Below are 72,089 nucleotides of genomic sequence, written 5' to 3' on the forward strand. Positions count from 1 at the left end.
AACATGGTGTGTAAGTTTGACCCTTTTTGGAGAATGTTGCAGGATTCATTATGATTCTTAGCTGATTATTTGTTGATTCCGTAGAATTCTCTCAGTATAACTTTAAAAAATGGCTGACCCATTTACTTGAGTCCAAAAAGAGATCCAAGCTGCTTTTTGCTGCTTTGTTGCCCTAGGCTAACAATCTCCAGAAACCCTTGTGGTTCTTAATTTTAGCTGCGATAATCAGTTCTACCCAGATGCTATCATCCCAGTCTCTCTTTGTTTGTATTAATAATTTTTTATACTTGGCCCTTTTGTCTCTTGCGCTGCGGGGCACGGCCGTAGGTTTTTTGGGCCTCCGAGTGCAGGTTGATGGTGGCATTGGCCACGAAGGCTGCTGGGGCTTGTGGTCCTGGCTGCCTCCTCCTTTCCTCAGTAACTCATTTGGCTTCTCTGAGCCAAAAGTGGGCCGAGAGGGATGTAGACTCCATGGCAGACCAAGGTAAGTCTCTTGACACCCGACGGAAGCTGCTGCGTACTTTCCTTGTTTTGAGGATACAGGCAGGAGGACTCCTGTTTCCAGATCTGTGTATTTTTCTTGTTTCGAGGATGCCGGCAGGAGCACTCCTGCTTCTGGACCTTTTTTCAACATGCACAATCCCCTCAATGGGGGAAGGTGGTATTTCGGATGGTGGCAATCGATGAGGCCAAATGGAACTCCTGGCTACAGGGCTCACCAATATGTTAGAGGAAAATCAGAGCCTTGAATCCAGATCTTTGTGGTGTGGATGCACTGGTCATGGAGTCTCCTACAGAATTAATACCTTTGATTAGAAATCTCGCAAGCGCCAGCAACAATACTCCTTTCCGCATCCAAAATATAATTTTGTAGTTACTTTTCTTCTGTCCTCGGCAGCATAGCTAGCATTCCAGACTTTTTTAAATGAATCACTGACAATGAGCTTTGTATGCAAAGATGTCTGAATTAAGTGAGTGGCACTGGGGAAAGCCTTGTGTTCCAGAGCATGAGTGCCTCTACCAAACAGTAAATGAATGTGATAGACCTACACAAGATGGGGCCCCGTAAATCTGCTTTGGTCCCATTATTCTCCCATTACACTACCAAAACAGACGCCGCATAGCTGGCTACTACACAAATTTGGATATGAGTTAGGTGCTAATGGATATAACAGCTTCCACCCCTATCTTACCCTTCGTACCCTAGTAGAGCCCTTGCATTTTAAGGTCAGAGGGCAGGCCCATGGTAGCTAACTTATTTTTCTTGGCATTGAAGGCAAGGACATGAAAATAAAGCATACTGATTTTTAAGATCCCACATTTATTTTCTGTACCTTTCACTCAATACCCCTTTGCTTGCTCCTAACAAGCAAATAGAAGACCAGAGTGGAGCTAAAAGAGGGACACGAGCTTAACACTGTGGTGTGATCTGTGATCGAAAGGCTCATAAATCTGAATAGAAGTCCATATAAGGAAAACATGATGATATGGCAGCATCCTGCTCTTTCTCTCTTGAGTGCTGGTGCATAATTAGGATGCTGAGTACCAGGCCACACCGTTGCACCATAGTGCAAAGGTTTCAGTGTGAGTATAGCATTGGTTTTGTACTGAAAGGAACCCTTCCAGTACAAAATACCATACCTCGATTAACTTTAAAACTTTGTTTACGTTAGAGGTGTGCCATACAGTGCGGCACGCATGCAAAGATGGAAACGTTAGGGAAAAAAAGCTTTTTATCACCTTCTTTCATTTGGTGCTATTTTTTGGTGCAAAATCCCATCTACTATTGTTAGTAGATTGGGTTTTGCATCATGAAACATGAGCAATGGCACAGGAATGCCCATGTACCACACATGGCACGCCCCCTTAATGCAGAGCAATGCAAAGCAGCACTTTGCACAGGTTTGTGTTGCTTTCAGGCAACTTTAGAGGACAGTCCAATCTTGTTATGTGCAGAAACTTCACAGGCATAACAACACTACTAATAAAATACTTTTGTGAATAGAAAGCTATTGTATTCACAAAAAAGTGTACAATTACCTTTATGAATCAGGCACGTAGTTTGTGAATATCATAAAACGTACACAAAAGCGTATGTTTACCTTTCTCAATCAGGCCCATTGTAACTAAAGTATGATCTGAATCAACTCATTTCTGTCAAAGAAGGTTTTTATTGAAGACTTATTTATTGGATTTGGCACAAACAACCTTTAATCTCCAAAGATATCACAGGGTTAAATCCCCCCATTTCCCTTTTATACACTAAGAAGTGCTAGGAGAACTAGGTTTAATCTTCCGTAGTAATGTGCCAAATATCTCAAATGTTGCAAATGTGTGATAATAACTATAAAACAGTTTTGATTTGTCTCTCAGATATCACAATACAATTACTGTTGAAGCTAAGCATGTAGTGACCATAGATTAAAAGCATCAGTAAAATATCAGAGGAGTAAGCTTTAAACTAAATTTTGCTCTTTCAAATAAGCAAAACAAGATAATTTTTGGGCAAAGCTCACTTGCCCCAGTAAGAAAAAAAACCTATCAAACTTCTGACAAATGATTAATGAAAAAAGAGCATGGACCATGTAAAGGTAGTAACGCAAATATCAAGAAGGAGACTTGGGCAACCTATGTAACAAAACATTTTTTGCCATTCGGGGGTCAAACAGACAGCCCATACTGTGTAAAATAAGCAATAACCACTACACGCAGCTGGGACGAGAATTTCAATTTCACATGTGAAGTCACTCAGAACAAAACCTTAGCTGGTGCAACGATTGGCAGACACCAAGCTATACTATATTTGAATATGCTCAATGGCAATATGGAACATTTTATGGATCTAAAAAAATCCCCAAATCACTAATTTAATCAAACAATTCTCCACCTTTTTCTCCGACAAAATCACCACCCTAGAAAACGAACTCAGATCCACCACCCACTCCCAACCCCTTCCGGATCTGCCCTCTCCTGCCGTGCCGCACCCGCAGGCATCACCCAAAAACCAAGCGCACTGGACCAACTTTAAAGTGTATCATGAACACTCCGTCTCGAAAATACTATCCTCCCTAAACCCGAACAACCACTTTAATAACCCACTCCCCTTCTAGCTGCCGCCACTCAATCCATCATTCCTAGTTGGACTCCAATTATTAACACCTCCCTTCTACAGGGGTCGATTACTGACTCTCTGAAAGCCGGCGAAGTCCTCCCCATCCTAAAAAAAAGTTGCTGGATCCTGCTTCCCCAGACGATTTCAGACCTATATCTAATATCCCACTCCTAGCTAAAGTTCTGGAAAAATGTGTGCACAGCAGCTGAGTCATCATATCACCAACTTCCACCTACTAGATGACTTCCAATCCGGATTCAGGCCTGGCCACAGCACTGAAACCACCATTCTCCACATCATGGATGATGCCCTGAAAGCCCTTGACCAAGGCAAAACCTGTCTCCTAATCCTGCTAGATCTATCCTCAGCTTTCGATACGGTCAACCACGAAAAACTACTTGAACGCCTCAAACTCAGGATGGGACTATATGGCCCTGTTCTTGAATGGTTTAGGTCCTTCCTCCAAAACCGCTCACAGAGATTCCTAATCAACAGTAACCTGTCCGCTCCCTCTCCGATCACTGTTGGAATCCCCCAATGATCAACCCTGTCCCCCACCATCTTCAACCTTTACCTTGAACCACTATCCGAAGTACTACGCACCACAAACATTTCCTACCACCTGTATGCCGATGACACCCAGATCTATATAAAAATCTCTTCTGACTGCAGTTTGAACATGCATGACCACATCAACTCGATAGGCAAATCAGCCAGATCTCATCTGAGCTACCTAAGGAAACTGAAACCTTTCCTCGACACTCCCGACCTAAAAATGGCAGTCCACCCAGATCTATATAAAAATCTCTTCTCCAATGGAGATTTTCTCCTTGAATGAGGCCTTAAAATTGACTGTCCAATGGCTCACCTCTAACCAGCTCAAACTCAACACAAAAAAACAGAATTTCTCCTAATCTCCCCACCTAACACTAACTCCAACATTCAGGAATGGACCAAGGTGATCACAGCCTTAAACTGCCCACCAACCTTAGTGGACTCTGCCAAATCTTGTGGTATAACCATTGACTGCAGTTTGAACATGCATGACCACATCCACTCGATAGGCAAATCAGCCAGATCTCATCTGAGCTACCTAAGGAAACTGAAACCTTTCCTCGACACTCCCGACCTAAAAATGGCAGTCCAGGCTCTTGTGATTTCTAGACTAGAATATGGCTGTTCTACCCTCTCAGTTTTACCCATGACCTCTCTGGCGCCTCTGAAAGCCAGCCTCAAGGCGGCCACCAGACTACTAACAGGCTCAAGGAAATTCGACCACATTTCTCCACACCTGAATGCTCTGAACTGGCTTCTTCATGAGGCCAGAATCCAACTTAAATTGGCATTCATCATGCACAAGACCCTTTACTCAAATTCCCCGGCATTTCTTTCCCAGAAACTCATGATATCCGGAGGAACCAGAAACTCCCGTTGGGCCAGAGACCTTTTGCTCCAACCAGCACGCTTGTGGAAAAAAAAACTTACAATCAAGCCTTCTCTGGGGCTGCGCCAAGAATATGGAACTCACTCCTGCCTGCCATTAGAAGAACTCTATCTCTGGCTCACTTTAAAAAGGATGCCAAAACCTTCCTAATGGGCAAATTCCTCTCCTAATACTGACTTGAAATCACTTCAGCGACCTTGTCCCGCTTCCTTTTGCTTTCGACTACTACCTCTCACCTGGTCTATCCTGTTGCCATTCACCCGGTACCTCTGGGCACCCCACCCTGGGATCTGGGTCTCTCAGTTTCTCGGAAAATGTTTTTTCCTGTGGTAATCCCAGATGTCCCCCCCCCCAAATCCCCTTGTTTACAATTAGCAAATTCTGTAAAGCGCTCTGATACCCTTCGGGCCAAGTTCACTTGTGGTTACCCAAATTGTATCCCCCTCCCCCTCCCCCTCAAAGTCTCTTGTATACATCTCATGAATCCTGTATAGCGCTCTGATACTCTTACAGGTCAAGTTTGCACTCTATAAAACACAAATAAATGAATAAAAAACCTCAGTCAGTCAGTTAAATAGATATCCGACTTAATGAAAACATTAAGAATATGATTGTCAAATCATGCACCAACAGTGCGCCAGGCGTGAATGAGCTACCTTATGCATTATTGAAATGGACCCCAAGCTATGGGCTGGCATACTTATCATGCTCTCTATACCTATTTTGCAGACTGAAGAACTCCATGAGTCTTGGAGGTGCTTGAGAATCCATCCAGTCCACAAAGGTGGGGATGCAACAAAACCTAACAATTACTGATTGATTGCGCTGATTGACTTTGAAGCCAAATATTTTGCAAGTCTAAGTCTACTTGTCTAAGTTGAGAGGAAATCCTACCACTAGTGCACAATTATCAAGTGTGAGCAGCTGCTCATTCTCAGTATTCATTTTCTGTTTCATTTAATGCTATTTCTTAGCCCTAAATGCACACTCATGTCCATTTTGGATGCAATAGGAGAATTTTTGCACTAAGAATATAGTGCTAAATACAGGCTTACTCTTCTCTTGTAATTTAGCGTAATCTCACAGAATTTTCCTTCATTCTGCATGATTACACTTCAAGTAATTACGCAAGTAAGGCGCACCCCTAGACTCATGGTGCTCTTTGGCTTCAAATTTCCTTAAGAGTGCTAAGCCAGCAGGTGTCAGTGTAATTTTTAAGTAAATTATTATTAGGGCGAAGGGTGTACATGGGGCATCTCTCCTCAGAGGCTCATTCGTCTCAGGGCCCCAACGCAACCTTGTCGCAGGACTACGACCTCCAGGACGAGAAACGCAGCATGATGAAAGCCAAGCAGTCTCCCTGCTCTTGTGTGACTAAAGCATCTGGGAGAAATGAAGGCCACCGCTTCCCACCATGTCTTGGGGTGCAGGAGACGAGGTAACACTACCACATCTGCATTTCACATGAGTGGAGGAGGAAAAGGAACGTGGCTCTTCCCACCCGCGAGACCAGGACCGTTGGCATGAGAGAAGCAGATGGCGATTGGGCACCTTGGGTGTGCAGTACCATGCTGCCCTGTTTTTCAGGAGGCAACGTGGGACTGCACAGTTTTTGTGTAGCTCAGTATTTCTCAATTTACATGCTCTAAATAGGCAATCTGGGATATGAGGTAGTTAATGATTGTTGTGGTACACTCATTAACTTTAAATTAGCTTTCCATGCCTAAACTGGAGTGGGTCACCTTCATGTCTTGCATAACATATCAACAAATCTTTATGGCGAATAATAACAAGAACAACACCAATAAAATCAACCAAAAACAACAACAACAATAATACTATTACTACCACTACTACTACTTATAATAATAATTTTCATAATAAAAACAAACAACAATCATATTAACAACAATAATAACAATAGGTATTTTTATTTGACCATGATGTTATAAGCCATTAACTCTGGAAAATATGAGTAATCTTCAATAATGTATTTATTTTTATGAGTTCCCTTCTCTGGGTTGTGAATGAGATTAAAATCTTTGTGCATTTTATGGGCCCCTTCTTGAACCTGTACACAACTGTGCAACGGCCAGTGCTAAGAGCCTAGTTCTCAATCACTCATACTGTCTCAAATGTAATTGTTTTTTCAGAAATATGCAAATATGCAACTATTGTGTGATTTTTTTTTTAAATTAATATTTTTAATGGATGCATAATGTAGTAATCCGTGGATTAGTGATGCTGCACTTGAAACAGATATGTTATGTTATTTGGTAGAATGATTAAGACTGTGAAGTAGTTATGTCACATTTGTTTGTTGGACACCATGTATTTTCAAATGGATGCAGTTTTTGCTGTTCTTCTTATGTTGCTCCTGCTCATTCCCCCTCCAAATCGGTGTCCAGCTGCAAAACATTTCCACCAGCCATCCAGTGAATGACGTCAAAGATTTACAATTGGTTAGGAAATGTGTATTGTGAAAAAACCTTCCATCGTGTACCCAAATTATCATTTTCAATGACTTCCAATGGAATATCCACTGCAGGCATTTTAGGTCTATAATCCATTGTTTAAGAAATGTTTCATTTTGTGTTGTACATCTCCAGAGTGGGTTGCTGAGGGAGCATATTTCTGTCACCTCAAGAAATGGGTCAGTGCTAAGTTTTAGAAAATTATGTTACTGTTTCTTATGTGCCAAGTGCGACCCTAACTATGATCATACCATGCTGAATTTGCTGAATTGATTAAGAGCTTGTGTGAATTGCGTATAAAACCTGTTGCTGGAGTGACTTTTTCAGTCTGTTTTTCTTAGACTATGTCCATTTTGTCTTAGATTGTTCTTATGGGATGTTGTCACTAGTCTTTATGGTTTTGACTCACTGGGTTTTGCTTATAATTGACTAATTGGGCTAGGTGTGATGACTCTGTATTTCTGTATCTGAGCCTTCATGGCAATTCATGCATTTATTCTCTGTACCTCATTTAATAATATTTCTGTAATACATCAGTTTTGCCCTATGTTTGATTAGATTGAATAGAACACTTATATTAATGCTTTCATATTTAATTTTGTTTTACTCTGCTAAATTGTGTATTTCTTCAAAGAGGAGTGTTACCTCTAACCGCTAGATCATCTGTAGACTTCAAGGACAACTTGATTAGGTACATGTTGGAGTGTTCAAATTATTGGGGTTCATGTGATTATTGAGGTTTGGCTCCACACAGCAGCACATGCACTAACTTAGTAACTCTATGAGTTTAAACATGGGCTGAAGATAGTACAGTTTGGAGACATTTTCCGTGGTCGTGCTCCATGTTTCCAAGTTACGGTGTTTGAAGCGAATGCCTTAACCATCAATGGTACAGAGTTACTGCATGTCCTGTAGACAGTATGATATCTTTCAAAAAGTCTGCAGCGCTATATTCTGTGTCTGTCCGCTTGTGCTGAATGGATTCATGATATGTTCTTAGGGGATGTATGACGTTACAACGCATGCTGTTACAACGCATGCTGTTACAACGAAAGTTTTACAACGTGAGTGCATTGACAACGCAGGACATTACAATGCAAGTCTTTACATCGACTTGCACTAGATGGCATGCTAACATTAAAAAAGTGTAATTTACTATTCCAACTCCAGTCCACGTAACAGTAGGGAAGGTGTTGGGATAGTAAACTACACTATTTTTAATGTTAGCACGCCATCTAGTGCAAGTCGATGTAAAGACTTGCGTTGTAATGTCCTGCGTTGCCAATGCACTCACATTGTAACAGTTTCGTTGTAATGGTAGTGCATTGTAAAAGTTGCCTTGTAAAGGTTGTTCCCCGTTCTTAGGTAATTGTTTAATTAAAGCTGAGATGTGCTTGGGCTCTAGCAGACAGTGCATTGTGTACACTGAACAACAGAAAACTTTGAAATTACAAATATGTTAGTAAACCTGACCTTCTTCTAACATGTACTGTGTTTCTTCTCTCGTACTTTGTACTGGTGTTAGGGGCACTTTCAGTTTGAAAAACTGAAGACTGAAGCTTTTTTCTGTGAGTGTATTAATACATTAATTAATTCTTAAAATGTTTGGTAATCAGATGCTTCAAGCGTCTTTGCAAGTCACTGTGTTCCTGTGATTATCAGAGTTATTCTGAAACTGTGTATGATTCTGTGTGAGCTCTGCCTCTTGGTGTTTTGCTTGCAATACTGTCATTGTCAGGTTTGCTGCTGTCATTGACATCACAACGTCCCTTTCTAAGCCTACTTTAGTAGATGCCATTTACTTTAAAATCATAACACCAGTGAGAATGTTTTAATTTTACAATTAAAAGGAAACAGATAGGGCTGCATTACAAGTCAGTCACAAATACAATGTGCTATATGTGCGCCTGTAATTTTTGATGCAGTAATTAGCAGGAGAGACCTAAGAATGGAATGGGGGAAAATGTGCTAAATGCACGTTTTCCCCTTTTTACTACTTGCCCACGTTATTTGTGCCAGACATTACCTGGTGACATTTTTTAGGACAAAATCATCGGATGGCTCATTGGTGTGAAGGTTAGAATACCGATTTGGGCACAAACGGGCAATTTAGTCTGCACTGAGATTTGTGCCCTGATTGGAAATCGATTCATTAATGTTCACTGATCCCATTTTATGATCCAGTTGTCTTAGGAAAGCGTTGTGTGCCAATACTGTGTTTGTCCTCAAAACCTTTAATGTAAACATGGTCAATTAGGGAAAAGTAACCCAAGCTCAAATCTTTGCTGTTTTCTTCACATAATTTGGAAGAATTCCTAAAAGTACCATCAGTCCAGAGAAGCATTTTTGAGTTGCTGCATGGATTCTCTTTGTGGTTGCCTTAGTTGATTCACTATCCATTTAAGGAAGTGATACACGTGTAACCCGCTATGAGAAGCTTTGCTAGTCAGATTACAGTACTCTGTTTTTAAATGGCTTTGTTTTCTTTATTTGACGGACGTGAGTAATGAACAAGTGAAATCGTGTCTGGTCGTCTTGCACCTAGGAAATCTGGGTATGGAAACAAAAAAGTCACTTATAACTGAGATGAGCAGTATCCCATCTAGAGAACCCACTCAGCTCCTATTCAGACACCAAGACAACCCTTTTATCAAAATGTATCCTTTAATGGAGGACTGAGAAAGCTCATGTTTTAAGGATCCTCTGACCCATAACCATACAATTTAAACTATTCCCTAAATTATGAACTCTTTCATTTTAGATCCTATATCACCCTTTCCCCTTAGTTTAAATCAGCTTGGCCTCATTGTTCGCTGCCCTTTAACTCACAGTCACAGCTGGGTCACATATCTTATTCTCTTCCCTAGAACTTATAATTCCCACTCAGTATTTGAAGGCACCTTCTATCAATGTAAATCTCCCAATACACTGCCCCAACCAATGCCCCCAAAGGCTACCTTTTCACTACAACTGTAATAAGCCTGGATGGGAAATTATTGCCATTACTTGATGGCAAACAGATCAATGTGTTATTTCCCACATCAGCTCCAGTCTTGAACCTCACATACGTCTGTACTAATCAACATTATACAAACACAACAGTAATCTTCAATCTCCTTCTCTTTATTCGTTGAATCTAATCAGTTATCCATCCTAATTCATCACAGAAGGGAGAGGTCTGCAAAATTACTTCAGACCTTTTCTCTGTATCTTGGCGAAGTCTGAGGTTACTATGAAGTATCCGTGTTGAGTATTGTTATGTACAACTGATGTAACAGAGCCTTAAGGTCATTTAGATTTCATTTGGACAACCAAGTTACTATATCTGTACACTTGATCCTGCAGGAAAAACAAGGGCATCCATTCACAGGTTACTCCGGAATGTGGCAGGGTTTTTTGAACTGAGATACTGCACGAGAGAAGACAACTGTACAAAGTAAACACAATGGCTTTTTTCAAGGTAAAGTTTACTCAAGGTAAAAAAGTAAGTGGGCAGTTAGAGAATCTTTGAAAATCGAATAGATCTTTTAATATATGCTGGGAGTGTAGTGGTTAAAATAAAAAGACTCATACCAAACGACCAACTTTCAGCCCTTTTGCAGCTGCTAACCAATTAAAAAATGGATGTACATTGCTGATAAAATTGATTGATTTCATGCAATATTGTATGCATTTGTAACATGCACCTTTAGGCCCTGATACCAAGTTAGTCAGTGTTTGAAAAACCTTTTACTGCACTACATTTCAGCAGGTAAAACCTGTCGAAATGGTACAGGTTATTTGCCATAATATGCAATTTTCAGTGCATTGCGTGTCCAAATATGCATGTTTTTCACCAAAACTCAGAATATGTGTTATTTATCCTAACTGATGAATCCCAAAGCCCATGGTGTTGGATTTTATTGGGTGTGATAACTAGCACCTACACCTCCGACACACTCAGACTCAGGGCCTATTTAACAGCCTCCTGGCATGGGTTATCTGAGGCACCGAAGATAACTGTGCATTTGCGGGGATTCACATACTGAAATGAAATCTTTCCAATCCTGGATGAGGTCGGAAATATACTTCCACGTAGAGAAAGGGAAGAGTTCATCTCCAGATTTGGCAAGATGGCAGAAGGGCTTCTTAAATAGGTAAAATGTCTTTTCACACATCTAAAAAATAGAATAAAATTGCGCTTTTGCACCGCACATTCTTCTACCCTTCCCGCAGTGTCGACTTATATGCTTTGTAGAAACCCACAAAATGGCAAATCGACAACCTTAAAAAGATAGCACACCAGGTGCAATAGTAGGTCTGTAAACCTGTATCGAAAGTTACTTTCCAGGTAAACTATTAAACCTCTTTGGTAAATAGTGATTAAGTGTACACGTACCTTAAGATTGTAGAAATGCTATGGAACGTTTCCACTAATACATGTGAATTGTGCTCTCAGTCTGTTCTACCGAGGTCTTCCTTTCAATGGACTGCACACATTTCTAGCCTCTGAAACTTACTTATGGATCTGGTAGAAAGGCCATTTGAGAGGCTTTTAAAGTAATCCAATTGGAAGTGAAGTGGACTCCTGGCCCCATCATCAGTGCTTTGTGCGATGAAGACGTACAAAAGGGAGTGGTGATGGACGGAGCATCAGAACCAATCAAACACTCACACACAGTCAACAGATCTGGGTTTGATCCATCACCGTTCTTTAGCCCACTCTGCCACCCCAGTTCAGACATGGCCATATGCAAATCAGTCTGACCCTGTGCCTCATGGGAACAGTCCAGCCCGAACTGCCAAGCCATGCCTTCCCTGGACTGGAAACAAGCTTCCTAGGACCGGTTTCTGGCATTTCAGCCGTCTTCAGCCAGGCTTGCTTGAATCCAGTGGCAAAGTGAGCAAGGGACTCACGTCTGAGCATACCCTGCCAACTTATGCCGAATAAAGCGGTACAAAAGGGGGTTTTGCGATGAAGACAGCAGAGGAAGGAAGAATAATTTCTTCAACTAATGAAAGCAGCTCTATACAATAGAACCTATCAAGGACCTCAGGGACATGTCTGCATCGAAGTATAAACCTAGGTTTTTCACCTTCCTTGAAATAGTCATACTTTCACAAAAAAGCTTGAGAGCAGGCATGGCAGCCCGATGGAATGTGCCTTGGCTCCAAATATTTTAAAACAATATGTGTGCACACTTTCTACAGGAAGCCAGGCCAAATCCTTGCTTCTTCCTGCTGCACATATTTTGTGAGATTTCCTCACTGGAGTGAGTGAGGTCTTCTTCCTCCTGAGTGACATTAGCAGAGGGCTGGATCGCACTTCAGAGTTTTTGAAAATTTTAAATGTGGGGGTTAGATATTAAAAAAAGCATGCAACCGTAGGGAGTGCGGGACACTCTAGGGCAGATTTACAAGTCCCTTGCACCACTTTTGCATCACTTTTAACATGGGAAAAGTGACGCAAAATTGGCGCAAGGGGCTTGTAAATCTGCCCCTCTGTATGATGGGTGAGCTACCTGAGACAGAAAGGAGCATAGCAACACTCTTTGGGCCATATTTTCAAGAACGGGCGATACATTATCGCCGCTTTAGCGGCAGGAAACTGCCGCTAATGCGGCGATAAGGGGCTTGATAATATGCCCTTGAGAATTCCAGTAGAAGCCCAGGTTTGATGTTCTTCACACCAGAACCTGGGCTTCTATTGGAATTCTCTAGGGCATAATATCAAGCTCCTTCGGGTGGGGTTCCTATCTCAAACTTCTCTCTAAGATGATAAGATGTATTTACTATGGAAACGGAAATCATTGAGATACCTTGGAGATTCTTAACCTTATTCCAATCCGTGTAACATTGTTGATGTAGCAAATGGTTATTAGGAGATTTCTGTGTGGTAGCAGCCCATCTGGGAGAGATATTATAGTGGAGAACCTGAGGGCAACCAACGTCTGAGGATCTACTCCACCTCCATTCTCAAGTTATGCAGGCAATAGTTGCTTCGGAGTACAGTTAGAGTGCAATTTTACTCACAATAATGTTAGTACCTTGAACTGAAATAAACTCATAGCCGTGTTTAGTCCTCCAAAAAATTAACAAAACAACAACTTTAAATATTACAAAATTTATCACTTCCCACCCTATTCCCCCAACATCATGCTCCTACAATTATGAAACAAACAATTTAAAAACCAATACATCATATTAAAATAAAAATTCACTTAAAATGATATACATTACAATGATATAACACACAACAATAATTTTAATGGAAGTAAAAAATATTGAAAACATTATAATCTTACCTGCGTTATTCTGAATCACAATATATTTTTCATCACAATATTTAAGGCTTGACATTTGTCTCGCAATATTCTTTCCACAATATTTTGCCAGAAACTCCTTCAGTAGGTTTGTTTGCAAACTTCGGAAGGACATACCTAAATAATATTCATTAGGGCGGTAGCAAATTGCGACTCAGGCTGCAAGGGTCAGCAGACCACAATGTCTGTGTTTTGCATTTAAATAAATAAACTTTTTATTAAGCAAGTCAAATTCTTTAAAGAAAACTGAGCTTCTTTTTTCTAAAAGTTTTACATTGGTGCCCTTAATCACTGCCTACTCCCACCAGAAGCTTCCTCCACAATTCACAAAGGCAAAGGGTTCCAAAGGGGACCCTTTGGCAAAAGAGCTACCCCCTCAACTTGGGGGTCTGAAACATTTCAGTAGTTTGGAACTAGAATTGCAGTTGCAACCAATTGATGCATAGCGTACAGATTCAGCCCTTGAGCTGCAGGAGCGCCACTTTTTGCCACATTGAAAGTAACTCTCCGGCGGTGCAAGGGGCTTGTAAGTAGGCCCCCTCAGTATTTAGAGGGAACACTCAAAACACACCCTTTCCAAATAATGAATAGGTATTCAGTTGCAATCCCATTTTAACTAAAAATAAAGCCCCACATAAAATTATTTATAATTGACAAAAACATAAATAAATATAAAAATAAAAAAAAATCCCCCCAAAATATTTCCTATTTAATTATAAAATATTTAACAACCTTTTATTATGTATAAATTAGAGTACTATTATTTTTCATTAAAATCGGAACAAATCACTTTAATAAATGTTTTGAATCATTTTAAATAACTATTAATACACAATATATATATATATATATATATATATATATATATATATATATATATATATATATATATATATATATATATATATATTTTACTATAGGTGGGAATCTATTTATTAATATAAATCTAAACAAATACTTTTTTAATGCATATTTTTACATTAAATAAACAATTAATTCAAAAATATTTTTGGGGGAGCTGCAGCATTATTTTATTTTGATCTACATCAAAAGTAAATAAATAAAATCAATTTAATATTTAACAGCAATACATATTTTTCTAACCTATTATAAAATACATTAAAGATTTTGAATTTTCAGTATACTTTTTTTCACCACGACAATGGAGTCTACCTATGGTAAAATATATATGTATTTAACTTTAAACAATTAGAGACAAGATTTGTATGTTAAATATTCATATAATTTAATTGTATATACTTATTTTAACTGTAGATCAACATTTTTAAAAATACTACAGCACTAATAATTCAGTTTTTGCTACAATATTTAATTCCTATAAATATATGAGGTAAAATTAAAAATATTTTCTGAAGTAACTATTAAAAAATGATTGTAGCCCTAAAGTAAAAATGCATATATTATGCATTAATAATGATTGAAAGTGATTGTAGAACTAATTAAAACAGTTTTATTATATTTTAATTAAATGATAAATATGTTTTCTTTTTTATATTTTGTAATATTAAATTATAGTTAATAAAAGTTCTAAATATTTTAAATATTTTAATTTAATTAAAGATTATTTCTTATAGGGTCTGTTTTAAGTCTCTACCGTCATTATTTTTTATGGGAGAATTTTGTAGTAGCAGTGATTGGCCATGTGTGGTCTTGGACTTAACTGCAGCTCTGAGCTGGTGTTTTTTACCACTGTTTTAGGTCCCTTTGTGGCTATGGTAAATTTAGAAATGCAGTTAGTGTATAGCAAAGGGCTTATTATTTTGATGGAGGGGGCATGACCCTCTCTAAACCTCTCCTCAACCCTCCATAAACCCCTTGTTTTACCTCCCCAAACCCCTCCGATTTAGAAGCAATCATTTCACTTTTTCCAACCACTTTCACAGGTTCCTCCCACTATGCTACTAAGGGCCTGATTACGATGCAGCTCAGAAGGCTTGAACCGACAGTCGGAGCCTTCTGAGCTGCATCGCAATGGGCCGGTCAGATTCCTTTCCGACCGCCTCATTACAATGGAGGCGGTCAGAAAGGAAACTTGCCGGTCATTCTGTGTGGCTCCCTATCGACTTGGAGAGCATGTTCGCCAGTCGAAATCTGGAAAGTAATATCAAGGTCCGGCCATTCCGCCCTTGAGATTATGGTGACGGTTTCCGACATGGTTTCCATGCCGGTCTGTCTGACATGGAAACCATGTCGGAAAGCATCTTTGGGGGCCCTCAGCAGGGCCCCCTTGGATGCACTGCCTCAGGTTGAAGGCCGAGGTGATACCTAAGGTGCCCTCCTGTTGATCCCTGCACCTTTTGCTGGGCACCCTAAGGAGCCTGCCACGGGGTGCAGGGATGAACAGCACCTCCCATTTTACTATAGGACCATGCACACGGCCAGTTTATGGGCAGAATGCATGCTCCCATAGCAAAATATAGGAATGCAACCAAACAGTGAGGCATGTGTACAAGGAGTTAACAACACCGTAGCATCAATTTTCTAACATAATGGCGGCTTTTTTTTTTTTTTTTTGTAACCAACTTTGTATTTATTGAGAGGTGAGGTTAGTCAGATTACACAGCTGTGTGCCTACAACCACCGTGGCCGGCAGCGGAGAAAGTACAGTTTCATAAGGCAAATGCAATAAAACAGAGCATGTCTCAGATACCTCACATCATAGGTCCAGCCGTATACCCTATGCCCAGGGTCTTCCCCCCTCCCTCTGGACCTTACGCCCCTCCATCTCCCTAATATGCACCCTCAGTGAAGTACCTGTATATATTGCAATTTGTCCTTTTCCGTCAGTCCAAATTCCCATTGTCATTGTGTGAAGGATTTGAATTCTCCCCCCACAAAGAGATCTCGGATCGTCCTACAACCGCATTCAGTCCAATTCTCAAACTAGGGCGGGCGGCAGGCCGGCGGGAACTGCGGGTTGCGAGCTATGGGTGTGTGGGGGGAGGGGAAAGTGGTTAGGCCCCTGCGGACCGCCACCCTGTCCCAGATCTCCAAGACCGTCTTAGTGGGGACCGCCATGTATGCGCTGCGGTGGCGCGCCGCTCGGGGCAGCCAAGCGTGATCCCAGATCGGGCGACATGTAACTGCCCTGTCCATGTGGAACCAGATTTTATTGCTTTCCCACGCCCCCCATTCCAGAACAAAGCGGAGGTGCGACGCCCAGTAGTAGTCCAGTAGATTAGGACAGGCAAGACCACCCCTGTCCCGGGGGAGCTTTAGTATTTTGTTAGAGAATCGCGGTTTCTTACCTCCCCAAATGAAGGAGATCAGATCCCGTTGTAGCCCTTGGATATAGTGTTCCGGTATGGGTGTCGGCAGGGTCTGAAAAAGATAGAGAATCTTTGGCAATACGGACATCTTAATTGCGTTGAGACAGCCAAGCCAGGAGAGCGGCAGAGCTTTCCAGGTGCGCAAGTCGTCTAAAACCGAGCGCTTGCACTCCTGCCAGTTGGCCTGCGTCCAGGTGGCTAGGTCCGGTGTCAGGTTAAGGCCAAGGTATCTCACTGAGCTGCTCGCCCATTGGTATGGGGCACAAGTCTGTAACGCTGCAACCTCCGCCTCCGGAATCGTGAGATTAAGCACCCAGGACTTTGTGTGATTAATTTTTAGCCCAGAGGCACGCTCGTAGGCTTGTAAGCAACGAGTGCGCTGCCGGAAGCGAGGTTGAGGGAGCAGACAGCGTGAGAAGAAGATCGTCGGCAAAAAGTGCGATCTTGTGGTCTCAGCCCCTAAGGGAAATGCCCTTGACATCCGGAGACTGGCGAATGAGAATAGCAAGCGGCTTCACTACTAAGGCAAAAAGCAGGGGCGACAGGGGGCAACCCTGCCGAGTACCCCTACAGATGGGAAAGGGCTGTGTATGCTGACCATTCACTCGCACTCTAGCCGTGGGGGAGACATAGGGACCCATAATGCGCGCCTCCATTTTAGGTCCGAGGCCTATTTTCCGTAAAACTGCTCGGAGGAACGCCCAGTCCACCCGGTCAAACGCCTTTTCAGCGTAGAGTGACAAGAGGCAAGCCGGGATTCCCCAATGCCTGGCCTTCCCTACAATGTGGGCTATGCGACGTACATTGTCTGCGCCCTGGCGTTGGTGTATGAACCCCACCTGGTCCGGGTCAACAAGGTGAGGCAGGTGGGCGCCGAGGCGTTTGGCAAGAATTTTGGTATACAGTTTGAGATCTGTATTCAGTAGGGATATGGGCCGGTAAGAGGAGCAGAGGGTGTGGTCCTTCCCTGGCTTTGGTATGAGGGTGATCTCAGCCATCGCCATATCTGGAGATGGCCCTCCCGATTCCGCAAATTAATTAAATAGCCGTAGGAGGTACGGTTGCAGCTGCGGCAGGAAGGTACGGAAAAACGCCACCGGGAGCCCATCTGGCCCAGGTGTTTTGCCCAATGGGAGGTCTCTCAGAGCGCCCGCTATTTCCTCCATTGTGATAGGCTCCTCCAGGAGCTCGGAGTGGTGTTTACTCAGTGGCTCCCAATCACACTCCCCCAGAGCCGCCGAGATCAATGCGGGGTCCGGTGGTTCACCCACGTAAAGAGAGGAGTAATAGTCGTGGAACGCTTGGAGCTTCGCAGCTTCAGTGGTCACCCAGGTTCCCCCTGCCCCCTGTAGCTTTGCGATATGAGCCTTGGCCGCCCGCGTACGTAAGCGCCGCGCGAGAACAGCGCCCACCTTATCCCCGCCTTCGTAAAAACGCTGTCGGAGCGCGAGTAGCGCTCGTTCCGCCTTGTTCGTCCTATGCGCCCGTAGCTGACCCCGGAGGACCGCCAAACGCCGCTTATGGGCCGCCAATGGGCGGTCCTGATCCATCTTTTCCAGCGTCTTAATTTCACGGGCAAGCCTAGTTTCGTACAGTTGGGCCTCCCGCGTCCGAGCGACAGCTATAGCTGTGAGGGTGCCCCGTATCGTGGCCTTGAAGGCATCCCATACGAGGGGAAGTGGGGTCTCTGGCAGATCATTGTTCTCGAAGTACTCCAGTATGGCCGCCTGGAGTTCCTCCCTGTCAACCGGGTCCCGCAGGACGTGGTCCGGGAACCGCCAGCGGAGCGAGCCGAGTGCGCCAGTAAGGCGCTCGTGGAGCAACACTTCCACATGGGCGTGGTCGGAGACTGAGATATTTGAGTGTGATGCCGACATAGTGTCTTTAAGCAAGAGGTGGGAGACAAAGAGCATATCGATGGGGAGTAGGAGCGGTGCGCGTGTGAGTAATAGGTGTAATCCTTCAGCCCCGGGGAGTGATAACGCCAGACATCTACCAAGTTCAGAGCAGTAAGGGATTTTTTCACTGTGGCCGACAGGGCCCCCACCCCATGAAAGCCTCCCCCACAACGATCCAGCTCCGCGTCCCACACCAAGTTGAAGTCGCCCCCTACTATAAGGTCCGAACTCACCGGCTCGAGGTACTCCCGGATTACCCCGCGCACAAAGGCGTCTTGACCCTGATTGGGGGCGTAGAGTTTGCAAAGTGTAAGCGTGCGGCGTCCCCTCGTTAGCTCAACCCTCAGGAACCGGCTCTCGGTGTCCCTACGAACCTGCACATCCCCATGCAGAAATCCCGCCCGACAGAAGATAGCGACCCCTGCTGTCTTAGTGGCTGCTGAAGACCAAAACCTATGAGGAAAGCGCGGGTGGGCCATTCGAACTACGTCAGCTTTGAGGAGATGCGTCTCCTGCAGAAAAACTATGTCAGCGCTCTGTTGTAACAAGTATCTCCAGATCTGGTGTCGTTTGCTAGGTGAGTTGAGCCCCTTCACATTCAGAGAGATAACCTTCCAGGAGGGTACTGTAGTCATGGGCATTGATCTACTGGTGCAATTATCCCCACCGTAGTCCCCAACCCACCCACGGGTCCCCCCCGCCAGAGGGTTAGGAAGAAGAAAGGGAGAGAAGGGGGAGGGTAGGTTCGGAAATAAGAACTGAAACCACAAAACGGCCAACATGGCCAACAAGGCCTATTCCAGTCTAGGGAGTGGCCAGGCACAGTGGCACAGGCTATCCCGGAGATGTCACTCTCCCAAGAACAGGAGTGGGGGTCCGTCGGCACTTTCGCCATTCACCAAGTACACCAGGGGGGGCTCCGGGCCGCCGCCCCACACTTGGAGCCGCAGTGTCGACTGAGGAGGGCAGCCATCTCTTCCATCCCACAGGAGGTGGCCGGGACCCTGAAGTGAGGCCAACACACATTTCTGATTGAACAGACAGCAAGCCCCCCCCCCTCCCGAAGGCCTGCGCCATGAACTGCATTGCAAACAGGGAAGCTCACTGGGGGGCGGGCTCCTGCGATCCCGCTGGCGATGAGCCCGCTTCCAAAGACCGAATGTGTCGTATTATGTCCTGCTTGTCCCGTGATGATCGGCTAGCAGCAGGGGAGGGAGATCGTCCCGGACGGCGCACCCTGGACCAGCTAGGCCTGAGCGGGACACGTGACCCTGCAGCACGTTTCACCGGGCTGGCCGGCGGGGAGTCCGGGATCTGAAGCAGCTGCGCCGCCTCCATGTAGGAACACAGCACCCGGCGCCGGGATTCCCATTGGAATATGAGGGCGAAGGGGTGACCCCATTGATAACGGATGTTGAGGTCTCGCAGCTTGTCTGTGATCGGCCTGAAAGCCCTCCGGCGCCGGAGGGTCATGGGGGCCAGGTCCTGAAACAGTTGGACCGAGGCGCCTTTATACATGATTTCGGGCTTGTCCCGGGTCGCCTTGAGAATGGCTTCCTTTTCGACAAAGAAGTGGACCCGCGTCAGGATATCGGGGACGAGTCCAGGTCTCCCAGGTGGTCCGGAGACCCTGTGGGCCCGGTCTAAGGCCGGCGGTGAGGCATCGTCGTCCCCCCGGAGTTCATGAAGGAGATCCGCCACGAATGTCATGATATCCGCCCCCTCCGCTCCAATCGGGACGCCTCGAATGCGGATGTTGTTGCGGCGCCCCCTATTTTCCAAATCCTCCTGCCGGATCTGGAGTTCGATATTCTGCTCCTCTAGGGTCGTTATCCACTACCAAAGGCGTTCCTGGTCCTCTGTGCGAGCATCCAGGGTCTTCTCCATGTCGTCCACTCTGTCCCCAAGTTCCCCCACGTCCCTCCGAAGCTCCTTAACGCAGGCCTGGACCTCCGTGCGCAGCGAGCCTATTTCAGACTTGAGGTCCTGCATGAAGAGCGCCATAAAGGACTGCGTCACCGGCTCCGGCGATGTCCCGGCCCCCAATGCTGGGGAGCCCGCCGGTGCCACTCCAGGCTTATTACAGAGGTCCTTCACCGTGGTGTCTTTAGAGGACGCCGGTGGTTCCTTCCCTGGTTTAGTGCGCGTCATTGTGCAGCCCCGCATCGCCCCCACAGGAGGACCCCCACTACAGGCCAACTAGACCACTCAGGGCAACCACCAGGCAGGCCAGCCGGTATCCAGAGGCTCACTGGCAAGGCAGCGTAACATCCGACTCGAGGTCGTTCTCCACTCCGGGCCACATGCCCTGGCCACAGCGTCGTAAGGTGAGTACTCCAGGTGCAGCGGGGAACAGGGCGCCGGGGGTCCACACAGACACAGACCACCCTCAGGGCGTGGGCGCCGCTAGTCCCCCATCCCACGAAGCTCCGTCTCAGGGCCTCCCCCGCTCGGGCAGCGGATGCCGCAGAGTCTCTGGGTAAGGAGGTGTGCCGCCCCCTCAACAGCCCCTGCTCAGCGCCCCCAGGGGATCCTGGCTTACCCCCACAGAAGGCCAACACCGGCTGTTCATCACTTAGGGGTGAGCGCTTCTTTCCCCATGCAGGGGGAGCCCAGCAGCAGGCAGATCCCACGGCCAAAGGCCCCACCGGCGTCGCGCAACTCAGCCCTACTCCACACCAGAGTCCAGGAGAGGAGGCAATCCAACGGGCGGGGGCACCACCATTCCAAGGCAACGCGCCCGACAGGGGCCCCAGGCCACCCCCAGTGCAGGGCGGAGGCGCGCCCCTCCAGGCAGGCCCGGGGCGTACTCGGGGGACGGTCGTAGGCCCAGCACTCGGGCTCGTGTCTGAAATCCGGGGCGGCAGCACCACAGCAAGCTACCGCGCAGGGGACCAGCTGAGATGCCCTTGACCAAGGGCTCCAGACGCGCGCTCCAAGGCAAGCCCCTTCACAACTCTGGGCGCCTCAACAGCTCCGTCTTCCCCAGCGCAGGCAGCACTCCCAGGGGTCCTCTGAAGTAGGCCTCACATCAGCCGAGGTTTCCCCCGCCACCGCAGGCCGTCCTCCCCCGCAGCAGCTCGTGTGAACAGAAGCTCGGGCCGAAATCGCCCGCCGACCTCCTCACCTCAGTCCAGGCCTCTCAAGCTGTGTCACTGATGGCTCCAGCCCCCGGCAGCAGAAACTGTCTCCTCCTCCGCGGTGCCAGGGGCACAAAATGGCGGGCTCGCCCTCGCCCTCCGGGGCAGCCCCTCCAGCGTCTCCCCCTCCAGCCAGCGCCGAGGTCTCCCAACTGCTGCTTCCAGACTTCCTCGTCCCCGCCCAGGACAGCGAGGTGGTTCCGCCGGCGGGCCCGTGCACCCGGTCTGTCCGTGTAGGCACTCCGCAGCACACAGGAGAGGGACGATCAAAATGGCGGTCGCCTCCGCCTCGCCCAGGGCCTCTCCGATCTCAGGCGCCGCTATCTGTAAGCCCCTGGCTTACCAACTCAGCCGGAGGCAGCCCGCTCCCCTCCGCCGTTGTCTCACCCCCAGAGGAGGCGTCTCCCCAGCCGCTAGGTCGCTGTTTAACGCTAGTTTCTCCGGCGGCAGCCCGGAGCCCCGGCAGCTCGCGTCTCACTCCATGAACAGCTCGGCCACGCCCCCCCATGGCAGCTTTTTTTATCGCCTTATTTACAAGTTGCCACTAACCTCAGTTAGCAGCAGTTTTTTGGCAAAAACATGAATTATTAAGATCACCACTTCTGTTAGCGGGAGTTAATGAAAATGAGATGCAAGGTAGGTGTCCCTGTGCAAAAAATTGCCGCTAACACAACTTCGCAATATTTACAATGATTCACCGGTCCAGCAATACTTCCCAAAAACTGCAGCTAAGGCCAGTTAGGGGCAGGTTTTTAAGACCAGAAAAATGCTGGTCTAAAAAATGGAGCAAAAAAAACGATGCATAAGGGAGATGATCCCAGACCCTCATTTGCTTACCTAATGATGCCATGGAGGTACTACTCTTGCAGCTTGAAGCTCCAAGAAGACCACAACCACCACCACCACCACCAGTAACACCACAGAGGCAGCGCCAAAGAAGAAAGCGGTTGTTACTGCATCATGGGATTGCAAGTAGTGCTGCATGAGGGGAGCGCCAACTGCACACAAATATTTTTCAAAGTATATTAAACATCACTCCGTGTCGTTGCAGAATGGATGATGCATTGAAAGAGCATGCAAAGAATCTAAATCACAATATCACTACATCTTGTGCATGCATATGACTACCCTGGTGAGGTGTATCAATATGATGCACAAAATGTGAAATTACAATGTGTTTCGATTGTGAACTGACACACTGAAATATTGATGGGTACTACTCAAACATGCATGCATGCAGAGTCAAAGTCAACTCATGCACAAGGACATGCACACATCTCTCCATTATCTGTTTCAGGTGTTCAAAGACATGCTCTCTCGCCATGGCTGATGACGCCCATCAAGGTGACATACACACAGGCGTAGAGAGACTACAACGTTGCACTGGATAGCACAAGGTCCATTGTTGAACGTATATTTGGAGTCCTCAAATCCAAGTTCCATGTCTAGATATTTTGGGTGGTAGGCTCCTGTACAGTCCAGAACTTGCATGCAAGATTATAATGGCATATTGCATTCTGCACAATATTTGTGTACGCACAAAAATGCCATTGGATGAAGACCAGGAGGATCAGGACAATCCAGAGGATGGCCAGGACGAAGATGCAGATGCCACACACACCACAGCTTCTGCTGCTTGAACAGCAGGGAAGGATCAAATCATCAGAATGTTTTGCAGATAATCACAATAAACAAAGATTCCATCACATGGTTTCATTTGAAAAAAAAGCACATAATAGTTTGTGAAATAAAATATCAATACACAAAATTATTGAGTGCATGGTTAATCTCTGCAGAAGTTCATATATCTGACAAGTGAAAGGTAAACAAAAAACGGATCCACACAGCTCTCACATATAGCAGTGGACATAACATCCATCAAACGAAGATTGGGAATGGAACAATGGAGTGGACCTATGACCTAAGTAATGTGTATGGTTCCTCAGTGAACATAGAAAAGACATACACATGAGTGAAGTGCTACAGGAAAACCAATGATTCAAACAAAAGTTTCCCAGCAACATACTAACAATTACATCATGATTGGACAATTTTTTGGGTGAGATGGACATGAAAACAAATAGTAGCACCATGACATTGTCCAAAATGTCTGGGGATGCAATACAATTTGCCAATGTCAATTGCATGATGTGTGTCATTTACTAATTTATCATAACTACACAAATATACACACACACACCTGCAGTCACAGTCGAACACATAGACAAACATGCAACTTAGAAAATGTGGCAATGTCAAATTTTTTTGTATCACTCCAGGAATGTACAACATACTCTGTAGAATACAATGTTGGTCAAGATGGCCAGAAAACATATACGGAATGTGTTGCAGCCCTGTGTGGGCAACCAGTACTGCAACTCCAGTCATGTGTATGCTACCCTAAAACATATCTCCGGACAGAACCAAGGGAAATCCACCACATACACAAGATATTCATAACATGTGATGATGAAAAACAGACACGCATGGTTGTCTCCTGGATGACAACTTAAGAAAGCAATTCACATGTGAGACATATCCCATGTAAGTCTTGTTTGTACAAGCAGTGTGAATATGTTACTGGTGACTATGCCATTGCTGTACCTCATCTGCTCCATATAAAACCATCTCACAACCATGGACAATGACACAAGGCCTCTAAACGCACTTTAATGATCAGTGAATCACCAAACTCAATCATCAGTCAATCAGGAGTACTCAAGCATAGGTCCAGCTGGGCACTCTAAGTATGCAGGTGGAAACCGCAGGTGCTGGATATGCAAATGTGCTCTCAATGTTGTCCAGTCACAGGTTCCCTGACATAAAACATTTCATAAGGTCAGTGCCTCACCTTCACCAACTAATGCACTGCACAAAAACATCATGCATGATGATGTGAAAAGGGGCAGGACAAAATAGGATGTTTCCACTGTCAACCCATTGTTGTGTTGGTGTGTGCCATGCAATACAGAGTAACCTTTGTATATGATCATGTGCACCTTGATTGTTCACCCATACACGGTGCACCATTCCTGATTCTAAGGTCCGCAATGGGTCTACATCTGGCATGCCAGAGTTTGCGAACAGCTAAGTGTTGATACTGCATCAATGTCCACTGCTATTGCACACAGTCCTGTGGAAGACACAGGCCAAGCCGTCAAAGACAACTTTCATAAACACCGCAGTACCTGTGTCTGACACTATGGGTCAAATACAAATGATACAGTGTTGAGTCAATTTCATGTGGACTGTATGTGCTTACTGGCATTGTACGTCATGCTGTTTTAAGGAATGCACTATGTAAAGTGCTGCTTCGTTGTGGCCATCCAACAATGTCATGTCCACCTTGGACACTGACTCTACAACATGTTAACAGATGGCTTTGTGTACTTTTTTGTTCTCTACATAATTTGCACATGAACTGTTGACACACATAAAATGGTCGGTGTGTCACCAGTCCAGGCATCATTGGTATCAACTTAGCTTCAAGCTGTGTAGCGCTGTCACACTCAACTGTTGTGAAATTGTGCCGGACACAAACTGTTCATTATGAGATGTACTTATGTATTGCACATATGTAGCAGAAATGACAAATCAAATTCCAAATATACACAATTTGCTCACATCATCATATAATGTAGATCCCCATTGTGTCCAACAGCCACCTTGATTCATGCACATCACTGACTTTACTGCTGCACATATAAATTGTGCACATCTGCTAATCTAAGCTGAATAATACCAAGTAGGAATCTGTGGTCAAGCATACACATTGTTTGAAGCATCCAAAATATGTTCTACAAGTACTGGATGCCTGATGTTCATTTACATGTGTGTTGCAAGCTTGTCAAACAGTAGCAGACATCACAGGAATGAGTAAATTGACAGTCATTTATGTTGTCTCACATACTAATTATGCCAAACATAAAGAGGAATACTAATGCATGCATGTCTAATCGAACATGAATCAATGTGGATAGACTGCAATGTGTGATGCAAGGGCATGTAGACAGCTAGGTAAAACTGTAATCTTGAAATTTCAGATTGAGTGAAGTCAAATACACAACACAGATCACATCACAGAAACAAATGGTGTCAGCAGTCATGCAATTTCATGAAATCCTGTTCATCTGATGAACAACTTGCACTTTGCGTACAAACTTTTGTCGCTTAAACACGAAAGCGATAATTTTTTCATAATCGCCGTAGGAGATAATTGCAATATACATGTTAAAACATTAAAAATTACCTCAAAAGCCAATATGCATTCAAAAAAGTATCGCATAGTCAAAAAAATGGGCTGCAAACACACAGGAAATGATGTCAGCATGCATCCTGTGTAATGTAGGTGTACTGTACACTTTCACATTCTCTTTTGAGCACACTGTTAGTGACTGTGGAGAGTGTTGGAGGTGTTTGGAGTCGTGTGCTGGTTTGTTTAGAGTAGAGAATGTCGTGGTGTCCTGTTAACTGTCCTTAGTGCCTCTATGAAGTCTTGTGTACTTGTCCTTACGTGTTTTTTGTGTCATGTACCAAATCTTATTGGGTGTCTGTCCAAGGGGTACTTTAACAATATTAATCGTTGTTAGGGTATATTTTTGGGATTTACTCTATTCCTAGTGGGTTTAGTGGTGTTTTAGAAGATGTTGGGTGTAGGTAGGGAAGGCTGGATGTCAGAGGGGGCATTGGGGGGCTTCCTCTGGCTTGTGAAATTCTACCTGCCGTGCGTGTACATAAGGTCAGGTGGGAGCATGTCAGCAGTCAAATGCTGAGGATCTTCAGGGTGGACGGGACTGTCCGACAATGGAAGCAAAAATGGCAGGATTGTGTGGCCCGTGAAGGTGACATATTGAACCACCTGGGAATCTTCATTGGCCCTCAAGGTGGTAAGTACAACCACAAAATTCATAACTCATCTTATTTTTTCCAAAATCCAAAATGTAGTCAGGAACACAATGTGAGAAACGATAGAGGATGATGTCAGTCAGTTATGTAGAATAGAGATGCCAGCTTCTACACAATCACACTTGTACCATTGAGCAAGTGAGACAGTGTTTATAATGAATATGACCATATTCAGGAATGTGTACACTCTTGCACACATTAAACAAAGTGCTGTGTCAAGGTTCAAAGTGTGCTGCGCAGAGCATCCTATGAAGATAGTGCAGGAGGAGAATTGTGTGTGGACCCTTAATGTGAATGAGGTGGCCATGTGAGCTGCAAACTGCAGAATACATGGCAAAACACATTGCCTCATGTACAAACAGTCTGGCACCACTGTGCAAGGGTCTAATCATATGTTGACACTTCACAATGTATGTGAAGTACTGCTTGACTGCATCACTGTCTCACAATCACAATTGAACTATCACATGGCTGATTTTGTGTAACGCATGATGAGATTAGAAACTTTGCATTTGAAGAAATATGCCTTCTCTGGAGTGTCAGTCTGCCACATACACAAGATGCGATCAGACAACATCAATTGTTTTAACACACCCTTGTGAGATCTGCAGAGGTCATATTGTCAGTCAACAAAAAGATCCTACCACTGCATTATAAAAAAATCTTTCATTATCTGAAAGATTATGATTATAATGGTGACGTGGAAAGAGTGTTTGGCCCCCTGCAGTTTTTCAGTGAAAGGGGGGAAAAACTCTGTGTTTTTAAATACCCTTCACACACTGAAAAATAATTCAGGGTTGGGAAAGGTAGTGGTGCAAAAAAATGTTTGGTTCCTCGGAGCCACGAGAAGGTAATACCCGGTAGAGTGTGGAGACTTGACAAATTGTCTGACTCCAGGAGCCCTCCCATTCCGTGACAGCTCATGAGGCAAAAACTCCATTGAACTCCATTGAATTGATATCATTGACAAATACCAATTAGGTATGCCTTTTTGCATGCAATTTTAAGCATGCAGTACATGTACTGAACACTGTTAGGCATATTTACATGGTTAAATACAGATTAGGGATCACGCACAGTCCTGATGAAGTAAGCCAGGGGGATGGCTTTCGAAACATGTTGACCCAGTAGAGGGCCACTCATTACAGTATTCCCTCTACGTCTCACCATTTTTAGTGTTACCATCTAGGGAAGGTAATACAATTATTTTTTTCCACTAGCAAGGTAATGTTAAAAAGAATTGCACCACTACCTTTGCTGACCCTACCACCTTATGCACTACACATAACCCATTTCACAAATTAAGTGCTCCCCTGTCTACGTAGGTCGTAGCACGCACTGCCCCGTAGAGGGATGGGAAGACCCCAATGATGAAGCATGACACTGAATTAATTTTCAGTGTGTGAGGGGTATTTAAAAACACTGAGTTTTTTCCCCCTTTCACTGAACAACTGCAGGGGGCCAAAAACTCTTTCCACATCACCATTATAATCATAATCTTTCAGATAATGAAAGAAGTTTTTGCAATGCAGTGGTAGGATATTTTTGTTGACTAATGGTAATAAGAAGAGGATTTAACTCAGAAGCACATGGGGATGATAACATGGGACCCTACACTCTAACCAAAGATTGTGAAGTTCAAAAGTGACCTGAACAATGCAATGTGGAATTAACAATCAATTACAACCTGATGGGGTCACTGACGTGACAATGCATGGCATGGGACATGTGTTGTCACAACATTTTAAAATTGTCAGAGTCAAATGATGGTGCTGTCACATACCCAGACTGAGGGGTGTATGTACAAGGAAGTGTAGGAGAGAGACGTTAGCCTTCCTGGCTTAACACCTCTCTCCTTCACTTTGGAAACACAAGGCTTCACCAAATTTACAAGAATGTGGAGCAGCCTTGCGTTTCCTGTGCAATTGCGCTAAGTTTATCAACTTAGCGCCAACTCAGGCACCCTTGCACCAGAGTGCAAGGGTGTCTGTGTGCAGCAGAGGATTGTTTTTGTGTAGGAAGGTGTCCCTTCCTGCACATAGACAATTCTAGAAATGCCATTCTGTTACTTTCATGCATGCTGCTTCATGCAGCACACATGGAAGTGACAAAACTGTGTTTTTATTAAAAGTTTGTTTATGTACAGGAAGGGACACCTTCCTGTACATAAACAAACAATGGCATTTTGCTTTTTCCATGTGTGCTGCACAATGCAGCACACATTGAAAAAGCAAAAACGAGGAGAAATAATGCTTTTCTCGTTGTTTCGCCATCTTAAGACCAGTTTTAACCTTGTCTTAATTTTGGCACTGCCTCCTATGTATGCCACCCTTGTGCGTAGGGTGCAGCATCAAAATGAGTTGGTGTTGCGGTGGAATGCCCATCGCAACACCCACTGCCCACCTCTTTCACCCTAACCATAGCGTGAAAGGGGTTCACTCCAACCTATGTTTTTATGTTTTGAGATTATATTGTCTACAGACCATGGAGAACATGATGTTGTTGGGAAAAACGTGGCCTGGGGAATGTGTCATGCAAGTAGTGTGTGCAAAATGAGCAAGTTTGCTAGCAGGATTGTCTTGTGTTGCACAACTCAGCATTGGTCATGTCTTGTGGGAACGACAGGCAAAGCAGATACAATCATGTATGCAACCTGAACAGAGACAGTACTCTTACAGAGTATTGTTTTTGATGTAGATGAATCTGAGGATGAATGGGACACATGTGAAAGTTCACATCTGATACCAACACATGTTTATTTTCATGTTTTCACAGTTGGCAGACCACTGATTACTCAGGGGGACATCAACACCATCATGGACCCACATGCCACTGGTGAGTTCCTTCATTAAACATTGTCATTGTGAGATGTGAAGAATGTTTTGGTAAAATCCTGTACGTAGTTCTATGCAGTCTGGGTGTGTATCACATGTACCTTGCCTCCTGTGTGATGATGGATCAAAAAATTGTGAAGCATGAACAATTTAGTAAGTTAAGATTGAGCAATGCATATGTCTTCCTGATGTAACTTTGCACATACCCAGTCAGTGATACCCAGGCCAGAAGTTTCAAAGGGTTATGACACTCCAGCCAGTGCATGTGGATTACACAGTGTACAGACAGGAGAGGAGACATGTGAGTGATGTTGGAGATGACTATGACCAAACATGGAATGTGTTTACATCCGTGACTGAGATGACTGGTAATGATGATCAATTTTTTGTTGCACCAGATGTCATTCACAGACGCCAGTACAAAGAGTCAGTCACATCCACAATATGAAAGTTGGTGTATGCGATTAAATAATTATTGCTGCAGGATCCAGAGTCACACCTCACTGTAATGGATAGTTAGGTCACAACCTTGGATTACTGCCAATAGTGAGTGTCTTTTCTCTGATGTGTCATATCTTTGACATGTTGGTGCATATTACAATTACACAATTTACTCATCAACGTGACATTGTACAACATTGTTGTAGCACGAGTGCCTTAGCCTGAGCCACGATGCTGCGTGTAGTTGGCTGCCTGAGAATAAATCCAAATAGGGCTCAAAACCACTTTTTCACATCATATCTTGTGTGCCAATGTCTGGAGATGAATAAATGGACAAAACAACATTTTAGATGTCTGGACACTCTCTCAAAGGCCAGCTTGGCTGTGTTGTAGTGCGTAATGCGTGATATCCTTCCAAATTGTATATGAATATGTACAGTAGTGAGAATGGTGGAATTGATTCCCAACCATGCTGTTTCAATGTGTGCTGCGTTGTGCGGTACATATGGAAACAACAAGACACCATTGATTGTTCAAGTGCATGAAGGTGCGCCTTACATCACATGAACAATCAGTGATGAAAATGTCATCATGTGACTTCAATATGTGCTGCATTACACATAGAATTGACAGGACATAATTTAAAGAATGGTTATGTGGAGGAAGGGGCACTCTGGCACATTCTCAACTTCAACAGCAACGCGGAGACACTTGCACCATTGTGCAAGTGGGCCTGAATATGCGCACGGAGTCAGTAGTTTTCATGTAGTATGGGGGCAGACACAGGTCTGCACACTACTTTTGTAGTTATGGTGGATATCAGCTTTCCTGAAGTTGCAGGGCAAAGCATTAAGCCAAGGATACCGATGGCATGCTTTACAACCACCTTGCAAATATGGCCATATGTATTAAATTGGCATGTTTTGGCTCTGCGATGGTATTGTCAAGGTGTCTCCGTGGGCTTATTCCACTGTTAGACTCCGGGGCATATGTTCAAGCCCCTATCGCCACCACAATGTCACCTATAGTGACATTGTGGTGATGATAGGGGCTGCACCTTATGTACAAGGCAGCGTTAAGCCACTTAATATAAGGACCCCTTTCATGCTATGGTTAGGGTGAAAGGGGTGCGCAGTGGGTGCTGCGGTGGGCATTCCACCGCAACACCAACTCATTTTGATGCTGCATCCTATGCACAAGGGTGGCATACATAGGAGGCAGCGCCAAAATTAAGGCAAGGTAAAAACTGGTCTTAAGATGGCGAAACTAGGAGAAAAGCATTATTTCTCCTCGTTTTTGCTTTTTCAATGTGTGCTGCCTTGTGCAGCACACATGGAAAAAGCTAAATGCCGTTGCTTGTTTATGTACAGGAAGGTGTCCCTTACTGTACATAAACAAACTTTTAACCTCTTCAGTGCCCATGACGAGATAGTCTCGTCATGGAGCACGGTTGCGCTGTGCCCATGACGAGACTATCTCGTCATGAACCCCACCCACTAGTGCAACGCCCGGCACAGGAGGGGGAAAGGGCGTGGCACCGAAGGGGTTAATAAAAATACCCTTTTGTCACTTCCATGTGTGCTGCATGAAGCAGCATGCATGAAAGTAACAGAATGGCATTTCTAGGATTGTCTATGTGCAGGAAGGGACACCTTCTTACACATAAACAATCCACTGCTCCACACAGACACCCTTGCACTCTGGTGCAAGGGTGCCTGTGTTGGCGCTAAGTTGATAAACTTAGCGCCATTGCACAGGAAATGCAAGGCTGCACCACATTCTTGTAAATATGGCGCAGCCTTGTGTTTCCAAAGTGGAGGAGAGAGGTGTTAAGCCAGGAAGGCTAACATCTCTCTCCTACACTTCCTTGTACATACCCACCTCAGTCTGGGTATGTGACAGCACATCCATTTGACTCTGACAATTTTAAAATGTAGTGACAACACATGTCCCATGCCATGCATTGTCATGTCAGTGACACCATCAGGTTGTAATTGATCCTTAATTCCACATTGCATTGTTCAGGTCACTTTTGAACTTCACAATCTTTGGTTAGAGTGTAGGGTCCCATGTTTTCATCCCCATGTGCTTCTGAGTTAAATACAGAACATTGCCATATTTTTCAGAAGTTTCATATTGTCATTTGTCATATTGTACAGACATGTCGCCGGAGGAGGCACACGCATTCCATGTCTGTAAAGAACGACATCTGCACATACGCTGGGTGTCCAAGGGATATTGTGCTATGGCTAAGAGGTACAGCGATGACCGGGCAGCTGGGAGATGAAAGTCTCTGCCTGAAGTTGCACAGCAACAGTGATAAGAGACACACAGCCATACCTGTCCCTTCGAATGTCAGGCATGGGTCCAGACATGCAGAACAATCTGCCACTCAAGTTCAGACACCACACAGCCAGCATGCTGCAACCGGATCAGGCACCCAAGCAGGGGCCTCCTCACGTCCACGTGTACAAGGGACTGTCACACTGCCATCTGCAGCACGGACACATGCTGTAAAGTTCAATAAAAGAGACCGTTGGTGCATGATGGACATGAATGTGTGACTGGCACAAATTGAAAGGGATGTGTCGGACATGAGCTCCCACTTCCAGGACATCAAGGGTGCCCTGGGGTTCCCATATTGAGCAGGACAGGTTATGAGCCTTCCCCTTTTTCAACAGTCCCCCGATGGTTATTTTTCCAAACATTTTATATTAATGTAAGTTTATAAGTGTTAGGTAGTGTAGTTCTCGAGTGGACATAGTTAGTGTAATTTTTAGTTAAGTTTTTAGAAATGTTATTATCTTCTGGGCTAAATTTCCTTTTCCTTTGTGTTCGGGGTTGATGTATTTTTGGTGTACGAAAAACAAAAAAAAAACATATATATACATATATATATATATATTTGTGTAGAATATATGTGTAGTTAGTTCATGTTTAGCTAAGATGTATTTGTCCTGTCTGATGATGTGCTTAGGGGGTAGGGGGGTTGATGTCTCAGATATGTTGTTGCGTGTTTAGTATTAGTTATGGTAGATAGTTTAGAGTAACATTTAGTTAGTAGCAGTAAATTCAGTTCGGGTTTTGAATTGTGGTTGCACTTATGCCAGAAGTGATTTGATGGAGTGGTGCTTTTGACCTTGTATACTATGTATTCAATCACACAACAATCATTAGAATGTGTACGATTGATCATGACATGTTATTTATTTTGGCGGATAGTGTCAGGATACAGTTTTTTTTTCCAGGAAACAAGCACAAATTTCAGAATGGCAATTAAGAGTCATGCCCTAGGATAGGGAATAGGGATACTCGTTTGAAAGGTTATCATCTTATGTGTAACTCAGAGAGATGTACACCACATTGTTGCACAATTACAACACAATAGAGAAACATGAGCTTAAGCAAACATTGACACTGCAACACTTATCCATCATGAAAATGGATGTATGCGCTGTGTTCCCAAGATTACTGCACCACCCTATATTTCACATGAGCCTGGTGCAGAGTCCAGCTGCCATGCACAGATGCAGGCACCCTTGCTACGTAGAGCAAGTGTGTCTGCACATGTGAAATTGGGTGTTAATGTGCTGGGGGGCTCAACTTCCTGCACAAACAGAATGTTGTCAATTTGCTGATCAAATGTGCACTGCACAAGGCAGAACACAGTTAAACAGCAAACACGAGGGTAAATGAAGCATTTCTCCCTGTAGTGCCAGTGTTATACCTGCTTTTCCCAGGTATTACTTTTGGCATTGCCTCCTAGTGATGCTGCCCTTGAAATAGTGGTACAGAATCTGACTCCATGCTAATTGCAGTGCACTGCACACTGCTAGACACATTACCTTCCCCTTTCTCAGTGAGCACAGTATGAGATGGTTCCTTATTTTCAAGGCATTGTTAAGCCACAGAAAGTGGACTTGCACTTTAGGAGAAGGCCCTATTGCCAACACAGCATCACTGAAACTGACATTGTGGTTCCAATAGAGGCTTGTATATATGTGCCATTATGCTTCACCATCTATGTGAATATGGTGTGTGCTCTATCTTGAAATGTGATATGCCATGACATCCATCGCAACAAGCTTTGTTCACCCTGTTAAGTGTGAGTAAATCTGCCACATAAGACTTGTTAGCAATGGTAGTTAAAGACACTTCTTGTGGCATGAGACTGACTTGAACGTATTTCAGCACATGCCAATTCCCATCATGTACATAGGTCAATGTTGAATTCTTGTATACCCGGTCATCTCACTGCCTATCTGGGACACAGACTCAACGTGACCATTTATAAAAAGTCACTCTTTGTAAGTTTTGATGGATTCACTAATACATTTTTATCACTTCTATACTTGAATGGCCATAGGCAACACACATATGTGTGACTTTATTTTTTTTATTTACATGTACATTCACATTGGTAGTATACTGACCCATAAACTTGGTCAAATAACCCCCACATTGTATAGATGCCCAGTGGAGGGCCTGACAGAGTCATTTGGGTGTAACATGTAAAGAGACATGTTGAGGAAGAGGCAGAGTTCAGTCAGCAGGCTAATTGCAGTGTCATTGGGAACAATGACAAAATTGGCAGGCCTTATTGAAGACCAAGGTGAGTGTAGCAGTGTCATTCATAGGACAGTGGAAGCTGGTGTTCCGGGGCATGATGGTAAGTACAGATCCAAGCAGAAACTGTCCATTTTGCAGAAATGAATGCCTCCGCTAACTTTTTCATAGAAATGTGGATTCATCCACATCTTCCTCCTCTGATGTGTCATGTGCCGCCCATGTGCATGCTGGTATATTGACTGGAGCACTGTGAGGCTGTGACACATCAGGGGTGTGAGAGGTGGATGTGGAAGTAGCAGCAGCATTCATCTGTACCAAATGATGAGGCATCACTATAGTGATGAGGAGCTGCAGGGCTTGCAAACTTCAGCAACATCTCTGTGGTGTGCAGCCATGGCTGGCAAGTGTGAGGCCCGCATCCGCTCCATGTTCTGCATGATCTTTCTCATTTCACGCAGCTCCTTGGTGACATCGCTAGGGCCACTTTAACTGGACAGTTGTTCTTGTCTCCGAGTCAGTACTCCAGCGTTGTCAGTCATGGAATGCTGGAGAGCATGGACCGGACTGTGGGTGCCTGTGGAGGACTCTAGGTGGTCGCTAATGGGACTGAGACACCCACGACCACATCTAGTTTGGCTGCCAGGCTGTCAAACCCACCCGCTCCTGCTGGTCCTCTTCCGCAAGACGTTGAAATATTAGAAGTGGGTCCTCAAGCTCCTGGGAGACAGCTGTGGTAGTAGGTGCTTGCTGTTGGGTGTTTTGGGAAGGGGTTGGAGCTTCCACGATGCTGCAGGATGTCCCTGCTTCCGGAGATGAGCTGCCAATGGAGTTGAGCAGCTCTTGGAGTGTGTCATGGTCGATGGTTGAGATGTCTTCATCTTCATCATAGTACAGTGGGACAGGCTGCTGCACAGGAGGTGATGTTTCTGCCTCTGCAATGTAAAGGGGAGATGTTGTTGTATGTGTGTCTCAAGTATGGTAATGCACAATGCAGTACACATGGAAAGATCAAAAGAGTTGGGAAAAGAAGATTTCCTATATATTTGCATGTTAGGGATCAGTTTTCGCCTTGCATACATTTTTACTAGCCTCCTATTGTCTTCACCCTTGTGAGTATAGGGCAGCATGTTTTTCTATGAGTGTTGCAGTGTGGACACACAAAACAACACCCTTTACTCTAACCTCTCACACCACATAAAGTGTGTCTGTGTGGCTTGGTTACATGGCAGTGATTTACAGGGGTTTGTAAGTGATGGTAAGCCAATATCACCATCCCAACATCATAGCAAGTGATCTTGGCATGGGGATGGGTGCTTAGAAATATGCACAGCTGATGAACACATGGATGATACGTGCAATTCTGCTGATTGGATGCCTTTGTTTGTGCAAGGATGTTTACAGACATGACTGCCTATGCCTTTGTTCACTGCTACTGTTGACTTTCCCCAAGGACTGGTTTCCATGCATGTCAATGTGTAATGGCCATCTCACACCAGGACTGTGATTTCTGTACAATACTGTCTACTAGATGACACTTGTAGATAGTTTGATGTGGAGAAGTGCATTTTGACGTATCAGGTGAAGGTGACATGTAGCAAGTTGACATGCATTGGTGCTACATTGTGAAACTTGCTCTGTGTCATACTCCACTTGACATGCACCTTGACAGGGACTGTATGGTTCTGTGAGCACGGCACACACAAAACATGTTTTATTTTTAATGGAACACATTCCTGATATGCAGAGTCTTTACACTGTACTTTTGGATGTATTTCCTTTCTGCTCGTAGTTGTACATCACATTAGCCTTACAGCTTGTTGAATTTCGACAATATGGAATGTGCACGTTTAAGGCACAAGGGTGCATATTTTCAATGCATGAGGAATGAATGTGTTTAGGTTACAGAGATTCACAACATGCTTTGTCACTTTGAGAACACAGGGCTGGATCTTTTGTACAAGCAAAGGGACATGTTGACTGGAGAGGTCGCTGAGTGTCGCATTTGCCTCCTAGGCTCAACACCACGCTCAGCCAAATTGGCAACATATGGCTGCATCTCATTGACAACAATATGATGCAACTCCGTGAACTTCCCATCTCTGGGGCATAGGCTCACAGGACAACACTGAAGCTGGCACACATGCACCATTGTGCAGGGGTGCCTGTGTTGTGTGGAAGATTGCGTATGCACAGTATGGGCCCCTCTTCATGTTATGTTATGTTAAAATTGGTCTTATATAGCGCTCGGCTACTCTAAAAGAGTGTCCCGGCGCTTGCACATGTACAATCTTCAACTCTACTCAGACACCCCTGCACAATACTGCATATGTGCCAGCATCACTGTTGGCCTGTGAACTTATACCCCAGAGATGGGAGGTTCACAGGGCTGCATCATATTGTTGTCAATGAGATGCAGCCCTGTGTTGCCAATTTGGCTAGCGTTAGCGTTAGTTAGCAGCAGTTCTTGTACGTATTCCCCAGTTTTCGGTAGTATCATAATGAGGTGGTCGGGACCGCCGACCGGGTGTCGGTCAGTCCCATGACTGATGCGGTGTCAGGCGAAAGTCATTCCACCTGACATAGTAATGAGGCCCTAAGTAGTAAACTTACATGTCTGATGATCATGCCATAGAAAAAAATGGTGAGTATAAGTTGAGATTTAGGGCCTTATTATGACATTGGCGGTATGGCAGTGGGTCCCATGCCAGTGCCCCACTGCCGCACCGCCAAAGCCATAATGCGACCGCCTGCTAGATTCTGACAGGAATCCAGCTCGGGGGCCCGGCGGCGGCTGGCCCAGGGCGGTACAGTGCTAAGTCTCATTGGTGAGCCTCTACGAGGCACAGCAATGGGAACATCATTGCACATTCCTTCAGGGCATGGACTGTCAAGTCCAACAGCCACACTTTTCATGGCAGGATCACCGCCATGAAAACTGTGGTGGTGAGGAAACTCCTAATATGCTTGGCGGTGCTGCAGCGGCACCACCAGTATTTGAGGGGCCTCAGACTGCTGCAAGACTGCCATCAGGCCGCCAAACTCAACATTAGGCCCTTAAACTTGTAGGTTTGTGAATAGCTTTTTTTAGTATGTTTAGAATTACTATTGCAGTTGGGTCTGGTGAATTAGTGAACTAATGCATCCACTATACGGGCCTGTGTTCGGCCTTATGGTCACAGGTTCAAATCCCAGCAGGTCCACTCAGTCTTTCATTTTTTGGAAGGCAAAAAACAGAGTACCATTGAGTTTGGAAACATCTGTTATTCACTTCCAAGATACACTTGGGTGAATGTGCGCTTTGCAAATACATGTTATGTTATGTAGTGCTACTGTAAGAAATTGGGTGATTAGTTGAGAGGAGTGGGAGCCCCACCCTAATAGTAAACACAGTCTGTTAGTCCTGACATTTTTGGTGTTGTATTCCCTAAATTATTTGCCTTCACCATTTCATATTTGTTGGCTTTAGGACACTGTAATCGTTATCATTACTAACCAGTGCTAAAGTGCTTGTGCTCTCGTCTTAAAATATGGCTAAATTGGCCAGCGTCTCGTTGGCAGATTGACTTTACCTGTAAGTCCATAGTAAATGGTACTACATGTACCCAGGGCTTGTAAATTATATTCTACTTGTGGACCTGCAACACTCATTTTGCCACCCACCACAGTAGCACTTTAAAACATGCCTCAGGCCTGACACTGCAGCATTTAATGCCAAAGTAAACTGCAATTTCAACCTAGAAAAATGAACCTTTTGCCAGACCTAAACCTTACTTTTTAATACATATTTTTCAACCCTTAGGCAGGTCCTAAAGGCTCATAGAGCAGGGTGTCTTTAAAAAGTTGGACATCTGTATTTAAGTTTTAAATGTACTGGATAGAAAAACTCCGAAGGTCATTTTTCACTTAGTAAGGTCTATCTCTCACATTGTCTAACACTGGGTTACCCTGATACATATAAAAAGTGCTAGCTTTAGATTGGGAGCAGATGGAAATATGCTGTTTCACTCAAATGAATTGTAATTTAAAATCCTTTTAAACGGTCCTAAAAGTCCAATGTTGAGTTACAATTTTGAAAATGCCACTTTTAGAAAGTTCGTACTAAGGGGTTGGGCCTTTTTAAAACAGCTGGGCTAGGCCTCCTTAATGTATATATGAACAGATTACCCAAGCTGACATTTTTGAGCCAGCACTTTAGATTCAGTGTCAAGCAAATGAATTGCTTTGGCTCATGTATTTATTCACTATTATTTCTTAATTAGTATGCAAATATTTTATGTGCACTTAAACATATCTTTCAGACTACATTGAAATATCAGGTACATTATTGCATTTTAGAGACATAAGTAAACACAACATTACAAAATGTATAATACAATAATATTTTAATTACAAAACTCAAATCTGCTCTCACTTGTAACTAATCTGATAGTGTTCATATATACTTTTAGAAAGTTAGCATTTTCTTGTCCCAACCATTTATGCATTCTGCCAGTGTCTGGGGTCATATGACTGTGAATGGCTCCGCTGTTGGGGTTTTTGTATTACCTGGAGACAATAGCACAAAGAGGTGTACAGAAAGGCCCAACCTGGCAGGATGTGGTGTGAGAGGGTAGTACCCATTCCCACTTACACTTCAAAGGGCTTTGCACAAAGTAACCTGACACCAGGCCTGCCATGTCTTTTACCACCCCCAACGGATTTCCAGAACCAGATGTGTGCATAGGACAGGGAGTCCACCCATGGAAAGGGTAGCACAAGGTATACATATTGGACCTCCAGAGCCATAAGAACACTCCTTGTCCTGGAAGATAAAGAAGAAGGACTGTCCTGATGCACTGCTTCTAGGACTGCTCTGCTGTCTGAGACCTGCTTGCCTTCATCCCAGGCTACTCAGAGTAAATCTAAGTGTCAGCCGACCAATCTACAGTGTGAGCTACAAGGACAAGCTTCAGAGGTCTCCCTACAACTTCCCAGCTGACCTGCTGAAACGGAATCTGCCTGAGCCTGCAACTAAACCAGCCTGAGAGCTCCTGCTGTACTCTACTCGAGTGAGTCCTTATCCCCAAGAAGTGGCCTCTGGTCCTGGATCCTCAGCTGGCATCAGAAAGAACTCAGACAGAACTCCTCCTGGACTAACAGAATGTTCCATTAAATTCAGTGCAAAGTAATGCGAAGCCCCCCAAAGACGTGTCCCACAGCTGAAAGTTTAATCGGAACTGCCACCGAGTGACCCAAAGCCCGGTAAAGCCTGGTCGCCCAGCTTGAAGCTTCATAGGAACCAAGGCAGAGTGACATGAAGTCTCTCAAAGCAACACTGTGCAGTCCTTGCACTAAGGACTTAAAGTACAGCTCCCAGCAGGTCGAAATCCGTCCTGTGCCTGACCTGCACTCCATCACCGTCAGCCTAAACTTGTGACTTAGTCCTGCTCCAGCGCAACCAGATACCCCAAGTTGGCTCGTTGTGCTTTTGAGTGCTTTTTTTACTTATAACATATAGGGGCCTATTACGATGTCGACACCATAGTGGAAATTGGACATCTGGTCGGCAGTCCCAACCGCCTAATTATGATGTGACCGCACATGGTGCAGTCGCATTCTCTCATTTCTCTAAGGGAGCTTGTATTACAGCCATAAGGTGACTGCCATAAGGTGCAGGGATTACCAGGGGGCATCTTAGGTGCCCCCTCTGCCCCCAACCAGAAATTGCAAGGAGAAGGGGGCCCTACTAGGTGCCCCCAAACACACTTTCCGACAGGGTTTCCATGTTGGAAAGGCCGGCATGGAAACCCTGCCGGAAACCATGTATTGTAATCCGGACGGCGTAAACCGCCATCCATATGGATTACGGGCTGGTTCCGACTGGCCAAGGGGTCAAGCCAGCCGGAATGACTGACCGGTTTCAATTCCGACCAGCTGTATCATAATTAGCTGGTCGATATCGGCCCCTAAAAGTCAATATCTCAATACTGATTGAATTTTTGTTGTTCTGTATCATTTTACCTATTAAAATCTACACTATTGTTCCAACTTGGTTTGGGAGTTTTCTTGTGTTATATTTTCACTTTATTGCTGTTTGTATGATGAAAAAATACTTGGCACATTGAATTGAAATGGTACATCTAGTAACAATTACTGAGGACTTATAAGTACATTCACTGTTCCATTAAGGGGTATACACATTTTATCTTGATCAAAAGGGAGAGCACAAGCACTTTACCTTGGTTGGCAGGGTTAAAGTGTGAAGAGTCCTAATGCCAACAAAATGGGTACTGTTAATATAGGGGAGCAAGGCAAACATCTGAGAATATAGCACACAAAAGATGGTAATTTCCAACAGCTATTGAGGGAATTGTAAAATGCAGTTTTTCTATTAGGCTCCTATGTGTTTTGAGGATGCTATCTGAGTGTTTGTGTCATCTAGGACTTGGTGTGAAAAAGGTTGATAGGGAGTACAGTAGGCTGGATCAGGTGTGTGATGATAGCTTACCTTGTAGGCTTCAGTTGGACCAGGGTACCGCCCCAAGGCACTAAATGACCCTAACAGGCCAAAACAGGTAGTGCCTTTGTATGTGTCTGGCCTTAGCTGGCGAGGCCCTGGCAGTGGAATCTCCTGAGAAGTTGGCCGAAGTAGGAAGAAGGTAGGAAGTGATGTCACTTCCTGAGCAGATGGATGATGGAAGAGGCAGTCTTGTCACTTCCTCTGGAGATGGGTGATGGGGAATGTGCCATTATGCTTTACCATCTATGTGAATATGGTGTGTGCTCTATCTTGAAATGTGATATGCCATGACATCCATCGCAACAAGCTTTGTTCACCCTGTTAAGTGTGAGTAAATCTGCCACATAAGACTTGTTAGCAATGGTAGTTAAAGACACTTCTTGTGGCATGAGACTGACTTGAACGTATTTCAGCACATGCCAATTCCCATCATGTACATAGGTCAATGTTGAATTCTTGTATACCCGGTCATCTCACTGCCTATCTGGGACACGGACTCAACGTGACCATTTATCAAAAGTCACTCTTTGTATGTTTTGATGGATTCACTAACCATACATTTTTATCACTTCTATACTTGAATGGTCATAGGCAACACACATATATGTGACTTTATTTTTTTTATTTACATTTACATTCACATCGGTAGTATACTGACCCAGAAACTTGGTCAAATAACCCCCACATTGTATAGATGCCCAGTGGAGGGCCTGACAGAGTCCTTTGGGTGTAACATGTCCAGAGACATGTTGAGGAAGAGGCAGAGTTCAGTCAACAGGGTAATTGCAGTGTCATTGGGAACAATGACAAAATTGGCAGGCCTTATTGAAGACCAAAGTGAGTGTAGCAGTGTCATTCATAGGACAGTGGAAGCTGGTGTTCCGAGGCATGATGGTAAGTACAGATCCAAGCAGAAACTGTCCATTTTGCCGAAATGAATGCCTCCGCTAACTTTTTCATAGAAATGTTGATTCATCCACATCTTCCTCCTCTGATGTGTCATGTGCCGCCCATGTGCATGCTGGTATATTGACTGGAGCACTGTGAGGCTGTGACACATCAGGGGTGTGAGAGGTGGATGTGGAAGTAGCAGCAGCATTAATCTGTACCAAATGATGAGGCATCACTATAGTGATGAGGAGCTGCAGGGCTTGCAAACTTCAGCAACATCTCTGTGGTGTGCAGCCATGGCTGGCAAGTGTGAGGCCTGCATCTGCTCCATGTTCTGCATGATCTTTCTCATTTCACACAGCTCCTTGGTGACATCGCTAGGGGCACTTTGACTGGACAGTTGTTCTTGTCTCCGAGTCAGTACTCCAGCGTTGTCAGTCATGGAATGCTGGAGAGCATGGACCGGACTGTGGGTGCCTGTGGAGGACTCTAGGTGGTCGCTAATGGGACTGAGACACCCACGACCACATCTAGTTTGGCTGCCAGGCTGTCAAACCCCACCCGCTCCTGCTGGTCCTCTTTCGCAAGACGTTGAAATATTAGAAGTGGGTCCGCAAGCTCCTGGGAGACAGCTGTGGTGGTAGGTGCTTGCTGTTGGGTGTTTTGGGCAGGGGTTGGAGCTTCCACGATGCTGCAGGATGTCCCTGCTTCCGGAGATGGGCTGCCAATGGAGTTGAGCAGCTCTTGGAGTGTGTCATGGTCGATGGTTGAGATGTCTTCATCTTCATCATAGTACAGTGGGACAGGCTGCTGCACAGGAGGTGATGTTTCTGCCTCTGCAATGTAAAGGGGAGATGTTGTTGTATGTGTGTCTCAAGTATGGTAATGCACAATGCAGTACACATGGAAAGATCAAAAGACTTGGGAAAAGAAGATTTCCTATATATTTGCATGTTAGGGATCAGGTTTCTCCTTGCATACATTTTTACTAGCCTCCTATTGTCTTCACCCTTGTGAGTATAGGGCAGCATGTTTTTCTATGAGTGTTGCAGTGTGGACACACAAAACAACACCCATTACTCTAACCCAGGGGTCTTCAAACTGTGGGGCGTGACCCCCAGGGGGCCGTGGAGTGATGCAAAGGGGGTCGCGCCTTCCCAGTTACACTTCTGCCCAGGCCCAAGGGCTTCAGCCCCCCCCACTTCCCCCGTCCTGTGTCTCAGCCGGGCTGCTGCAGTAAACTTGAGCTGCTGGGGGCTCAGCTGGGCAGTGTCTGGAGTCTTATCTCCGGCACCCCCGTGTTTTTCACAGGTCTTTAAAGACCATTTGCATTTTTACATGCCTTTGCAAACTGGTTACAGAGGCTTAGGTTTTTTTGCTGGTTCCAGTACCCCTGCGTCCCCACTCAGCCTATTCCTTACATTTGTATTTTACATTTACTGCTTTAGAGTGAGAATGCATTTCATGGAAAGGAATACAAAGTAGGCTTGCCAAAAGAAAAATGCCTGCCGTGTTTTGTTTAAAGAGCCTGCAAAGATCTCCTCTTGGCACTAAATAGACTTAGAAATAAAAAAGTATGTATGCATTCGTTTTGTGACTTTTCTGTCTTTGTTCTCTTTAATTATCAGTCATGGATCATTGAGGCAGCCCTAGAACACAATTCAAAGTGCTTTCTATTTATATTTGCTGTTGGAAGTATGCACAGATAAGCGCTGAAAATACCGCTTTAGGTGACTGCTTTTTTTTGTACCGACTGGGCCATCAAAATAATCTGCTGGCAACCCTAACCATAGGACTGGAAGTTTGTTGCAGGATCAGCACATTATTTATATCCTTCACCCTCGATCCCCGATTAATGCCGCAATAGTTTAACTTAGATCTTAAACTCTACGCCGCCGTCAATAACATGCTGAGTTACTTCATGGTTCTGGGAAGGCACCCTGCATTCAGACAACTCATTCCTCATTCTCGCCCTTCATTTTCACGCTCACCCTGCACTCACAGCAATCACAATGCACTCACACTGATCACCATGCACTCACACCATTCACCTGCTTACCCTGCACTCACACTGATCACCATGCACTCACACCATTCACCCGCTCACCTTGCACTCACAGTGATCACTCTGCACTCACAATGCACTTGTGCTGCTCACCCTATACCTCAACCTGCAGTCACACAAGTACACTACTCATCCTGCACTCATGTGACACTTCACTCACCTGTCCCCCTCACTACTCAATATGCAACTCACTCAAACAAGCCCATCAGTAATCATACATTCATTCATCCCATTCTGAACTTGCATCCGCACCCAAATTCATACGCCACCTCACTCGCCCTGCAGTCACTCCTCTTGTCCTACTCTCACACTGTTGCATCGCTCATCGTGCACTCACATGAGCACTCTTGTCACCCACACAGTGCAGAGGGTTAATGTGCCTGCTACAAAGAATATGTACCATGCAGATCCCAGAAATGAGTGTGAGTAAACTATGAGTAGTGCTATAAAAAATGAAATGTTTGTCAGAAAGGTGCTATAGATAGATGTGGTGCATTGTTGGTGAGTGGCAGTGAAGGAATTCATGGAGAAGGAGGAAACGGGGTGGGGCATCAAAAAAGACTGATGCACCGGGTGCGACCAGCGTTAGGACCAGCCCTGACTGGGAGTGTTAGCCCCCCTCCCCCTCTGAAGTTCTGGTCTAGTGGCTCCCCTGCTTCTGCCTACGATTTACATTTGTAGTGTGCTACTGTTACCAAAAGATGTCCTGGGGCTAAAAACTATCTACTGCCTGAAGGCTAATGAGAAACACACAGAAGGAGAAGGAGAACCAGCCAAATGGGGTAACCTACAGAGCATAGAGAAAGGTTTTTATATCTTCCTAAAGGATAATATATTCTTGGTGGAACAAAGCAAAGGAGGATGCAAGTTCCATAACTGCATGACCTGCATCAAAACAGCGAGACAGACAACTCATGCCTTCTTGAATTAGGGAACAGTAAGCAGAGTGGCACCTGCCGAGAGGAGCATACGGGTCCGACCCGTATGCTTGGTGATGAGAGGATGAGAGAGGACAGCAAGGGAGTGAGAGAATTTGATTGAAGAGGTCAGGGATGAGGAGAAATGTGAATTGCCGAAGAGAAGTGTGGACACGCAAGAAGTGAGTGTGATCCAAAGGGGAGGGCTTCTGTTAGAACAAAGGGGAGATGTGAAAGAGGAATGGGGGGACTGGAGAGGTGTAAGATACAAATAGACAAAAATTTGAATGGAGAGACGAGGTGAATGAGAAGTGCTGAGGGGCACGGGAGGTGACAGGGCCAGAGAGGCCATGAGATAAATGTGAGAGACTATTAGAGATGAGGGCAGTGAAAAGACAGAATGGCAAGAGGTGATTAAAGGTGAAGTGAGAGTTTGAATGGGGAGAATTCAGAAGTTGTAAAAAGGGGTGAAAGAAAATGGTCTGCAAAGTGAGAGAGGGATCTGGGGTTAGGAGAGGAGAGAGGGATGGAAGGGAGGGGGTGAGAGGAAAGCTGCATGGGTAAACGGCTTAACTCTGCACAAAACCGCCAGGGTTTTAAGGGACCCCTGCTTCTCCCGGTCAGGGCCAGGTGAGCTTCTAATGTGGCAGCACGTATTGCTGCAGAGTGGAAGGCCCTTAACAAAGGTTGACTTGAAATCTTTATGATGATTATTGCTGTATTTTGGTTATAAATGGGTACTGCTTGGGTGAAATCTTTCCTCAGTGTTACTGTGTGTAACAAATGTCAAAATAATGAAGCAATGCAATCCCAAAATACGCGGCATCACATAACCTCATTTACATTATCATCCCACGCAATTTAGTCAACAGGTTTAGACACTTTTGTCAGGAGGGGGTCCTTACGCCTCAAAATGTTGACAGGGGGGTCTCGGCATCCAAAAGTTTGAAGACCTCTGCTCTAACCTCTCACACCACATAAAGTGTGTCTGTGTGGCTTGGTTACATGGCAGTGATTTACAGGGGTTTGTAAGTGATGGTAAGCCAGTATCACCACCCCAACATCATAGCAAGTGATCTTGGCATGGAGAAGGGTGCTTAGAAATATGCACAGCTGATGAACACATGGATGATACGTGCAATTCTGCTGATTGGATGCCTTTGTTTGTGCGAGGATGTTTACAGACATGACTGCCTATGCATTTGTTCACTGCTACTGTTGACTTTCCCCAAGGACTGGTTTCCATGCATGTCAATGTGTAATGGCCATCTCACACCAGGACTGTGATTTCTGTACAATACTGTCTACTAGATGACACTTGTAGATAGTTTGATGTGGAGGAGTGCATTTTGACGTATCAGGTGAAGGTGACATGTAGCAAGTTGACATGCACTGGTTCTACATTGTGAAACGTGCTCTGTGTCATACTCCACTTGACAGGCACCTTGACAGGGACTGTATGGTTCTGTGAGCACGGCACACACAAAACATGTTTTATTTTTAATGGGACACATTCCTGATATGCAGAGTCTTTACACTGTACTTTTGGATGTATTTCCTTTCTGCTCGTAGTTGTACATCACATTAGCCTTCCAGCTTGTTGAATTTCGACAATATGGAATATGCACGTTTAAGGCACAAGGGTGCATATTTTCAATGCATGCGGAGTGAATGGGTTTAGGATACAGAGATTCAGAACATGCTTTGTCACTTTGAGAACACAGGGCTGGATCTTATGTACAAGCAAAGGGACATGTTGACTGGAGAGTTCGCTGAGTGTCGCATTTGTACCCTAGGCTCAACACCACGCTCAGCCAAATTGGCAACACATGGCTGCATCTCATTGACAACAATATGATGCAACTCCGTGAGCTTCCCATCTCTGGGGCATAGGCTCACAGGACAACACTGAAGCTGGCACACATGCACCATTGTGCAGGGGTGCCTGTGTTGTGTGGAAGATTGCGTATGCACAGTATGGGCCCCTCTTCATGCACATGTACAATCTTCAACTCTACTCAGACACCCCTGCACAATACTGCATATGTGCCAGCATCACTGTTGGCCTGTGAACTTATACCCCAGAGATGGGAGGTTCACAGGGCTGCATCATATTGTTGTCAATGAGATGCAGCCCTGTGTTGCCAATTTGGCTAGCGTTAGCGTTAGTTAGCAGCAGTTCTTGTACGTATACCCCAGTGTTCGGTAGTATCATAATGAGGCGGTCGGGACCGCCGACCGGGTGTCGGTCAGTCCCATGACTGATGCGGTGTCGGGCGAAAGTCATTCCACCTGACATAGTAATGAGGCCCTAAGTAGTAAACTTACATGTCTGATGATCACGCCATAGAAAAAAATGGTGAGTATAAGTTGAGATTTAGGGCCCTATTATGACGTTGGCGGTATGGCAGTGGGTCCCCATGCCAGTGCCCCACTGCCGCACCGCCAAAGCCATAATGCGACCGCCTGCTAGATTCTGACAGGAATCCAGCTCGGGGGCCCGGCGGCGGCTGGCCCAGGGCGGTACAGTGCTAAGTCTCATTGGTGAGCCTTTGCGAGGCACAGCAATGGGAACACCATTGCACATTCCTTCAGGGCATGGACTGTCAAGTCCATGCCCTGCAGGAACTGGGGTTACATGCAGACAGGGGGGCACACCATGAGCCCTACTGCATGCATCCCATGGCACAGAGGCACCAGGGGTCCTGTAGGGCCCACTTTGTTTCCTCACAGACACACTTTTCATGGCAGGATCACCGCCATGAAAACTGTGGTGGTGAGGAAACTCCTAATATGCTTGGCGGTGCTGCAGCGGCACCACCAGTATTTGAGGGGCCTCAGACTGCTGCAAGACTGCCATCAGGCCGCCAAACTCAACATTAGGCCCTTAAACTTGTAGGTTTGTGAATAGCTTTTTGTAGTGTGTTTAGTATTACTATTGCAGTTGGGTCTGGTGAATTAGTGAACTAATGCATCCACTGTAGGGGCCTCATGGTCACAGGTTTAAATCCCAGCAGGTCCACTCAGTCTTTCATTTTTTTAGGTCAATAAACTGAGTACCATTGAGTTTGGAAACATCTGTTATTCACTTCGAAGATACCCTTGGGTGAATGTGCGCTTTGCAAATACATGTTATGTTATGTAGTGCTACTGTAAGAAATTGGGTGATTAGTTGAGAGGAGTGGGAGCCCCACCCTAATAGTAAACACAGTCTGTTAGACCTGACATTTTTGGTGTTGTATTCCCTAAATTTTTTGCCTTCACCATTTCATATTTGTTGGCTTTAGGACACTGTGATCTTTATCATTACTAACCAGTGCTAAAGTGCTTCTGCTGTCGTCTTAAAATATGGCTAAACTGGCCAGCGCCTAGTTGGCAGATTGACTTTACCTGTAAGTCCATAGTAAATGGTACTACATGTACCCAGAGCTTGTAAATTAAATTCTACTTGTGGACCTGCAACACTCATTTTGCCACCCACCACAGTAGCACTTTAAAACATGCCTCAGGCCTGACACTGCAGAATTTAATGCCAAAGTAAACTGCAATTTCAACCTAGAAAAATGAACCTTTTGCCAGACCTAAACCTTACTTTTTAATACATATTTTTCAACCCTTAGGCAGGTCCTAAAGGCTCATAGAGCAGGGTGTCTTTAAAAAGTTGGACATCTGTGTTTACGTTTTAAATGTACTGGATAGAAAAACTCCGAAGGTCATTTTTTACTTAGTAAGGTCTATCTCTCACATTGTCTAACACTGGGTTACCCTGATACATATAAAAAGTGCTAGCTTTAGATTGGGAGCAGATGGAAAGATGCTGTTTCACTCAAATGAATTATAATTTAAAATCCTTTTTAATGGTCCTAAAAGTCCAATGTTGAGTTACAATTTTGAAAATGCCACTTTTAGAAAGTTCGTACTAAGGGGTTGGGCCTTTTTAAAACAGCTGGGCTAGGCCTCCTTAATGTATATATGAACAGATTACCCAAGCTGACATTTTTGAGCCAGCACTTTAGATTCAGTGTCAAGCAAATGAATTGCCTTGGCTCATGTATTTATTCACTATTATTTCTTAATTAGTATGCAAATATTTCATGTGCACTTAAACATATCTTTCAGACTACATTGAAATATCAGGCACATTATTGCACTTTAGAGACATAAGTAAACACAACATTACAAAATGTATAATACAATAATATATTAAGTACAAAACTCAAAAGTGCTCTCACTTGTAACTAATCTGATAGTGTTCATATATACTTTTAGAAAGTTAGCATTTTCTTGTCCCAACCATTTATGCATTCTGCCAGTGTCTGGGGTCATATGACTGTGAATGGCTCTGCTGTTGGGGTTTGTGTATTACCTGGAGACAATAGCACAAAGAGGTGTACAGAAAGGCCCATCCTGGCAGGATGTGGTGTGAGAGGGTAGTACCCATTCCCACTTACACTTCAAAGGGCTTTGCACAAAGTAACCTGACACCAGGCCTGCCATGTCTTTTACCACCCCCAACGGATTTCCAGAACCAGATGTGTGCATAGGACAGGGAGTCCACCCATGGAAAGGGTAGCACAAGCTATACATATTGGACCTCCAGAGCCATCAGAACACTCCTTGACCTGGAAGATAAAGAAGAAGGACTGTCCTGATGCACTGCTTCTAGGACTGCTCTGCTGTCTGAGACCTGCTTGCCTTCATCCCAGGCTACTCAGAGTAAATCTAAGTGTCAGCCGACCAATCTACAGTGTGAGCTACAAGGACAAGCTTCAGAGGTCTCCCTACAACTTCCCAGCTGACCTGCTGAAACGGAATCTGCCTGAGCCTGCAACTAAACCAGCCTGAGAGCTCCTGCTGGACTCTACTCGAGTGAGTCCTGATCCCCAAGAAGTGGCCTCTGGTCCTGGATCCTCAGCTGGCATCAGAAAGAACTCAGACAGAACTCCTCCTGGACTAACAGAATGTTCCATTAAATTCAGTGCAAAGTAATGCGAAGCCCCCCAAAGACGTGTCCCACAGCTGAAAATTTAATCGGAACTGCCACCGAGGGACCCAAAGCCCGGTAAAGCCTTGTCGCCCAGCTTGAAGCTTCATAGGAACCAATGCAGAGTGACATGAAGTCTCTCAAAGCAACACTGTGCAGTCCTTGCACTAAGGACTTAAAGTACAGCTCCCAGCAGGTCAAAATCAGTCCTGTGCCTGACCTGCACTCCATCACCGTCAGCCTGAACTTGTGACTTAGTCCTGCTCCAGCGCAACCAGATACCCCAAGTTGGCTCGTTGTGCTTTTGAGTGCTTTTTTTACTTATAACATATAAAGGCCTATTACGATGTCGACACCATAGTGGAAATGGGACCTCTGGTCGGCAGTTCCAACCGCCTAATTATGATGTGACCGCACATGGTGCAGTCGCATTCTCTCATTTCTCTAAGGGAGTTTGTATTACAGCCATAAGGTGACTGCCATAAGGTGCAGGGATTAACAGGGGGACACCTTAGGTGCCCCCTCTGCCCCCAACCAGAAACTGCAAGGAGAAGGGGGCCCTACTAGGTGCCCCCAAACACACTTTCCGACAGGGTTTCCATGTTGGAAAGGCCGGCATGGAAACCCTGCCGGAAACCATGTATTGTAATCCGGACGGCGTAAACCGCCATCCATATGGATTACGGGCCGGTTCCGACTGGCCAACGGGCTCAAGCCAGCCGGAATGACTGACCGGTTTCAATTCCGACCAGCTGTATCATAATCAGCCGGTCGATATCGGCCCCTAAAAGTCAATATCTCAATACTGATTGAATTTTTGTTGTTCTGTATCATTTTACTTATTAAAATCTTCACTATTGTTCCAACTTGGTTTGGGAGTTTTCTTGTGTTATATTTTCACTTTATTGCTGTTTGTGTGATGAATAAATACTTGGCACATTGAATTGAAATGGTACATCTAGTAACAATTACTGAGGACTTATAAGTACATTCACTGTTCCAATAAGGGGTATACACATTTTATCTTGATCAAAAGGGAGAGCAGAAGCACTTTACCTTGGTTGGCAGGGTTAAAGTGTGAAGAGTCCTAATGCCAACAAAATGGGTTCCGTTAAAATAGGGGAGCAAGGCAAACATCTGAGAATATAGCACACAAAAGATGGTAATTTCCAACAGCTATTGAGGGAATTGTAAAATGCAGTTTTTTTATTAGGCTCCTATGTGTTGTGAGGATGCTATCTGAGTGTTTGTGTCATCTAGGACTTGGTGTGAAAAAGGTTGATAGGGAGTACAGTAGGCTGAATCAGGTGAGTGATGATATCTTACCTTGCAGGCTTCAGTTGGACCAGGGTACCGCCCCAAGGCACTATATGACCCTAACAGGCCAAACAGGTAGTGCCTTTGTATGTGTCTGGCCTTAGCTGGGGAGGCCCTGGCAGTGGAATGTCCTGAGGAGTTGACCGAAGTGGGAAGAAGGTAGGAAGTGATGTCACTTCCTGAGCAGATGGATGATGGAAGAGGCAGTCATGTCACTTCTTCTGGAGATGGGTGATGGGGAATGAAGGCTACTTGCAGACCTTCTTTTAAGGATGGTTTTCAGCAGGAATCCAGAAAAGCCTCTTACTGAGCAAATGGATGCTGGAAAGTGAGTGATGTCACTTCCTCTGCAGACAGACGTTGAGAAACCAGTGAATTTACTTCCTGCAAAAATGGGTGCAGTCCGCAGCCTAAGCAACCTGAGCGGTGAGAGCAGTGCGAGCCAGGAGCTGGAGTTTGGTGCTAGGAGTCAGTGACCAGAGGAGCCGTGGTAGGCCGTAAACTGCAAGCCGGATTGTTTGGGCTGTTCTGGGGCGCGGGTGTGTTGGTGCGATGGGAGCACACTTGCTTGTTCCCGCTCCCCGTCCGGCTCTTCTGGCTCTCTACCGGCTCTCCCGGCCCTCCCGGTTCACCTGCCTTATTGCCTTCTTTGTCCCATGCTGGGCTGGCGACCAGAGCCAGAATCCAATGACTGGAGCAGTGACTGGAGTTCTGTTGCTCTTGCTCCCGCTCTCGCTTCCTCACTTCCTCTGCTCTCCAACCTGAGCTGAGGCAGACAACAATCAGATCAGCAAGGGACTCCCTGGAGGATACCTGTCTGCCCTGCACGTCCTTACTAGGTGATCCCCCTTTAGCAACGCGCAGGATACCGGCATGAGCTCTGTTGCTGGCTTTGTTGCTGGCTGGAGGCAGGAGCAGGTGTCCCAGACTATTATAGCAGCGGCTTGGCAGTTCCAGTTGGCAGTTCCTGCAGTCCAGCCACGCCTTGAACCGACCCGACTCGACCAATATCATCAGGAATCTTTGGGAGGCCTGGATCCTTAAGGAAGCCTTCAGGAATCAACCAGATCAACCATGTCAACCACGTCGGGTGGGTGCGGTGCAGCGCCGTTTTGTGGGCCAGCTTGTACCGCATGCGTTGTGCTGTGAAACCTAGGCGGTCAAAGGACTGGTTTGAAAATCTCCGTAAAGCAAAAGGACCGGTCTGAAAGTCTCTGCAAAGCAAAATACAACACGACACGAGGTGAAAAAGGAAAAGAAAGAAAGAAAGAAAGAAGGTGAAAGCAGAGGAGTCCTAAGTGCTTTCACCACTATGAGGTCCGGTAGGAAAAGGGGCCATCTTGTGGTCCCTGTGCGTAAATCCAAACAATCGAAATAAACGGGAAAGATAACACCAAGCTCCGTAAAACTGATCTCACCTTCCAAGGTAATAGAGGCCCCTTGCCTGACACCACAGAAATCAGGAGGTCACCTAACACATCTCTATCAACCAAAAATCTCTTCAAAGTTTCCTCTCATAAAGGACCCTGCATCGTCCATATTCTCCTCTAGTGGCACAATTCCAGGCCTCTATTACCTCCTACTCCCCTTCAACTATCTACTACCTCATTCACCATGGAGGAAACTCTAGCAGACCATCCAGCAGTTCATAGTAGCCCATTTGGAGGTCGCCTCGCATGAACCGGATAAAACTTTGGAATGCACAACAATCAACTCCACTGAACCACAAGTGGGGGAAGTCGCACTATTAGTAGAGGAGCACTCCACCTGCCTCTTTGCGCCCACTTGCACTTCCACCAGCACCAGAACGAAGAACAACATTTGCAAGTTACAACGACAACGTCAAATGATGGTAAAGGCTCAAATTCAGGGAACAATGATTCAAGCAGATCTAATCTGAACCACTCTCTTGAACTTCAGGATAAGACCGTACCCAAAAAGACCCTCACAAATTTACTAACATCTTGTCAATACAGCCCGAGGCCATCATGCCTGCAACCGCACACTTGAGTCCAGAAGTGGAAACAAGGGGAAGGGTTGTAACCACGAAAGAGCCCGTTGAACCTGACGTATTTTCACTGGACTCCAGGGGAGGTGGGCAGGACCCGATTGCCTCCCACACCCTCTCCTACCTGGGATCACAGGAGTGGGCGGAACTAGTTGCCTCCTATGCCCTGGATTCTCCAGAAAAATAACTTCCGCTTATAGGTGGAACTAGCACCATCCAAGGAGGCAAACAAGGCAGTGGTCAGGAAGGAGCAATCAATAATTCAAACCTATGCCAAAGCCCCTCCATCTCCACTTCGACTCAAGGCTCATCATGTCAAACTGGGAAGCCGGCTCAGAACACATGGGACATTTTACTAAACGCAATGCAGCAAACTGTTGATGTGTTACACTATCAGTCTAACAAAATGCACTTGCAGCTAACTTTACTGGACAGTTTGGCCCTTTTGAGGGAGGGATAGCTGAGAAACTGAGCAATCTAAATCTTCTATTCAGCAGAGCCCAGCAGGAAGTGAAATTGACATGTAGCTGTGGTCCTATCATCGTCAAACTATCATCACTTCCCTCAACTGTATCCACCCTCATAGAAGGCCTGCCAAAGGGCCCAAACAAAGAGACACCAAAGGCAAATTTTCACAAAACAGGGAGCAAGGAGTCAGCGGAAATGGTCCCTGCTGTTAAAAACTTGGCCAGCAGAAGTCGCACTAGTAGTCAGGAGGGCAGCATGGCTCCTGGGATCATCTCAATACTCAAGGAACAAACCTCAACCCAGAATGCAAAGCAAAGGCACCAAATTAGGAGAAAATGCCACATCAAAAATTCTTCCACGAGTCTCACAAAAGTTTATTCTATTTTCGCAATAAAAATACCACAGCATTTAGCGCCAATGCATGTTACTTCAGCATACGCTCTTGTAACTGATGGAAGAACCAGCCAGCAAACGGAAACCAACCCTAAGGAAAACATTGAAAAGAAGAATGGGGCGAAAGTCATCTCCTAGGGTAGTCCTGTCACCGTCTAGTAGCCAAATGGATACCCAAGGCAGCAGTAAAATTAAAGTCAGACAGGAAAAATATGATAGCACAACTAGCCGACCACCACAAAAAACTGAGAAAAAGGAGTTAATTTCCTTGCATTGTCCAAATCAGACGTTGGCGGCACCCTCAAACTCACTCATATCGCTCCCTCAGGACACCAACTTCAAAACACCAACCACGTCAAATGTTCCTCCGTTGTATAGGATCACCCTGGCTCCAACCCAGGCTCCAGGAGCAGAAAACCATAAGAAGGAGATAACATGCAAAGTCAAAAACAAGGCACAGGGAATCTGCCATGAGCCAACTACATTAGCTGGGCATCCGGGTCCCCCCGCAGCGGGAAATCCAAACATAAACCCATACTGTGGTCCAGAAGCATCCACACGCCCCGGGTGTATAGATTTGCCGACTCCGGATAATTTCAGTGGGCAAACTCATCAGCCCACAAACAGCGTCAGAGTCAATCAATTGGGGCCAAACTCTGTTCTAGCCTCTCCAGCCAATCAAGACAGGAATTCCGCCATTACACTCTTTACGCCTGAATATGACTCGAAAGGTCCATTCGACATACTGAATAGAGGGAACATTCTTCAACTTCTAGATGCTATACCAACATTAAAAGGCATCAGCTCAACGGACCTTCTATCAATAGAATTTATAAAATCGGATAACGCACAAGGCAGGGGATCCACCAAAGCAACCTGGAGGTCCACTTACCTTGCAAATAAAATTCAGGAAGAACAGGAAACCTTCAAAGCTTGGGGGGATACAAACTTCTGTGTATCACAACATAGGGTATCCACTTCCCTTGCACGATAGATCACAGGAAGGAATGCCCCGTTACAGAGCTAAACCAGCATTGGTGCTCAGGGGAGCCCTAGGAGGGTCACCTCAGAGCAAGCAGACATCGAATCTACAATTGAGCTCCTCATTTAACAATTCAGTTGACAGAGCAACCCAATGAGGTACCGAAAAAATCCCGATGAATCACCTCTGAGGCTATGTTCATGGAACATTAATGGGCTGACTAACAAGGATGGAGATGCTGAGCTTCTTGTTTATCTAAAATCATTTGATATCCTTTTCCTACATGGCTAGATGAGCCTTTGCAATTAGAGGGATTAATTTGCTTTCACACTCCTGCTCATAGGAAATGTAAATATGGCCGTCTTTCTGGTGGCCTAGCCACATATATTAAAATAACAAAAATCCATAGCACGCAGGAATTGCCCTCTCCCCTTCTAGCCGCGAACTCCACAAAGTTTCAACTCAACCTTAGAGGGAAAAATGAGGAGGTGCTGCTGTTCAACGTATATTTAAATCTGAAATGGAAAAAACAGGAATCAAAAAGTTTACTGGAACATTTGCTTCAACAAATGAGTTCACACACCACATCAAACTTCATTCTGTCTGGCGACTTCAATCAACTTCTCCTAGGCACCATTCAAAATGAAGATACTCAGGTCCAGTCCTTTCACTGGAATATTCCAATGCAAACTCACAGTGACCAAAGTAGAACCTTCAAGTGTGATTTAGAACTGCTAGATGATCTCGAGCACATTGGCCTAAGTGTGCTAAATTGAAGATTTCTCGATAACTCTCCACTGACCGTGTCATTTCATATGGGACATGTGACCTTCACAATTGATTACACCCTAGTGTCTCTTCTATTTTTTCAACATATAACAGGCTATCGCCTAGGAAACAAAGGGGACAGTGACCATCGGCCTCAAGCACTTCCAGACAAGTCTATCCCAAATCCAGCAGGTGTGTAGGCATGCCACACCATCAATTTAAAAAGAATCAAGTCATCCACAGCAAACTCTGGAGAGGTGTTCCTGGCAGCAAAAGAACAGTTAATCGAGCTTGACTACCCAACCGGAAACCCTACCTGTATTTGGGAAACCTTCACAACCTTGTTTGCGAACACCCACTCATCTGTAGTCTGATACCTTCCATTTAATGACCCCATGGCTGAAGGGAGGGCCACAAGTGCACAGAGGACCATCTTGAAACACCTTACAAAGGGGCATATTAACAAGGCGGCGACATTAAATTATCGCCGCTTTTGCGTCCGTTTTCGGACGAAAAGCAGCGATAATTTCATCGCCTTATCAGCAAAGACACGCTATCGCGTGTCTTGCTGACTTAGCGCCCGTTTGCAGCACGCCTCCGATCGCATCGCTAATGAGATGCAAAGGAGGCGTGCCTGACAAGACTCCCTTGGGAAAATATCGCGAAGGCAGCTTCGTGATATTAACAAGGGAGGGTAGCGATTTTTAAAATCGCGTTAAGTATGCCTTAACGCAGGAATTTAACGTCTGTTAAATTCCTGACTAAGGCATACTTAACATGGGGGGTGGATTTTGTGGCTAAGACCACAGGCCCTATCATCTAGGATATCGCCGTTTTCCACCATGGAAAACGGCGATATCCCAACTATCTCTGGAATTTTTATCGCCTCGGCGATGCGCGTTATTAATAACGCGCAAACCGGGCGATAAATTCCAGAGATAGCCGGCGATAAATATGCAAGCGCTAAGCGCGCTTTGCGATATTTATCGCCGGCCCTTGTTAATATGCCCCAAAATCCGTGAATAAACTACTGAGATTATTGAGGCTAGGGCCGGGGGACAAGGGACTGCTACAACAGCTCCGAAATAGCAAGGCCAAGCTTAGAAAATTCAAATGGGACATGAACAGACAAAATGAAAATGAGTTCTGGGCCAAACTTTATCACGATTCCAAAGGAAATAATAGTGCCCAATTCTGGCTAACGATAAACAAAATTTTAAAATCAGCACATGGCGGTTTGATTTCGCATATCACAGAAAATACATGGACCTTGTACTTAGAATCTCACTTTCACCAACAGGCATTCGTACTTCTGGCTCTCAAGGACAACCAGCCAGCCCCTTTAACCCAAACTGTGTCAACTTATGTGGTCGAGGTAAAAAAGAAACCGATGCCGCCAAGGTCAGGGAACAAATCCCTAAAGGGAGGAGAGATGGAGCACCGGGCCAAACGGGATTCCACCAGCTCTTTTTAAACAAGATCGAGAATACCAGTCAGAAATCCTGACTCCTCTCATGGAAGGGCTCCATTATTTCACTGATTTACAAAGCTGAAGACAAACCCCAACCAAAGAACTATCGCCTGATCGCTCTGTTAGACGTTGAGGCAAAATATTTTGCGGGAATTTTACTAACAGAGCTTCAAGAACGGACATCAGAGCACAACATAATTCCCCCTTGTCAGACAGGCTTTTCCAGAGAGACCGGCACAACAACAAATCTAGCGATGTCATTACTTATTGACAACGCAAAATTAATCAAGCAAACCTTGCATTTTTGCTTTGTGGATTTTAAGGCGGCGTTTGACAAGATTGCCCGAGCTATCCTGTGGTGGAAATTAGCTCTCTGGGGGATTCCTTCATCCCTTCTGAATCTTCTGATACAATTGCATTCCAACACATGGATACAGGTTAAGCTAGGCAACGGCTCCCACCTTTCAAAGTGCATATTAACAACTAAAGGTCTTAAACAGGGTTGTGTGCTCGTACCAACTCTTTTTAACCTTCACACAGCAGATATGACATCGGCACTAAGTGCCTGCAATGCGCATGCCCCTCGATTAGGGGGAGACGCCATCTCCAGTATGTCATATGCGGATGACGTTGTTTTAGCAAGCCACACTCAAGTTGGACTCCAATGGCTACTTAATGCATTGCTTGAATATGCAGCTGCAAACTGTCTGCAAGTCAACATCAATAAAACTAACACCCTGACAATCAATGAGAAAAAACGGTCTCATGCTTTGTCCTTGGGCAAAACTCAGACTGTGAATACCACCGAGTACAAATATCTAGGTGTTAAAATTGACAAGGGTGGACAATTTGTGAAACAGCTTGAGGCCATAAAAAGAAAAGGGATGATGATCGCGACAACGCTATGACAACTTAAAACAAAATTGACTGGACCAACTTTTTCACCACTGCTACGTGTTGCGCAAGCAAAAATTCCACGGTCAATCACCTATGGCAGCGAAGTGCTGGGAGGCAGGGATGCCCCACTGCTGGATACAACCTTGGCAAAGGCATACAGAGTTATGCTGAATCTCCCGTCATACACCTCACCTGCACAGATCCGCCTCGAGTTTGGACTAACGAAGCAACTCCTCGGAAGGCGAGGCTCGTACATTAAATGCTGGCATAAAATCAAGAATTAGCCCAGGAACACACTGAACCTCCGGCTCTGGCAGGAACTGTGCAATACATCCATCTCACCAGCCAAAGCCTAGTTGGAGGAATCCCTGGCCATTACAGGTTTAGCCGAACTATGGGAAGCTCAAACAGCGCACTCGCACTTTCAGGTTATTGTAAATAGGGTTAGCAAGAAACTTTCCTTTATAGAAGATAAGGCCACATTATCACCTTGGAGTCATGCATGGATGACCCTGAGCAGCTATAAACTATTTGGGCCACAGGCATACTTCGATCTGGGGTATTCCAGGAAGTCAAAAGAATCATTTTTAAAATACAGGTTAGGAATCCTTCCAGCTATTCCACATCTTCCACCGTGGCCGAGAGAGAATTGCGGAAAATGATGCCGGCTATGCAGAGAGGTAAACGAAGATATCGAACATTTAATATGCTCATGCATTAATCTATAGGAGGAAAGGGCAGATCTCCTAAAAAGCCACTTTAATGAGCGAGTCATACGGACACTGAGACAAGCAGTGCTTGCCTGCTTTAACCCAAGTGACCTGCAGCTAAATGGGAAGTTAGTCAAGTTCTTGGACCTAGTGGCATACGGTGCAATCCTGTGTGAGAACAAAAACAACAAAAACTTAAACCTTTCTGAAATATAATCTGTGCACAGACTTCGAAGGTTTAAAGGAAAATTGCCACACCGCGAACTCTGCCCTACTCGAACATTCCTGCATTTTTTGAATAGACACAAATTTTATAAGAGCATTGACTGAAAAGAGTAATCAACCAAAAATGCTTTATCAGAGTGTATTTTTGTAATGGTTTTAATTAATCATAAACAATAAATGTATTACTTATTTACTTACGTCCTACAAAAATGGGTGATAGGGTAATAAAGCCTGCTTACCTGGATTCCTTAGTTGAAGATTGTTTTGGTGAGAAATCTAGTGATGTAATCACCAAATGGATACTGGCTGTAGCGGCTCCTGGAGGGAGTGCTGCGGGGCGGTGGATGAGCAGGGTGGGGGTAGTAAACTACGGCATACGGCGGAAGAGAGGTAAGTAAACAAACAAATAAATAAATTGTCAAATGTGATGCAGCACGCACAACTAAATTCATTTTATTTATTTATTTGTTTCCTTACCTCCGTTCGGCCGTATGCCGTAGTTTACTACCCCCTAACCTGCTCCTCCCCCGCCCCGCCCCGCCCCGCCCCACCCCCCCACAGCACTCCCTCCAGGAGCCAGCACTGGATACTGGGAAAAGCAGTGATGTCACTTCCTGTGCAGATGGATGCTGGGTAACGTCCTGTGTAGAAGGGTGATAGGGAATCTTGCCAACAAATATGAGTTTGTTTGGGTCTGCCAAAATGATAAGTTGGTCTTAGCACTCATATCAAAATATCTCAGGTCAATTTTTCCCATCACAGAATAGAGAAGGAACCCCACATCGGACTTGAAGTAAAAGATATGTTCAGGTTTTGTGGTAACCATTTGGGCTACTTATCACAATGATGTGTCTTTCTGAGTGTAGTATTTCTGACAGGCCAGAAATGTTCAAGCAAGTAATTTAGCATTATGAATATAGATTACGCTAAACTAATTTTAGATTTACGAGTGTCAGACAAATGAACATAAAACTTAACATTTCGGCCTATTTAGATGATGCCACGAGGAATACCTGGTCTGTTAAGTATTGGGAAATGAGTGTTACTAACTTGGTGATATTGGGGAAAGGTTTGCACAGTATATCATCATGGCAGAATAAATAGAGGCCACACTCCAAAGCGGAGATCCAAAAACAAGGGTACGGAAAAGCAACGTTTGGTGTTTTAAATTAAGCAAATTTTATTTTTACATCAACAATGTATTCATCCCAAGCTCTCTGAGATCCAAGTAAAGTGGCTTGAGCGTTTTAAGTTACGGTGTTTAAATTTTACATTAACTGAGCACAGCTTTTTTCCCACAATTCTTGTTGGATAGTTTAATTAGTTCTTCAAATTGAAATCAAAACTAAGGAAACTTTGGTAGAAATTGCTTCCTCGAATGGAACGAATGTTTTACAATCAGCATACTCGCATTACTGTTTTGGTCAAAGATGAAATTGTGGGTGGATTTGAACTCCAGTTGTAAATATATTGGAAATATTGTATAATAAAATATGTTGAAAGGTTATTTGAATAGGATCACTTTTATAAAGGTTTATTTGCTCATGTGACATATTTTTGGAGATGCAAAACTGAAGATTTAGGCTCCAGAACCCCCAAAGGCACTATTTATTTCTAGACTACTAGGTTCTGACTTTTAATGATTATTTGCTGCTGAGTACCAGTAACATTAAAGGAATAAGAATATAACCTCAGCCTTTAAGGCTCGAATAAATCCTATTGGTTTTTCACTCAAGGCTGTGCAGAATTTGAGCAACTAACTTTGCAACTAACGTCTTAAATTTGCAACTTTGTGAAGTGCACGGAATTCTCAAGCAGCCACTGTTATAATCACATCTGAAACTTTCACAAAGATATTATCAGGTGAGGTTGTGCGAAGTAACATCACAACTTTGCCAAATGTCCTGAGCACCCAGTGGATTCGCTACCCCAAAACAGTTTAGCAATTACATATACTTTTCTTTAGTCACTTATGCCCTGCTAGATAGAGAGATCACTGGGGCAAATGTATCAAGCCCTTTTCCCATTCGCAAAGGCCCGATTCTCAGAATCCGGCCCGTTTGCGAACTGGAAAAATTATTTTGGGATGTATCATCCCAAAAGGCCATTGCAAAATAGGGAATCGCAAACTTTGCAATTCCCTATTTTGCGAATGCATTTAAGGAATTGCAAATTGCAATTCCTTAAATGCAATTCTGGAAGCACCCAAGTTGTGCGAATTTGTCTTAAGAAATTGCAAATTACCACCAACTTCAAGTTGGTGGTAATTTGCTATTTCTTAGGAAAATGCACTTTATTGCATTTTTCAAAGTGCCATGTGGCGCACATACATGCCCTTAGGGCATGTATGTGCGCCACATGTGCACACATGCATATTTCAGGGGTGCAACAGGATGTCCTTTTGACACCCTTGCACCCTTGAAATTGCATTCGCAATTTGCGAGTACCTATTGGGTACTCACAAATTGCGAATGTCTTCCCATTCATTCCTACGGGCCTCTAGGTCTATAGGAATGAATGGGAAGGTATTCCTTAATTGCGAATCGCAATTAGCGATTCGCAATTAAGTAATTTGTAGGAATCTCAATGATTATTGTGAAACCTACATACATTGCATTTTGTGAGTCCTTAATAGCGAATCGGTAAAATTTGCTATTAAGGACTCGCAAAATACAATGATGATACATCTGGCCCATTGACTGTTTTGGAATTTCTTACTTTGAACTGGCTGATATTAGGTGCTACAGCTAAATGTCCTCTGACCTTAGTCATGATGAAGATACGGTTTTGTTTGGTCCCTGGGGTGGAATGAGGTTTTGGACTATGTACATATGGATGAAAGCCAGGAATGCAAATATTTTATTTCACTATGCTCCTGTGTAAAACCGATGGTGACAGCCAAAACCTGGCATTCCTTTAATTATCTTCATTCGCTGTTGACCTCATCGGTTGATGACACGAACAATGCGGACAACTTATTTTTGTGGCAGGGGCTGATCATTTGAGTTTAAGTAATTTGATATATATGTCATGTTATTTGTCCTAAGTTATTTCTGTGGTCATCATCATTTATGTAGATATTTCTCTTTCTTTATGATATTCAGGCCTTTGGTTATATCAAGTTTGCATTTTCAGTGTGCCCCAGTTACACTGCAGTGACCATTGTTCTAAGATTTCACAGGGGCAGTTTTGCAAACAGAAGGAAAAGAGGGCTGGGCTCACGGCTTTGTTTTCATTCTGTATTTCCAACTCTTTGCCCTATCCCTAACACATCGCTATCCAAAAGGAGGCTTTTGAGGCCCTAAGGGAGAGGCGGAGGGTCGTCCCTCCACTAACTCTTCAGTAGCCCCTTACTAAGCTACTAAAATGTTATGGAAGAGGCAGAGTGGTAACTTTTCACCCTGTGTTACTTCAAACAAAGGAAAGGAAGAAAATATGTTTAATGAAAAAGAATACGTCTGAGCGTGCATGGCACATGAAGGTGCTACAAGTAAATCTTCATTTGTAACTGAACAAGGTCTTTCCATCAATCACCAAATCTCAAAGATAAATTCTGGTACGAAGCAAATTGTATGTCCATATATCATTAAGCTCCACTTTTCAAACCATGAGATATCTAACCTGCCAGCACTTCCACATTTCAGATACAATCAAGAGCCTGAAGGCGGGGAATGTCTACAAGATAAATGAGAGATTCACAATTCCTCAGAAAATATGATATACAATGGGCCTTATTACAAGGTCAAAAAAGACACACAGATGATGGACGGAATGCAGAACAAATCAAAACATTCACCCCACCAGTCAAGAGATCTGGGTTAAATCCGTTGTTCTTTTGCTCACCATGTCACCCCAGTTTTGACCCAGCTATATGCAAATCGGTCTTGACCCTGTCCTTCGTGGAAACAGTCCAGCCAGAAGCAAGCATCTTAGGACCGTTTTCGGGGTTTCACCCCTCATCAGTAAGGCTAGCTTGATTTCAGTGGCACAGTAAGCCTGGGACCCACGTCTGGGCATACCCGGCACACTTAGATCAAGAAAGCAAAAGACACACAAATGATGAACAGAATGCATAACAAATCAAAACATTCAACCCCAGTCAAGAGAATGGGTCAAATCCATCGTTCTTTTGCTCACCATGCCACCCTTTTATGATGTCGGGGGGATGAGACCGCTGTGGTCTTAGGACCGACTGACCTTTGTTCGGCGGTGCCCGACACTGCTATTACAATGCGACCACACATGTTACGGTCGCATACTCTGATTTCTCTAGGGGAGCTTGTGCTGCAGCCATAAACTGGCAGCAGCACAAGCTCCCATACAGAAATGGGAGTTTCTGTTAATCCCTGCACCACATGGCAGGAACGGTGCAGGGATTACGGCCCCAACCAGAGGATGCAGGGAGAAGGGAGCCCTGCTAGGGTCCCTGAATGTCGCTTTCCAACAAGCTTTCCATGTCGTAAAGCCCAATATGGAAAGCCTGTAGGAAACCAACGTCATAATGTGGACTCCGGAAATGCCATCTTGAAGGGATTATGTGCGGTTCCGACTGGCCGATGGGCTCCTTCAGCTTGTCGGAAGCCAGCCAGAATCACCGACTGGTTTCACTTCTGACACAAGTCAATGTAATTCACCGGTCGAAAGTGAAACCTATGATGTCTGAGGCTTTCCAACCAACATCATAATAGGACACTTAGTATGTAAATGCTTATGCACAGTCTACTTTCTTGTGAAAACCAGCCAACTGCTACCTTGTTGAATTAATGTCTACGAGTAAAGCCTTAAGAAGTCAGACAAGGATAGAGCTGTGTGTGATTTATAATATGCCTCAGCAACAGTATCTATCATTTAAAGATTGCAGCTCTCAAAGGTAATTACAAGATGGCAAGAAAAAGGAAGAGCTATTAATTACATTGCATGTGACTGCTCACAGATCAGTAGTGTGTATGGGTTAGTGGATCTTGTGCAAGCACGAAAAATGGGAATCTCTACCTCTAGTTGTGGAGTAAACCACAGCCTCACAACCTTGGGTCCTGGTCACACTAAATGAGCTGCACTATTGATAACTAGACCCCTTATTGTTCAATATTCTCATTGAAGTCAAACCCCTCCTCAAGAAAATGTCCACCAACCCTTGCAAACTCAAGAACTTCCCTCCCATCTCTCTGCTTCCCTTTCACTCCAAGGTCCTTGAAAAAGCCATGAACCAAATACGTAAGGAACACCTGGAGAACAGCAATCTTCTTGACATCTCCAGGTCTGGATTTCGCACCAACAATAGCACTGAAACCACCCTCATCACCGTCACTGACAACATGAGAGCCCCCCTCCCTGAATGAGGAGAAGTGGCGACCTCATTGTCCTCAACCTCTCAACAACATTCGACACATATCCCACCATACCCTCATCAATAGGCTCCACCAAATTAGAATGCAAGGAGAAGCCCTCAGAAGGACAGCCTATTTTCTCACTGGAAGAACTCGGAAAATTCGTCATCCTCCCTTCACCTCTGAACACAACAGCATCATCTGCGGCATCCCTCTAGGCTCATCCCTCAGCCCCACCCGGTTCAACATTTAGATAATACTCCTGCCCTACATCGTCAGACTGAACATAATTTCTACACCAACAACACACAGCTTACCATCTTGCTAACAGAAGATCCCTCTGCCTCCCTGTGGAATGACTCCTGGTGGCCTTCCAAACTAGGACCCTCACCCACACCAGCAGACTATGCCTGCAACGTCGGCATCATCCTAGACAGCAAGCTCACCATGAAAAAACAGATCAACTCATTCTCCTCTGCCTGCTTCCTCACTCTTCGCATGCTCCTTAAGATCTTCAAATGGCTCCCGGTCAACACCAGTTGAACCGTCACCCAATCCCCATTCACTAACAGACTGGACTACGGCAACACATTCTACGCAGGAATCACCTCGCACCTCCTTAAGAGACTACAGACCATACAGAACTCTGTGACCATACTCATCGTCAACCACCCCTCACCTCTGGAACCTCCACTGGCTTCTCATTCAGAAGAGATGTCACTTCAAGTATGCTGATCCACACATGCAAGGTCCTGCACAACAAATGACCAGCTTACATCAACCACCACCTGAACTTCCACCAACCCTCCAAACACCTGCGCTCCACCTCCCTTCACCTCACTCAAACCCCACGCATAAGTCGCAGCTACAGCAACAGTGGGCAGGGCCTGTAATGAGCTCTTCTTCTCCTCTGGACCTCACCCTCTCTAATGGAATTCAGGAAAGGACTCAATAACTGGCTGGACGGCTGAGTCTCCACAGTGAGATCCTCAGCACCTGGATGTTCTCACGGATAAGTAGCCACGCTATACAAGCCTTGTTTGCTTGATTGATTGATTAAATAAACAGAGAGGTGTCTTTTGGAGGCACCTCATTGTCATGAATCACTATCTCGAATTAAAATGTCCTGCTCCCCACCAATATCAATGCAGAGGCTGCAACATTCTGGTTTGAAACCACTCAGCTTCTTGTCTGAGGCAATTACCTAAATGTCCCTAACTCCATTCAAGTCTTTCCAACCCCTAGAGGCATGCAGTAACCAAGTTACTTATTGCACCTGGGCTGTAGCAGCCACCAAGAGACACCGATCTGACAATGGCAAATGCTTTGCAAATTACCCCCACCTCTGCCCCTTCCATTACCACACCTATGCACATTAAACTGTTATTAATCAAAGGCAGGGTAGGTTATTCTGTGTGCCAAACGATGATATCATCTTTGAGGAATCATCCTGATCTGCTTTTGGCTCTGACAAAAGCTGTTGAATGTTTCTGTGACACGTGTGCCTGTATTACAGAAACTGCCCCAAGGTCACAATGCTGGGCATTTGCTTCTGGTTGATGCAGCTCTGGGGCACTTTGGTATTACAGAAGGGGACACAGATTCTTGTGCAGCCCCATCTGTAACATCGATCATACAACACATGTTTTGTGCTCACGTAATCCAAAGGCATCATTTTCTTAGGTGAATGGCCCTAAGCAAATGCCATAACAATTTTGCACCTATGCCTGCACCAAATTACAGATACAGGTGCAGGGGTAAACATTCCTTCTGAGGTCACCAATGTCTGCAGTCATGTTGCTGGATTTTAAACTCTCAGAAAACTCTTCGTTCTTGAAACAGTCCATCACCCACACACAACGAAACACGTGTTGGCTGGTTTTTGTGAATGTACCTTTGCAAGAAGCTGCTTCTTGGAAATACTACCTGATTGAATTACAAATACAGGATATGTGAATAATGAATTGGAACCTGGAACAATACATAAAGACTTTCTCAAATTTATTGGACTAAAAACATGAACTCACTGTGTGCTCAGGGCAGACCTTTTGTTTACAAACAAAACCTGCATTCAACGCAGGCACCCTTACACCATGGAGCTAGGCAGTCCATTGTGTGCTAGCACTGGCAAAAGGTAGGAATGCGTAGTATTGTGATATATACGGCATATTCCTGCCCCTTCCCTGTAACGCAGCACAGCAAGGTGACATGCTGCACTGCGTTACTTTTAGATAAATAATAATAATAATCCACATTTGTCAAGCACGAACAATCACCCGTAAGGGTCTCTAGGCGCTGGGGGCCGTTGGGAACGGGGATCGAACCGTGATCCCAGACTCCGAAGTCAGTCGCCCTGGCCACGGCACAACACCTCTTCCCTAAATATAGCTCATAGTTTCTGCTTAGTCTACTGGCTAGAGCGTGAAGGATGACTACCACATGATAACGATGTATATTGAAAATATAGGGCTATGTCCAATCTTCATTATGGTTTATGCATTTGCGCCTGCCCACAAAGGACAGCAGCACTAAAATTGGCTTTAAGGTTAACTATCCATGAAAAAAATGTATCTACATTGTGGCTGTGTTAGCTCATCCGAATACCACAGATTAAAAGAAAACCCAAACAGGTCTAATATCCTATCCAGGACACCCAAGGACGTGCATACCCGCTATAGTCACAGCCATGATAGAGTAAGAGAGAAATTAAAAGGACGTTGTCAACTTTTGGGGAATTTATGAGAAAGTTTTGAAAATGGGCATTCTTTGTGCAGCTCCAATCAAGCCATTCAGAAGAAAGAAGTCTCTTACCCAGTTAAGGATTCCATTCAGTGAGAATGCATGGTTTTGCCATGTACAATGACCAACATATGTCTCAACCCCCAAAGAGGCATTTTTGCCGGAATAGCTTTTGAAAAGGACCATGTGGAATGTGTTTGGTATACTAGCTATCTGTGCTCATAACTGCAGGAAAACCTATGCATGCTTGGCAACCTTATACACAGGCATGCACGTGTACACACACACGTATGCATGCATACACACTCATACACACGTTCATACATGCACATACACTTAGAAACAGAGGAGTTGCACTAGGGATAAAGTTGACCGTTATCATGAAACTGCTTCTTTGCGATGAAAATGTAAGGGAAATGTGGTCTATTCTCAAAGGTTGCAAATATCAATTTTCTTTAAATAAAATATGGTCATTTCTCATTTTGTGTACGAGCAGGAGGCCCTTCCTACTATCTCGTCGCTGCTGAGAGTTGTTTAGAGCTAGATGCAAGTTGTTCAATGTTGTATTAAGTCTCCCAAGCTTGAAACGCTTACAAATATGTGCATAAATTGTATTATCTCAGTTCAAATCAGTGTATTGCTTTTCATTTTCTATATCTATATCGTTTGCATTCAACTTAGTTTATAATAGAAGGGAAATAGCTATTTAAAGACTAAGGGGCCTATTCGGCCACCCTAGCGGTGCTGGGTCCGTCCGCCAGTGGTGCGGCGGCCCCGCACCAGCAATTAGGATGCCACGGTGGCGGTGGCATCCTGCATACATTGCATCGTGGTGGGCGGTGCTGGAAGCAGCACCCGCCACAATGCAATATATGCATGTCGTGCATTTGCATGCACAACCTGGCAGGCACCGTGCAGTGCCTTCCACCTTGTGCATGCAAATGCAGGGGGGTACCATAGTACCATAGGTACCCGCCATGTGCACCCCCTGAACACCCTGGGGGCCCGCAACGGGCCCCCAAAGAAAAGACCGCATGCCTTTCCATGGTGGAGTCTCCGCCATGGAATGGCACTTCTCTGCCATTATAGTAATATGGATGGCGGCGCCTGCAAGGCACTGCCACCATATTGCTGTGCTTTTCTACGCAATCGGGCGGATTGCCTACCGGCGGAAAAACCAGCGGACGGTCTTCCCATCTGCTGGGGTCCCACCCGCCATTGTAATGTGGCGGTGGGAAAAGTTATGCGGGCGGTGACTTTTGGCGGGCGGGTCGCCACCGCCATACAGTCGGTGGCGATCTGTCCGCTGTACTAATCACCCCCTAAAACTGAGAGTTATGAGTGTTGATTTTGGCATATAATTTTAGAAATTGTTATTTGGCTCCAGGCACAAGTAGAATTCATTTGTCCATGATGACTAGCTCCTAGGCCTTATGAAAGAACGCCTTGTATTTATAACTGTTAACTGGCCCATATCATGTGTGTAACTTTCAGCCAGTCCTAGTTTTCAGCCTAAACAATAAACATGATGGAACAAGTATATTCACTCTCACTTCTTAAGTATGGGCCTACAAATCTTGGGAAGGAATCACAAAACATTTGTTAGACGGCTAGTGTATGTCCTTGTTGGTAAGTGAAGCAGTGCTAAATGCAAACAACCTTTATCACGGTATTATGAAGGAATATTTCTGAAGGTGGTAATGTGTGACAAAATGTTTGAACAACTTTCTTGTGTTTAATTTTGTTGAGGGAATATGTTTGCTGTTTTATGGGTTTTTGTGCTGCATTATTACACTGTGTTTTGTTACATACGGTTGATGTGTTATGTTCAGTTTTGCTGTGTTGTCCCTTAATATGATTTTTTGTGTTGTTATATTGATATTACAAAAGATTCAAAAGTGTGTATATAATAAACTTTATTCTGCTTTTGCAAAAAACCATAACAGTCAATTGTGAGGTAAAATACAACATTTCAAGTCTAAACAAATCTACCACGTCTCCTTCAATTACTATAAGCTTAATAGAGTCAGAGAGTACATAAATACAAAATACAAGATAAGAATGGTACCAAAAACACATTCAGCCATAATTTACTATCTATTAGTCACAACTGGATCTAAGCCTAACAGATGACTTTAAAAAGCTAAGAACATAAAATACCATATTACCTGAAAGCATTTGTAAAAATATAAAGGCCGGACAAACCTGCCTAGAATTTGCCTTTCTGAAAATGGGAATAATATAAGACTTCCCAGGTACTTCATAAAAACTACAAAACATTAAAAAGTGGAGCATGTCCTGTGTAGGCTTTCCATCTGAAGAACCAGATTCTTTTGGACCTGGCGGCGCAGGGTACGCCCTCCGTCTTCTAGGTTCACCTGCTTCGATACACACTCTGTCGGAGTTAGAAGATTGGATTTATTTAGCTGCAGCTAGTACAGTTATCCTAGAAGTACACAAAGTAGGTTCTCAGGAGACTGCCACTTCACTCTGTGGCGCATCAGATTAAATACTATACAATACAGAATTATTAACAAAACACACGCCCCAAACAAAGAAGAAAAGAGCCAATAGGGTAAGTGGAAAACAAAGCGGAACCAGTAAGAAGGGTTCGAAAACAGAAAGATCAGATGACTCGAGGAGTCCTCTCCTCCAACTATGTTTGTCATCCCACCCCCGAACTAATTCATTAACAGAATACAACTGACTTGCAGGTGGTGAGATACGTTTGTATGTATTGGAGGACAGGCATGACACAAGAGAATGCTAGCAGCAGACAGTGAAGGCCAGTCAATAAGATATGATCGGGAAAGAATGGTGTGAGCCTACAGATAGTTGAAACAGGGATTAGGGAAGCCAGACACGGATTAGTGTACTCGGCTAGTCCAAACACCAGCCTCGCAAACAAGGCAGAGGACTTTTTTTTTACACCAAGCTACGGGAAAGGCAGAATAGACTTCGTTCGCCGTGCTGCCTGAGTGATGGCAAAACAAGATGGCGGCGGGTTACAAAATGGCGGGTCAAGTCGATCGTTATCGAAAATCGAAGTTCCTCACGTCTCAGCCACAGGGCAAAAGACGGTGGGCTAGGAGAAGATAAAAAAGGTCCAACCTGAACCTAGTCAATAAAAAACTGCCATAGCTGCTTTTAATCCATAAGAGATACAGCTCAGTTAATTGCACAGTTTTCAATATGATGTAGACTGGACTTCTTTAATGCCACCTATTTCCTATCTAACATCTGTTTTTAAGCAAAAGGACTCCTTTACCCAACCAGGAGCTGTCCTACTAATTGTTTTAGGATTGGTAAATAAGCCTGCCCTTCCCAGACAAATACAACACTACCTAATTTATTTAAACCAGGGGAATGTAATTAAAATGGTCAAGTGCCAGACAATCCTTTAAAATCTGTTTACTTAATGTAATCCTTCTACTGAGCCAAATTTTCATCTACAACGAAAGGGGGCAATAAGACAGCATATCAGAGAGATAGACTATATCCAACTCTTTGGTGCCGATTCCGATCCTGTAAAACCCGGGTACAAATGGTCGTACGGAGCGTTTTCTCCATACGACTCGTACCCGGGAATTCCACTGTACAAACCAGCAAGTACGATTCGTACAGAAATACCATTTCCGTACGAATCGTAAAAAACACAATGCGGCATACAATTCCGATCCTGGACAGCGCATACGCGACCTCCGCACGGAGTCAGGCAGCGTTTTACGGACCAGCAAGTACGATTCGTACCCACAGCACTCCGCACGGCTATATTTTTATGGGACCCAAAAAGTGCCGGAAAAGCTAAGTATGGCGCGATGCACGAGGAAAAGGGGGCCCGGTATGCACCGTACCCCCACCCCCGTATGTACGCGCTGTACCCCCAGACCCCCGTATGTACGCGTCATACCTCCACTCCCGTATGTATGCGCCGTACCCCCACCCCCGTATGTACGCGCTGTACCCCCAGCTCTCCTGTATGTACGCGCCGTACCCCCACCCCCGTATGTACGCGCTGTACCCCCAGCTCCCCTGTATGTACGCGCCGTACCCCCACCCCCGTATGTACGCGCCGTACCCCCAGCCCCGTATATATGCGCCGTACCCCCACCCCCATATGTACGCGCCGTACCCCCACCCCCGTATGTACGCGCTGTACCCCCAGCGCCCCCGTATATACACGCCATACCCCCACCCCCGTATGTATGTGCCGTACCCCACCCCTGTAAGTACGTGCCGTACCCCCAGCCCCCCCTTATGTACGCACCGTACCCCCACCCCCGTATGTACATGCCGTACCCCCACCCCCATATGTACGTGCCATACCCCCAGCCCCCCGGTATGTATGCGCTGTACCCCCACCCCCGTATGTATGCACCGTACCCCCAGCGCTAAGTTCGCAACATCGGACAGAGAGAAAATATTGGTCAGAATGGAGGAAATTTGCAGAGAGCTCGAAAAAATAACCAGCCAAGATGAGGTAAAGAAGGGCTTGACAGACATAAAGGACCGTGTACTGAAATATTACCAAACGATCAAGGAAAGGAAAGCCAGCAAATTCCAACGGGACAGGAATGATTACCTGTATGGTAGAATTTACACCTTCTCGAGAAAATTTGAAAACATCCATCGCCAACAGCTATCAACAAGTAGTGGCCCACCAGGATACCATGAACCCAGTGAATCTGATCTGAGTTCAGAAATAGAGTCTGATCCGGAAGCAAGTGGGAATCAAACATGCAAGGCACCAACACCGGTTCAGGAGTTCGGTTTTTTATGCGTGGAACGTCTGATGAGTCTACGCCCAAGATCTCCATGACAGGAGCAAACACAAAACAGGACTCAAAATCAAGGAGCAGAAGGAGGAAAAACCGATGATGGGGCAAGCATAGCGCAAAGAACAACAAAACCCACATACAGACGGAACAGAAGGAGATGAAAGATACAACAGGGACAGAAAACACAGTTATGAATCTAACAACTATGGCTTTAACACATGAGGAAGAACAAACCCTTGCT

Source organism: Triturus cristatus, chromosome 2_2 (genome assembly GCF_964204655.1).
Source record: "Triturus cristatus chromosome 2_2, aTriCri1.1, whole genome shotgun sequence".
Classification (NCBI taxonomy): domain Eukaryota; kingdom Metazoa; phylum Chordata; class Amphibia; order Caudata; family Salamandridae; genus Triturus; species Triturus cristatus.